We start from the raw sequence: 72,089 nt of genomic DNA, 5'->3' as shown, positions 1-72,089 counted from the left end.
CCACAGTAGGATTCAATACTTCCTCATAAAATTCTTTAAATTCCTGATCAGAAGGACGACCATCTTCCTTACAATCACCCTGATATTTACCCTTCCAATCTATCGCTCTCCATACTCGAGAATCATCACGGTCCTGTAGGAGTCTGTCCCAGCGGTCAGTGTATGTCCTGTCATGTACATCATTACCTTCACCTGCCGCCGTCTCGCCACGGCTCCTACTGTAACATTCGTACAACACTTCAGACACCTTTTCTGCAAACTCATCTACAGTGACATCATTACCATCCACATGCACATTAGAAATTAAATTAGAGAACATATCATGATTAATCTGATTGAATTTTATAGGTTTACTCGTCATCTTAGCACGCTCCGCAGTCCCCAGTAGTGATGCATGACCGCCTAAATGGTAGGCACGCCGTAACACATGGTCAAGATTAACTTTATTCAAGCATAATTGGACCGCTATCGGAGCGTGATCTGATGGCAAGTGTTCTGTCTGGTGAACCTGAAACAAATCAATATTCCTGACTAACTTCTCTGACGCTATACAAACATCCAACTCGGAAATCCATGTGCTATCTTTCTTAAATGTCAGATTGCTTACAAAGTGCTTCTCACGAGTTTTCAGATTGTTGATCACAATGAAGTTATTGTCTTTACAAACTGATGCAAAGGCATAAGCGTTATCATTGGGAGTATTTACATCATCTGGTATGAGTGGATATGCATATTCAGTATTATTGGCAATATCTCTTACAGCTTTGCCCAACCTCGCATTTACATCACCTAATATTAAACACTTATCACAGTTGTTTTCCATGAGCTTCTCGTGTATAGCTGCAAATGACTCGTGAGAGAAGTACAGTGAGTCACTTGGGGGTATGTAGCAGGCACCAAACATTACTCCAGGTACACAGTGACACGAGAATGTCGCAGTGTAAGTCATTTTGGCTGACTCCAAAACTAAACGTCAGTTACGTTGTGTGAATCCTTAACTGTGGCGAGGTTTTCCAAGGCTCTAAATGGCTGTCAGACCGTGGTGGCGTGAAAATGTTAGTGGGATATCAGTGCACAGGTGCTCGTGTATCGATAGAGACTGAGATATCAGAGATAACTGACTGAGGGAAATTAATATTTAGACAATTAAATATACTGAATCATATAAATGTATTATATCTATTGTTTTGAAGTAAGTGTTCATGATTGCAGTGTTGGTTTGGCAAAAATTCAGTATCATTAATGGAAAGGGTGCATCTCTGTTGCCGATGAAAAATAATCTTAATTTTTTACCTTCTTTCATTCTTGTCTCTGATTGGCTAAACTCCTTATCACATTCTAGAACCAAGGTCTTTCATTGGCCCATCTGGTGGATGCCAAAGTGCTTTAGCTCCAAGCTGCTGAGTGGCTCCAGAAGCGACCGCTGAGGTATACTAACAGTCAGATCAGGTTTTCAGTAAGACTGGCCAATGCCTGGATTTTCTACAGAAGATTTTGGCGCATTGCTGAATAATACAAGATTCAACAAGAAGAACAAGAAACAACAGTCAATGGACGCTCACGAGACCCTCGGTGAGAAGAACACGGAGAAAATTAAACAGACCAAGCACCACAGCAAGAGGAGGAGCTTGGAAAACCTCCAAGACTGCACCGGTCATAAGAAAACAAACACTGAAGGGGTTATGGAACCCAAAAAGCAGAGGAATAACTTAAAAACCAAGACGCGGATGAGGATGGAATATTTGTATCCGATTATAGACCCCAACAAGAAGAGGAAGAAGCAGGACATGGAGGGCGATGAAAACCAGGACAAGAAGACCAAGAAAGACACGGAGGACCACGAGAAGCAGTACAAGAACACGAAGAAGGACACAGACGACCACGAGAAGCAGGACAGGAAGACGAAGAAGGGCACGGAGGACCACAAGAACCAAGACAAGAAGAGGAAGAAGGACACGAAGGATCACGAGAAGCAGGAAGAGAAAAGCAAGGACAAGGAACATCACGAGAACCAACACAAAAACACCAAGGGAGAAGGCAGGAAAAACCGAAGGAAAGGGTGGAATATGGAGTGCTGTAAACGGATTAAGGACTGCATCAAGAAATGGAACAAGAAGGATAATGAAGACTACGAGGAACAGGCCAAAAAGAGCAGCACGGAGAAACATGAGAGCCAGGCCAAGAAGAGGAAAGGTAAGAGTATTGAAGACCATGATAGCCAGGCCAAGAAGAGAAAGGGGCAGGGCAAAGAGGACCATGACACCCGGGTCACGAAGAAGTTGCACGACAAGGAGGAACATGACAGTCAGGCCAAGAAAAGAAAGAGGCAGGACAAGGAGGAAGATGACACCCAGGCCAAGAAAGTGAAGAGGCAGGACAAGGAGAAACATGACACACAGGCCAAGAAAAGGAAGAGGCAGGACAAGGAGGAACATGAAACCCAGGCGAAAAAGGGGAAGAGAGAAGAGAAAGAGCCAAAGAAGAGGAGGCCGCTGGAGAATTATAAGCGTATCCTTGATCACCTCAGGAAGAGGGGAGGGCGGGACAGCAGCAACGTGCTGAAGCTGAAGGTGGAGGCCGAAAGAGTCAAAAAGAAGAGGAGTGTGAGCGAGTACTGCCGTGTTCATCTTGAGGAAGGACACATGACGGATGCGACCGTGCGCGGCCATCCATGTCTTGTCTTTTTTGACACCGGCGCCTCAGCCAGCATCATGTTCCTGTCACTGGCTAAGAGAGCGGGCCTCCTCACGGGCCGCGAGAAGACAGAAAAAATACTCTTCTCTACCTGGAATGGCATCCTGTTGCTGGACGTGATCATGCTCGACGAGGTACTGTTGGTGCTGAAGGACGGCCTTGCGGTCAATACGCCCATGTTGGTGTTTCCAAAGGAGGCGGAGATCACCTCTCGCAACGACGTGATAGTGCTATCCATGAGCCGCCTGCAGGAGGCTGAGATGCGGCAGGACTTCCATCACGACGGTAGCAGCACCCTGTTCCTGCGTCACCCGGAACGTCTGCGGCGGAGACCTCAGCCAGGGCGCGAAGGGAAAGTGTTCGCGTTTGCCGCACAAGCACAAGGCGTCGAGGAGCCGCTGATGGTGCTGCTGGACACATGCTCTACTATACCATTCTCTATCACCAAGATCGGCCGGTACAACGTGCGGTGCAGGACAGGAAGCGAGACTGCGCTGCCGACACGAGTCATTCTGCAGTTTGGCAGCGGCACACTCACAGTGCAGATGAACACCAACCAGGGGGTTAGCGACTTCGACTTTGTGTTTGGACGACCGCTGCTCTGTAAATTACGAGCAGTAATAGATTATGTTGATTCGACCATGACGTTGAAGCTCAACAGAAAACAATTCTGCCTCGACATCTTCCCTCACTGAGCGAGCCGCCCTCCCGCGTCCCCTCTCCTCTCTTTTTTTTTTTTTTTTTACTTATTTTATTTTATTTTTTTTTATATATCATGGAAATCAGCAGAAGGAAAAAAAAAAATTTTTTTAAAGCCTGCAATGTAGCTCACAAAAAGAAAATAGGAGTAGTGACCTGGGTACAGAAATAATGTGGATTAAGGACATTAGACAAAGTGTTCCGGATTAAGGATGTTAAATGAAGAAAATAGTCTGGATTAAGGATAGTGTATTAAGAAAATATTATTATTATTATTATTATTGTGAAGAAATTCACAATAATAATAGTACATTAACGGAAAAGTCTGGATTAAGTTTAATGGATTAGGAAAATAGTTAAAATTAAGGATATTGGATTAGAACAAAACTCTGAATTAAAGATACTGGATTAGAAAAATAGTCGGAAGAAAGGCTAGTGGACTAAGAAAATAGTATTGATTAAGGATACTGAATTAAGAAAATAGCCGAAATTAAAGATAGTACATTAAGAAAATACTCTGGATTAAGAGTAGAGGATTAAAAATACTCGAGATTAACGAAAGAGGATTAAAAACAGTCTGGATTAACGATAATGGATTAAGAAAGTAGTCTCCATTAACACTTAAACTGCGGACAAAAAATAAACATCATGCACGGCGAAAATCTAAATGCAGAAGTAAATAATGAATGAGGAGATTGTGATGTGAAATACTACAGCACATGGAAGTGGTACAGAAAATATTAGGGCAACACAAGGAACTCAAAAAGCGCGCCAAAATTTCACTTGTCAGGTAGAATGATGACGACAGGAGAAAGCTCTCGCTCACTCTCGCTCTGGCTCCGGCTGTCGCTCTCTCTTCTCCTCTCTCCTTTCCGTTCCTTTCTCTTCTCTCATCTCTCCTCTCCTCTCCTCTCTTCTCTCCTCTCCTGTCCTCTCCTCTCTCCTCTCCTCTCCTCTCCTCCCTCCTCTCCTCTCCTCTCCCTTCTCCTCTCCTCTCCTCTCCTCTCCTTTACTCTCTCCTCTTCTCTCCTCTCCACTTTTCTCTCCTCTCCTCTCCTCTCTTCTCTCCTCTCCTCTCTCCTCTTCTCTCCTTTCTCCTCTCTTCTCCTCTCCTCTCCCTTCTTTTCTCCTCTCCTCTTCTCTCCTCTCCTCTCTCCTCTCCTTTCTCCTCTCCTCTTTCCTCTTTTCTCCTCTCCTCTCTCTTTTTTTCTCTTTTCTTCTGCTCTCTTCTTTTCTTTCCTCTCCTCTTTTCTCTCCTCTTCTTTTTTCTCTCATTTCTTCTCTTATCTTTTCTCCTCTCTTTTTCTCTCTCCTTTCCTCTTCTCTCTCTTCTCCTGTCTCCTCTCCTCTTTTCTCCCTTTTCTTTTCTCTTATCTCCTCTCCTCTCCTCTCCTCTCCTCTCATATCCTTTTTCCTCTCCTGTTTTCTCTCTCTTCTCTTCTCTTCTCTTCTCTTTTCTTCTCTCCTCTCCTCTCCTCTCCTCTTCTCTTTTCTTCTTTTCTCTTCTCTTCTCTTCTCTCCTCATAACCTCTCTTAACTTTTCTCCTCTTCACTCCTCTTATCTTCTCTTCCCCTTCCTTGCCTTCATATTAAATGACATTTTCTCTCTCTTCTCTTCTCTTCTCTCCCCTTCTCTCATCTCCTCTCTTCCCCTGTCCTCTCCTCCCCTCTCCTCTCCTTTCTCCTCTGTTCTCCTCTCCTCTCCTCTCCTCTCCTCTCCTCTCCTCTCTCCTCTCCTTTTCTCTTCCTCTCTCCTTTCCTCTCCCCTCTCCTCTTTTCGACTCTCCATTTTCCTCTACCCTCTCCTCTCCTTTCCTCTCCTCTCCTCTCCTCTCTCCTCTTTCCTCTCCTCTCTCCACTTTTTTCTACTGTTTTCTCTCCTCTCCTCTCCTCTCTTCTCCTCTCTTCTCTCCTCTCCTCTCCTTTAATCGAATCTCTCATCTCCTCTCTTCTTTTCTCTCCTTTTCTCTCCTCTCCTCTCCTCTTCTCCTTTTCTCTTCTCTTCTCTTCTCTCCTCTCCTCTCCTCTTCTCTTCTCTTCTCTTCTTCTTCTCTTCTCTTCTCTTCTCTCCTCTCCTCTCCTTTACTCTCATCTTCTCTCCTCTTTTTTGTCCTCTTCTCTATCTTCTCTAGAATCCTCTCCTCTCCTCTCCTCTCCTCTCCTCTCCTCTCCTCTCCTTTCTTCTCCCATTCTCTTCTCTTCTCTCCTCTCATCTACTCTCTTCTACTATAGTTAGTGCTTTCTCTTTTTCTTGTCTTCTTTTCTGTTTGATTCCGAGAGAGAGAGAGAGAGAGAGAGAGAGAGAGAGAGAGAGAGAGAGAGAGAGAGAGAGAGAGAGAGAGAGAGAGAGAGAGAGAGAGAGAGAGAGAGAGAGAGAGAGAGAGAGAGAGAGAGAGAGAGAGAGAGAGAGAGAGAGAGAGAGAGAGAGAGAGAGAGAGAGAGAGAGAGAGAGAGAGAGAGAGAGAGAGAGAGAGAGAGAGAGAGAGAGAGAGAGAGAGAGAGAGAGAGAGAGAGAGAGAGAGAGAGAGAGAGAGAGAGAGAGAGAGAGAGAGAGAGAGAGAGAGAGAGAGAGAGAGAGAGAGAGAGAGAGAGAGAGAGAGAGAGAGAGAGAGAGAGAGAGAGAGAGAGAGAGAGAGAGAGAGAGAGAGAGAGAGAGATGGATGCTGTGCAACGCCGTGCCCTGCGCTTGGTGGGGATGGACGGACAGCAGCAGCAGCAGCAGCAGGAGGAGCAGACCGGAGTCACGTCGCTAGAGCATCGGCGGGACGTGTCGGCGCTGGTGGTCCAGCACAAGGCCCGGGTTCTGGAGGTCCCTCATCTCAGCTCGATAAGGCTCCCACCACGAGCTGTCCAGAGGGAGTCCAGGACCACCACCTCCAATGACATGCTGGTGCAAGTGCCTCGATCTTACTCGAGGCAGCACCAGCGCTCTTACACAGCTAGAACCTCCAGACTGTGGAATGTGTTTACGGCAGCCACGAGTGATACACAAACAATGACACTCCAGCAGGTGAAAGTGGCTGCACACAGGTGGCGTAAAACACAACCCCCCACACTAGTGCTGTGTTAATCATGTCTATATATATATATATAGTAGGATGAGTTTACTTTTTGTATATATTTTCTTCCTTACATTTAAGTATAGGCTTTTCAAATAACAGCATAAAAAACGTGTTGTTTTAAGCCTGATGTAAATTTTTGTTTAAATAAAAAAAAAAAAAAAAAAAAAAAAAAAAGAGAGAGAGAGAGAGAGAGAGAGAGAGAGAGAGAGAGAGAGAGAGAGAGAGAGAGAGAGAGAGAGAGAGAGAGAGAGAGAGAGAGAGAGAGAGAGAGAGAGAGAGAGAGAGAGAGAGAGAGAGAGAGAGAGAGAGAGAGAGAGAGAGAGAGAGAGAGAGAGAGAGAGAGAGAGAGAGAGAGAGAGAGAGAGAGAGAGAGAGAGAGAGAGAGAGAGAGAGAGAGAGAGAGAGAGAGAGAGAGAGAGAGAGAGAGAGAGAGAGAGAGAGAGAGAGAGAGAGAGAGAGAGAGAGAGAGAGAGAGAGAGAGAGAGAGAGAGAGAGAGAGAGAGAGAGAGAGAGAGAGAGAGAGAGAGAGAGAGAGAGAGAGAGAGAGAGAGAGAGAGAGAGAGAGAGAGAGAGAGAGTTCTCCTGCCTGGTGCCATCATTCTCCGGCAAGTCAAATCTTGGCGTGCTTTTTGGAGTTTGTTAAGTTTGCTGTAATACATAATGTACCACTTTCATGTGCTGTAACATTTCACATCACCGTCTTGTCATTCATTACACTGTATAACTTTGTATTTAGATTTTCGCCTTGTATTATGATGTCTCTTTCTGTGCGCAATTTAAGGATTAAAGATAGTGGATTAATAAAGTAGTCTGGATTAAGGATAAAGGATAGATAAGAAAAATAGTCTCTATTAAGGATGTTAAATTACGGAAATAGTATTGATTAAGGATAGCAGATTATGAAAGGCTACATTTACGGATAGTGGATTAAATAAATTGTCTTGATTAAGGATGATTTATGAAATATTCTGGATCAAGGACACTGGACTAAATAAATAATCTGGATTAAAGATACTGGATGAAATAATTGTCTGGATTAAGGACTGCAGATTAAGAAAATAGCCTGAATTAAGGACAGTAGATTGAGAAGGCATTCTTGATTAAGGACAGTGAATTAAGGACATTCCTTGGATGAAGGTCATTACGTTAAGAAAAGAGCTTAGACTAAAAATTATATACAAAACAGTATTCAGGGACGAGGGACCTGAAATGTTCCTTAAAGGAGCAAAGGCTGTGATTATATATAGATATATAATTATTATATTATTATTTCTTATGAGAGTCTGAAACTAGGGTCCACATTCTTGTTTGCTGTGTGCTGGTGACCTGTTGATTAAATATTAACCTTGATATAAAATAACATATAAGGAGCAAGCTTTTAATACTGCCACATAACTTGCCTACAAATATTCTCCGTTGATCATTTATTTCAATTCAGCAATAACTATGATATACTTTTTTTTTCAAAACTTCTCTGGTCACTGACACAAATTTTGCAGATAAACCAACAGACCTAAAAACATTTTTAATTAATTTTGAACACATCAACAAGGCATTGTGCACTGCATACGACTGAATGAATCACTGTTCAAGTAACAACATATTGTGTTTGTCATTCCTATAAGTTGTTGGAAATGCTGCACCGGCTGTCAGTGACAAGAACGAGAACGGTAGCGTAAACATCGACTGCAAAGGAAGCAACAGCAAAAAACGAGTGCAATAAAACCAGCAACAACAACAACAACAACAACAAAACACAACCCTTACAATCACATTAGCAGGTAATATAAAGAGTACAAACATGCAATAACACCAAACAACAACAACGATAACAACAACAACAACAACAACAACAACAACAACAACAACAACAACAACAACAACAACAACAAAAACAACAACAACAACAACAACAACAACAACAACAAAACACAACCCTTACAATCACATTAACAGGAATAATAAAGAGTACAAACATGTAATAACACCAAACAAGAACAACAACAACAACAACAACAACAACAACAACAACAACAACAACAACAACAACAACAACAGCAACAAGCAAAAACAATCATAAAAGAGTAACATCCACACCGCAGCATTTCAACACCAGGAAAAGACAAAAAAAAAGAAAAAAGAAAAAAAGAAAAAGAGAATAAGAATGAAAAAAAATATATAATGACAGGCAGATGCGGGTGAGTACGAGGTCTGGGATATACTCTGTCATGTTAACGCCAGTAAAAAAAAGATGGCTGCGACAGCTAAATCTTCCTTTCTACCCCGCATATACGCACCACAAACACCACTACCACCACCAGTACCACCACCACCACCATCACCACGACCACCAACACAAGAACGACCACAGCTATAACACGAGACTGATATAGGTTGGCGGCATATGGGGTTGCAAAAAAAAAGAAAGAAAGAAACAATATATATATATATATATATATATATATATATATATATATATATATATATATATATATATATATATATATATATATATATATATATATATATATATATATATATATATATATATATATATATATATATATATATATATATTACATGTTTGTACTCTTTATTATTCCTGTTAATGTGATTGTAAGGGTTGTGTTTTGTTGTTGTTGTTGTTGTTGTTGTTGTTGTTGTTTTTGTTGTTGTTGTTGTTGTTGTTGTTGTTGTTGTTGTTGTTGTTGTTGTTGTTGTTATATATATATATATATATATATATATATATATATATATATATATATATATATATATATATATATATATATATATATATATATATATATATATATATATATATATATATATATATATATATATATATATATTAGCAATGTTGTTCTGCTTCAGCAACATATTTTGGTACCTCAGAAACTCAAAATCACTCATAATACACGTTTCTCGAATTCTCTTTTCGTCTCTTCCATATAGGGAACTCTGCATGCTTTTTATGGCGTTTTTCTACATCGAAAGCTAAAAAAAAAAAATGCTTTTTTTTTTGTAATGTCATTATGTTTCTCAAAAAAACAAGTGTGTTTTGCATGCGTTTTAGCGTTTCGGTACGTAAGAAGTTCAGAAGCACTCAAAAGACACCTCTTTCGTAATGTTCTTTTGTGTTCCCATAACAGGTGATTTCCAAGCTATTTAGCGTATTGATACCTATCACGCTCAAAAATATTCAAAAGACTCATTTCTGATAATGTCGTTTCGTATCCTCTTATAGATGAATTTGGATGCATCTTATCCTTTTTGCACCTAATAATGTGAAAAAAAAACTCAAAATACTCTTTTTTGGTAATTAAGTTGTGTTTCTCGATATAGATTGCTGTTCATGCGTTTCAGAATCTGGTGCCTAAAAAAATAAAAAAAAAACTGTCATAACACATTTCTTGTAATATCTTTTTGTTTCCTCGTATTGAGAACTTTGCATGAATTTTGGCATTTTTTTACTTAAAAAGCTCAAAAATACTGAAATAAAATATTTTTGATAGAGTTATACTGTTTATCCATAAAGTTTTTTTTTTTTGTGTGTGTGTGTGTTTTTTAGTGTTTTGGTACTTACGTAGCTCAAAAAAAAAAAAAGGAAAAGAGACGTTTTTAATAATGTTGTTTTATTTTCCTATATAGTGTGCTTTCGATGATTTTTATCGTTTTGGTGGCTAGCACGCTCATAAACACTCAAAAGACGCGTTTCTGTAAATTTCTTTTCCTTTCCTCATATTGGGTGCTTTGCTTGTATTTTGGCGTTTTGGTACCTATCAATGTGACACTCAAAATTCACGTTTTTGGTAATGTTGTTTTGTTTCGCTTAATAGAGTGTGATTTGTACGTTTTCACGTTTTCGCACCTAAAAAGATCAAAACACACAAAATACACGTTTCTCGTAATGTCTTTTCCTTTTTCTTTTTTTTTTCATATATGATACTTTACATTCATTTTTGCGTTTTTGTACGTAACAATTTCAAAAGCACTCAAAATATTTGTTCTTGGTATTATTATTGTTATTATTATTATTATATTATTCTTTTTCTCCATAAAAGGTATTTTGCATGCGTTTTAGCGTTTTGGTACGTAAATAGTTCAAAACACTGAGAAGTAACTTTTTTTGCTTTTCTGTTCTTGTTGTTGTTTTTCTATATAGGGTGCTTCTATGCTTTTTTTTCCGTTTTGGTGCCTAGCAGGCTCATAAACACCGAAAAGATACGTTTATGGAAATATCGTTTCCTTTCCCCATTTTGGGTGCTTTGCATGCATTTGGGCGTTTTGGTACCTAACAATGTGAAATACACTCACAATACTATATTTTTTTTTAACGTTGCTTTTGTATTTCCATACAGAGGGCTACCCATGCCTTTTAGCGTTTTAATATGTAAGAAGCTCAAAAACGCTCTTAATACATGTTTCTCTTAACGTCTTTTTCTTTTCCCATATAGAGTACTTAAGATGCATCTTGACGTTATTTTTTTTTTTTCTGAATAGCAAGCTCAAAAACACTAAATATTTATTTTATTTTATTTTTTTATTATTTTGGCATCTATTTTTTTTTTATCATTTAGGTAAGTAAAGAGCTCATTAACATTAAAAAGGACGTTTTTTTGGTAATGTTATTTTGTTTTCCCATATATAGTAATATCTATTTTTTTTTTTTTCATGGTTTTGTTGCCTAACACGCTCATAAACACTCAAAATACACCTTTCTGAAAATCTCTCTTCCTTTCCCCATATAGGGTGCTTTGAATGCATTTTGGCGTGTTTCTTATTATCAATGTGAAACATAGTAAAACAATAATGTGAAACACACTTAAAATACACGTTTTTTGTTCATTTTTATTCGGTTTCTTCATATACAGTGGTATTATGCGTTTTTGCATAATCAAAAATACTCATAATACACGTTCCTCTTAATGTCCTTTTCGATTCTCCATATAGTGTACTTTCCATGCATTTTGGCGTTTTTGTACGAAGAACTTGATCAAGACCACTGAATATACAGGTAAAGCTTTTACTTTCCTCAATAAAGAAATTTTTGCCCTCGGTTTAGGTTTTTTTGGCACGTAACTAACTAAGAAAAAACACTAAAAAAATAGTTTTTCTTTCGTATTTTTCCTATATTGGGAGATTTCCAAGCTTTGTAGCGATTTGGTGCCTAACACGCTCATAAACACTGAGAAGCCACGTTTCTTAAAAAAAAAAAATTTCTTTTCCCAATATAGGATGTTTTGCATGGATTTTGGCGCTTTAGTTTTTGACAATTCACATTTTTGGTAATGCCGTTCTCTTTCTCAATACTAACTGCGATTCGTGCGTTTTAGAGTTCTGGTATATAAAAATCTCATAAACACTCCTAATACCCATATCTCCTAATGTTCTTTCACTTCCCTATATAGGGTACTTTCCATGCATTTTCGCGTTTTTGTATGTAACAAGTTAAAAACACTGAAAATACTTGTTTTTTTTTGGTCTTTCTCAATACAGGGTGTTTTGTATGCGTTTTAGCGTTTTGGTACGTAAGTAGTTAAAAAAATACTCAAAAGACATGTATTTGTTAATATTGTTTTCTTTCCCCATATAGGAAGCTTTCAGTTTTTTTTTTTCTTTTTGTGTGTGTTTTGGTACCTTATACGCAGATAAACACTGAAAAGTCACGTTTCTGGAAATCTCGTTTCCTTTTCTCCATATAGGGTGTTCTTACCTAATAACGTAAAATACATACATTCTCGTAATGAGTTTTCGTCTCCTCTTACTGGTTACTTTGCATGTATTTTTCCGGGGTTTTTACGTAAGGTCAAAAATTCTCAAAATACTTGTTTTTTTGGTAATGTTTTTTTTTTTTTCTTTTTCTTCATAAAGGGTGTTTTTCATGCGTTATAGCGTTTCGGTCCGTAAAAAGCTGAAAAACTCAAAATACACTTTCTTTCGGTAAAATTGTTTTCTACTCTCATATCAGGTGCTTTTCATGTATTTTTTTTTTTTAGTGTTTTGATGCCTCATAAACACTCAAAAACCAGGTTTCTGGTATTCTCGTTTTCTTTTCCCATATATTATGCAAAAATGCATTGCATACATTTTTGCGTCGTAGTACTTAAAATGTGAAATATACTGTCTTGTTTCTCCATATATAGTAATATTCATGCATTTTAGCGTTTCAGTACCTAAGAAGCTCAATCACACTCATAATAAACTTTTCTCGTAATAATTTTTCGTTTGCCCCTATGCTGTTGTTTCCATGCAGTATGGCTTTTTTTTATTTTTTTATTGTTCGCAACAATCTCAAAACACTCAAAATAGTTGTTTTTGTTAATGTTATACTTTATCTCTATACAGGATGTTTTGTATGCCTTTTTATCAATTTGATACGTAAATATCACAAAACACTCATAAGACACGATTTTGGTTATCTTGCGTTGTTTCCCCATATATGGTGCTTTCTTTCCATGGTTTTTATCGTTTTAATGTCTAACATGCTCATAAACACTCAAAAGACAAGTTTCTGGATTTATCGTTTATTTTCTCCATATAGTGTGCTTTGCATGCATTTTGGCGTTAAGATTCTTAACAAAGGTGAAATACACTAAAAATACGCCTTTATGTTAAAGATTTTTTTTTTCTCCATTTTGATTGCTATTCATGCGTTTTAGCATGTTGGTACCAAAGAAGCTCAAAAACTCTCTTAATACACGTTTCTTGTAATGTCTTTCCTATCCCCGTATTGGGTACTTTGCATGCATTTGTGTGTTTTTCTACGTAACAAGCTGAAGAATTCTCAAAATCCTTGTTTTTTTTTTTTTTTTTTTGGTAATGTTATTCTGTTTCTCCATAAAGAGAGTTTTGCATGCGTTTGAATTTTTTTGATATGTAAAACACTCAAAACACGTTTTTGGTAATGTTTTCTATTCCTTATATTGGGTTTTCCATGCTTGTTAAGGTTTTGTTCCTAGCACACACAAAAAACAGTCAAAAGACACGTTTCTGGATATCTCGTTTCCTTTCCCCATATACGGTGCTTCGCATGCATTTTGGTATTTTGGTAGCTAACAATGGGAAATAGAATAAAATACAAATTTTTGCTCATACTGTTTTGTTTCTCCATATAGAATGCTATTCACTTTCCATGCATGTTAGCCTTTTTGTTTATAATAAGCTCAAATCTCTCAAAATAGTTATTTTTTTTGTAATGTTCTTCTCTTTCTCTAAAAAGTGTGTCTTGCATGCTTTTTAGTGTTTTGGTACATAGTAAGCTCAAAAACACTCAATAGATCCGTTTTTCTTAATGTTGTTTTGTATTCCCATATTACGTGATACCCATATTTTTTTAGCGTCTTGGTGCCTAACACGATCATAAACATTCAAAAGACACGTTTCAGGAATTTTTTTTTTCTTTTTTTCTTCATTTAAGGTGCTTTGTATGTATGCATTTTGGCGTTTTGGTACCTATAATGTGAAAAACACTCAAAATATACATTTTTTCTTTTTTTTTTGTAATATTATTCAGTTTCTCCATATAGAGAGTTTTCTTTTCTCTTTTTTTTGCGTTTTTGTACCTAAGAAATAAAAAAAAATCCTAATACACGTTTCTTGTAAAGTCTTTTCGTTTCCCCATGAAGGGTACTTTTCATACATTTTGACGTTTTTCTACGTAACTAGCTCAAAGATACTTAAAATATATATTTTTAGTAACGTTATTCTTTTCTCCATAAAGGGTGTTCTGTGTACGTTTTAGTGTTTTGCTGCGTAAGTAGCTCGAAAACACTAAAAAGAGACGTTATTGGTAATATTGTTTTGTATTCCTATTTTGGGTGATTTCTATGCTTTGTAGCGTTAAAACACTCAAAACAAACGTTTCTAGAAACCTCGTTCCCTTTCCCTGTTTAGGGTGCTTTGCATGCATTTTGTCGTTTTGGTACCTAACAATGTGAAATACACTCAAAATACACGTTATTGGTGATGTTGTTGTGTTTGTTGATATAAAGTGTTATTCATGCGTTTTCGCGTTTTGGTACCTAAGAAGATCAAAAACACTTATAATACACGTTAATCGTAATATCTTTTCGGTTCCTCATATAGGATACTTTGCATGCATTTTGGTGTTTTTCTATATAACAATCTCAAAAAACATTCAGAATAATTGTTTTTTTTTTTTTTTGTTTGTTTCAACGTCAAGGGTGTTTTGCATGCGTTTTGAGCGTTTTTGATACGTTTTTCGTAGTGTTGTTTTGTATTGCCATATAATGTGATTTCCATGTTATTAAGAGTTTTGATGACTAACACGCTAAAAAAAATAAATAAATAAAATAAAAAAAACACTTTTCCAGTAATATAGTTTTGTTTCCGCGTATATGGGGCTTTCCTTGTATATTAGCGTTTGTGTATCTTTTTATGGTATTTTTTTTTCTGTTTCTCGACATAAAGTACTCATGCTTTTAAGCATGAATAGTACTTTATGGCGGTAGTAACTATGACTCCTGGAGGGCCCGGGATGGTGTCATGCCGTGACTCCCCGAGTGACGTGAAAACCCTCCTTGAGACTTAGTTATGGGGAAAGTGTGCCTCCTAGTGGCACCCGTTGGTAACGTAGGAACAAGCCTAACCGTAAAGGCAGGATTGGGCCTACAGCTAAAGTACTTCCCCACGAGATGAATGTGAGGCGGGGAGTTGGGCATTATTCCATCCTCCCTTATCAAACGTTCATAGAGCTATGGGGTTCCGCCAGGCTTCGGAGCCCTTAACAGCTTCACTGATCCGGAGTCTTCCTGCTCTTTCGGGTTCTCTATCCCGTTGGAGTGGGGGCCGTCGGGGTGATTTGCCGCGTCGTGGGCCAAACCCACTTACCCTCGGCATCGGTAGTCACTCTGGCGTTTCCGGTGTCATATTGGATAAGCACTCCCCCAAAATAAGTACTCCCCAGTACAAATTCATTATGGTAAAGGTAATCCCCCAGTCATTATTCCATATGGCAAATGTACTCTCTCCTGTGAAATAAGTACTCCCACACTTAGGAAGGAGGAGGAGGTAATGAGACATAGAAACGAATTTCGTGAATTCAATTACAATTCAACTATCCTTTGTGGACTCGAACGTTCTCGTCTACGCATTTGAAACTGAGATTACGGAACGAAACAAACCGAACCAAAGAGGTAACTGAACTTTACAGTTTGCTGCCAGTGTCCTGAGTGTTGTTGACAGTGCCGCACGTGCCATTTGACTTCATATATCAGTATCTTCTGAAGGGTGTGTGGCCCCCTACTGTATGTACCAAAGGGGAAAAAGCCATCTTCCGCAAGGCATGTAGACCCTTTGCTGTTAAGGGTGAAGAACTATTCTACAAGAAGGTGAAAAATGACGAGACTAGAGAGAAAGTGGAGGTAAGATAAGCAGACATGTTTCATCATTAAAGCATTCTCTCTCTCTCTCTCTCTCTCTCTCTCTCTCTCTCTCTCTCTCTCTCTCTCTCTCTCTCTCTCTCTCTCTCTCTCTCTCTCTCTCTCTCTCTCTCTCTCTCTCTCTCTCTCTCTTTTTCTGTTTCATCATTAAAGTTCATATAAGAGCTTCGGGTTCGTTAAAGTAAAATCTCATACCTATTTATGAAATTAAATGTATTCTTGGTATTGTACCAAGGCCTCACTGGAATCCATCAACGATTGACAAGTGCTTATCATCCACAAGCAAACGTCCTTGTCGAAAAACAGAATGGAACCATCAAGAATAAGCTTCTCAGTGTTTTACAAGGAAAAACCTGATGGATGGTCAAGATTTCTTGAGCCACTGCTATTTGCTCATCGTACAACTGTACATCGATCAACAAAGATGGCACCATTTTTCCTAATGTATGGAAGACAGCCAACATTGCCTGTAGATATTGCCAACCTTTTAGATAGTGATGATACTACTGATGACAACTCCAATTCTATTCATGAAGATGATAGCAACTTTGATGAAGAAATCTGGGAGTTTGATGAAGATGAAGTTATGAAAGTGATGGAAGGAATGATGAAGATTAAGGAAAAGGCACATGATGCAGCTCATAACAATATCAAACTTGCGCAGGCAACGCAAAACCAGCAATATGATAAAAGGCAAGGACTGACTCGTTCTTCCCTTACAGAAGGGCAGCAAGTTTTACTGAAGGATATGTACAGAAAGGACAGGAAAGGTGGTAAGACAGCTTTGCCTTTCAAGGGGCCTCACGTTATCGTAAAGATTTACGACAATCAAGTATGTACACTGAAGAATGAAAAAGGTGAAGTTCTGAAGATGAAGCAAAATATTGCTAACTTGAAGCCATTCTTTGCTCCTTCCAAAGAAGATGAAAGTTTAGAGGAAGAAAAGGAAAAGGAAAAAAGAAACACCTGGAGATGATGTTAAAGTCAACAAGATCGAACGAAATGCTCCCTGCACTTACAACCCTGTCACTGGTCATTGGCAAAATCAAAAGGCTGCTCAACTACAACTGACTGTTCAGAGCATTCATCGCCCACGAAAAAGAGGATGTTTACTCACCAAGCCAGCAACACTTGAGAGGATGAATGGTGATAGCAATTGTTTCTTTCGGTACGTATACTACACAATCTCATTTAAAGTACAATTTGTGTCAATGAGAGAATGAATAGTCTTAACCAGTCTTAATGAAACTTTAAAACCAATCTCATTCATGTTTTTTTTTTTATAGGGCCATCTTGTTTGGTATTACTGGGGCGCAGTCATTGCACATCACAATTAGGAAGGCTCTTGTTAACCATATGACGACAAAAACTGAAGAGTTAAAAAGCCATGTGCAACACCTTGAAGAACATCTGGGCAAGTTGACAACGACCAGTGAATGGGCAACAGATGCTGAGCTATTTGCAGCGACTTCACTATTTCAAACAGACATAATGCTGTGGCTGCAGAGAGGAGATTGGGCCCTGTTTGGAGGAAATGTCTTGGAAAAGTCATGTAGTCTCAGCGATTCGGACCTTTGTGATAAACGTGTTATTTACCTGCAACATACCAACAGTAACCATTTTGATTATGTCAAAGGAATTATGTAGATTTAGATCGTAGATATAATTGGATGTTAATGATCATCTGCAGAGGGACAAATATACAATTTAAGGTAATTTTGTTTTAATGACTTTAAATTGTGTGGGAGTATTTATTCCACGGGGACCAGTCAATATTCCATATGATATATGTACTGGGATGTCCATATATTATATAGAATAATGACTGCGGGAGTACTTTTATCATATGGAATTTCTACTGGGGAGTATTTTCTTATGTGAGTCCATATTTCATAGCGCACTGGGATGACGGCCCGCTGAATGGAAGGCAGTGCTTTTTTCCTGCCTGAAGCCCAGCGTGTTCTTGGCTTTGATAAAGGGGTACACGGTGCGGATGCGGTACCATTCCCCAACTGGTCCGAGGGGCGGGCATAGAGCCTCTGTGTCCGTCTCTTGGGCCAGAGGCGCTCTAGCAGAAGGCGTACGTCTGGGAACGATGTGTCGTACTGCGGCGGGCCTATTAAAGCAGGTAGCCAACCGCTTGGTCTGAGGGTGACGTCCTCGGCTGGAGTCCTGTCGGGCGCGAGTCCGGCAGGTAGGTTTCGCATCACCTGTGCCGTCCGTAGAACGGTAGGTGTGAGTACTGCTGGCTGAGCCAACTACCCTGTCGTCCCCGTAAAGGTGTTTTTCGACCGCTTAGTTCCTGTTGCTTGTTTGACAAGCGCGGGAACGGCGGTCGGACAAAAGGTAGCGTTTTTTTTATTTTTTTTTATGCGTTTCAGCGTTTTGGTACGTAAATAAAAAAAACATAAAAGAGATGTTTTTGGTAATGTTATTTTATTTTGCCGTATAGGATGCTTTCTATACTTTTTAGCATTTTGATGCATACTACCCTCATAAACACTCAAAAGACACGTCTCAAGAAATTTCGCATTTCATGCACTATGGGTTTTTCGTACCTAACAATGTAAAATACACTGAAAATACACGTTTTTGGTAATGTTTATCTGTTTCTTCATATAGAATGCTACTCATGCGTTTTCGCGTTTTTGTACCAAAAAAGCTGAAAAACATATATAATGCACGTTTCTTGTTTTATATTTTCGCTTCCATATATAGGGTTTTCTGCATTTTCTTTTCATATCCTCATATAAGGTATTTTGCATGTATTATCGTGCTTTTCTACTAAAACACGTTTCTCGTGATGTTTTTTTTTTTTCTCGTTTTACCATATAGGTTTTTCTTCGTAACAATCTCAAAAACACTCAAAATATTATTATTATTATTATTATTATTTTATTTTTTTTTTTTGGTGAGACTATTGTTTGTCCATAATGGGTGTTTTGCATGCGTTTTAGTGTTTTATATGTATGTAGCTAAAAAAGAAGAAAAAGACATAAGACACGTCTTTTTTTTTCTATAGGGTGTTTTCTATGCTTTTTAGCGTTATGGTGCCTAACACGCTCATAAATTCTCAAAAGACATGTTACTGGAAATATCGTTTCCTTTCCCCATAAAGGGTGTTTTTTGTGCATTTTTGCCTCATGGTTCTTAATGTGAAATACATTGAAAATACACGTTTTTGGTAATGTTATTCTGTTTCTTCATAAATGCTATTCATGCGTTTTAGAGTTTTAGTACCTAAAATGCTCAAACACACTAATAATATACGTTTCTCGTAATGCCTTTTCGTTTCCCCATACATGCATTTTGCCATTTTGCTACTTAATAAGCTGAAAAAACTCAAAATATTTGTTTTTAATAATCTTATTCTGGTTCTCCATAAAGGGTGTTTTGCATGCGTTTTAGGGTCTTCCTACGAAAGTAGTTTAAAACACTGAAAAGAGACGTTTTTAGTAATGTTTTGTTTTCTATATATTTTTTTTTCATATTTTTCAGCGTTTTGTTGCCTAGCACGCATATAAACACTAAAAAAACACGTTTTTGGAAATTTCACTTATTTTCCCCACATAGCGTGTTTTGAGTGCTAACATACCAAAACATACCAAACTAACATACCAAAACGCTAAAAAGCCTGCAAAATACTCTTTATGGGGAAACAAAATAACTTTGAAAAAATAGGATTTTTTACAGCTTTTGAGCTTGATAAGTAGAAAACGAAAAAAAAAAGCATGCAAAGTATCCATAATAAGGAAACGAAAATAAATTACGAGAGACATGTATTAACTCGAAAGACATGTATTAGACATATTTTTAATGTTTTTAGGTAAGAAAACAATAAAATACATGAATAGCACTCTACATAGAGAAACTTAATGACATTACCATAAACCTGTATTTTCAGTGAGTTTCATATTCTTCCGTAGAAAACGCCAAAATGCATACAAACACCATCCTATATGGAAATAAATAAATAAATAAATAAAACATTTCCAGAAACGTCTTCCGAGTGTTTATGAGCATGTTAGGGATCAAAATGCTAAATAGCATGCAATGCACACTATTTGAGGAAACAATACAACGTTACCAAAAACGATCCTTTTATTTATTTATTTATTTATTTTTTGTTACTTCTATACCAAAACATTTAAAACGCATGGAAAACAACATTTATGGGAAAAAAATAAATAAATAAAAAGAAATAAATATATATATATATATATATATATATATATATATATATATATATATATTATCAAAAAACAAGTATTTTGAGTGTTTTTGAGCTTCTTACATTCAAAAACACAAAAATGATACAAAGTACCCTATAAAGCGAAAAGAAACAAGATAACGAGAGACGTGGATAATGAGTGTTTTTGAGCTTCTTAGGTACCAAACAGGTAAAAACGAATAAACAGTACTCTATATGGCGAAAAAGAAAAAAAAAACGTGAATTTTGAGTGTTTCACACTGATAGGTACCAAAAAGCAAAAATGCATGTAATATATCCTATATGGGGAAAAGAAATGACATTTCCAGAATAGGGTCTTTTCAGAGTTTACGAACGTGTTAGGTACCAAAAAGCTAAGAAGCATGGAAATCAGCCGATACGAAAATAGATGAAAAGAAAAAAAAAAAAAGCATTACGAGAAATATATATTTTGTGTTTTTTTTTTTTTTTAGGTTTTTAAGTACGAATAAGCTGAACAGCAATTGAAAATCCCTTGATGGAGAAACAAAATAGCATAAGCAAAAACAAGTGTTTTGTTTTTTTCAGCTTCTTACCTACAAAGACACCAAAATGCATGGATAGTACATTGTATGGGGGAACGAAAGGATACTGGGAGAAACGTGCATTATGAGTTTTTTGAGCTTCTTAGGTACCAAGACGTAAAAACGCATGAATAGCACTATGTATGACAAAAAAAAAAAACATAATATTACCAAAAACGTGTATTTTAAGTTTATTTCACATTGTTATATAGAAAAACAACAAAATGCTTTTAAAACACCTTACATTTGGAAAGGAAACGTGATTTCCAGAAACGTGTTATGACCTTGATATACACGAAAAAAAAAAAGAATAGAATTACTCCTATATGAGAAAACAAAACAATTTGACCAAAAACGTATATTTTCAGTGTTTTTGAGCTCCTTACCTACCAAAATGCTGAAACCCATGGAAAAAAAAAAAGGAGAAATATTATAACTTTACCAAAAAAAACGTGTATTTTGATTGTTTGAGTGTGTGAGTGTGAGTGAGTATTTTGAGGAATAGAAAACAACATTAAAAAAAAAAAATGTCTATTGAGTGTTTTTGAACTTTTATCGTACCAAACGCTAAAACTGGTGCAAAACACCCTCTATAAAGAAACAAAATAATATTAAAAAAAAAAAACAAGAATTGTGAGTGTTTTGAGCTTGTTACATACGAAAATCAGAAAAAAAGCATGCAGAATACTCTACGTGGAGAAACGAAAGGACATTACAAGAGACGTGTATTATGAGTTTTTTTTTTTTTTTCTTTTCAGCTTATGTAACAGATCGCTAAAACACATGAATAGCAGTCTATATGGAGAAACAGAACAACATTAGCAAAATCGTGTATTTTCTTTTTTTTTCTTTTTTTTGTATTTCACATTGCTAGTTACCTAAACGCCAAAATGCATGCAAAACACCCCAGAAACATGTATTTTGAGTGTTTTTTCAACGTGTTCTGCACTAAAACGCAAAAAAAAAATGCATGGAAAGCACCCTGTATGAGAAGAAAAAAAAAAAACATTAGCAAAAAAAGTTTTCTTTTCAATACTTTTGAGTTAGTTACGTACCAAAACACAAAACCGCATGCGAAACACATTTCATGGAGATACAATAACAATACTAAAAATAAGTATTTTGAGTATTTTTCTGCTTGTTACGTAAAAAAACGACAAAATGCTTGGAAAGTGCCCTATATGGGGAAACATAGACACTAAAGTTTTTAAGCTTCTTACGTACCAAAACGCTAAAACGCATGAGTACCACTCTATATAAAGAACAGAACAACATTACCAAATACTTGTATTAAGAATGTTTTGACATTGTTAAGTACCAAAACGCCAAAATACATGCAAAGCATACTGTATGGGGAAACGAAACGGCGTTACCAGAAACGTTTCTTTTCATTTTGATACTGACGTATCATAAATGATAAATGATAAAATGAATGCAAAATACCCCCTTATAGAGAAACAGAATAATAATAACAAAAATAATACATATGCATACAAAGTACCTTATATGGTGAAACGATAAGACATTACAAGAAACGAGTATTATGAATAATTCTAAGATTCTTAGGTACCAAAACAAGAAAATGCGTCAATACCATTCTATATAGAGGAACGAGAAAAAAAATTACAGAAATTGTGTATTTTGAGTCTTTTTTACATCATTAGGTACGAAAACCCTAAAACACATGCAAAGATGCAAAGCTCCTTATATGGAGAAACGAAACGATATTACAAGAAACGTATCTTTTGGGTGTTTTTATGCATTTTAGGTACAAAAAAGCTAAAAAGAATGGAAAGCACTCTATATGGGAATAGAAAACAACATTACCAAAAAAAATGTTTTAAGTGTTTTTGAGTTACTTACGTACCACAAAACTAAAACGAATGCAAAACACCTTTTTTGGGAAGCAAAAAACAATAATATTACCAAAACACAAGTATTTTAAGTGTTTTTAAACTTCTTACGTACAAAAAAGCGCCTAAATACATGCAAAGTACACTATTCATGCAAATGAAAGGAAATTACGTGTATTATGAGTGCTTTTGATTTTCTTAGGTACCAAAACGATAAAACGCATGAAAAGCATTCTACATGGTGAAAGAGAACAACATTAACAAAACTGTGTATTTTAACTGTATTTTAGATTATTACGTACCATATCGCCAAAAAGGATGGAACGTATCCTATATGGGGAAAAGAAACTACATTTCCAAAAACGTGTCTTTTGAGAGATTATGAGCGTGTTAGGCAACAAAACGCCTAAAAGCATGAACACAAAACTTTACCAAAGCCGTTTTTTTTTCTTTATTTATTTATTTATTTTTTTTTTTTGAGGTACGTACCAAAACGCTAAACAAAAAACATTCATATCACTTCTTACGGGAATAGGAAAAAAAAAAAAAAAACATTAAGAAAAAATGTCTTTTAGTGTTTTGAGCTTCTTACATACCAAAAAGATAAAGCGCATATAAACACCGTGTACGGAGAAAATTAGTATTTTTAGTGTGATTGAGCTTATTACGTACAAAAACGCTAAAATGCCTACAAATTACCCTATATGAGGAAACGTTGGCACATATTTTTACGTATATTATGGGTGTTTTTTTCTTCTTTTTTTTTACTTCTTAGGTACAAAAAAAAGAAAAAAAAAGCGCCTGTAACGCACATATATATTGAGAAGGTGTACATCATCACCAAAAACGTGTATTTTGCGTGTATTTCACATAGTTAGGTACCAAAACGTCATAATGCCTGCAAAGCAACCTTTATGGGGAAAGTAAACGAGATTGACAGAAACGTGTTATTTGAGTGTTTGAGAGTGTGCTACTCAATAAAACGCTAAAAAGTATGTAAATCACTCTATATGGTAAAACAAAACAACATTACCAAAAAGTCATATTTCAGTGTTTTGAGCTACTTGCGAACCAAAATAACAAAACGCATGCAAAACACCCTTTATGGAAAAAAAAAAAAAAGTGGCGTTCTTTAGCTTGTTACATAGAAAAACGCTAAAATGCATGAAATGTACACTATATGTGGAAACGAAAAAACATTAAGAGAAACATTTATCATAGGTATTTTTGAGCTTCATAGGTACGAAAATACTAAAACGCATGAATAGCACTCTGTATGGAGGAGAGGAACATTACCAAAAACATGTATTTTGATTTTTTTTTATTAGATAGCAAAACACGAAAATACACGCAAAACACCCTATATGGGGAAAGAAAAAACAGGGAAACAAAAAGACTTTACAAGAAAGGTGTATTATGAGTGATTTTAGGTTTGTTAGGAACCAAACACCAAAACGCATGAATAGCTCACTATATCGAGAAACAACAACATTAATAAAAACGTGTATTTTGAGTATTTTTCACAATGTTAGGTACCAAAACGCAAGAATGAATGTAAAGCCCTTACATAAGAAAACAAAACATTACCAGAAACGTGTCCTTTCGTGTTTTTTCACCGTGTTAGGCACCAAAATGCTAAAAAGCATTGAATTCACCTTATAGGATAATACACATCTTTAACAAAAACGTCTGTTTTCTGAGTTTTTAACTGCATATCAACCAGAACATTAAAACGCATGCAAATCACCATTAATGTAATAAGAGAATAACATCACCAAAAAATAAGCATTTTGAGTGTTTTTGAGCTTCTTACGTAGGAAAACGGCAAAATGAATGGCTAGCACCCTATATGGAGACACGAGAAGACATTAGGAGAAACGTTTATCATAAGTGTTTTTAATCTTTTTAGATACCAAAACGCGAAAATGCGTTAATACCACTCTATATGGAAAAACATGATATTTTTCATATATTTTACATTGTTAGGTACCAAAACCCCAAGATCAATGCAAAGCCCCCTGGGAAACGAAACGACATTACATTATGCCTATCTTATGAGTGTTTTTGTACATGTTAGGCAGAAAAACGGTAAAAAAAAGAATGGAAAGCACTCTATATGGGAATAAAAAACATTACCAATAACTTGTTTTTAAGTCTTTATCAGCTTCTTACGTACTGATACGCTTAAAACATGTAAAACACCCAGACAGAAAAAAATAAAACACTACCAAAAACAAGTATTTTAATAGTTTTTGAGCTTAATACACAGAAAAACGCAAAAATCCATACAAAGCATCTGATATGGGAAAACGAAAAAAAAAGTAATAAAACAAGAAATGCGTATTACGACTTTTTTTTTATATATAATCTACGGTACCAAAACGCTAAATCGCTTAAATAGAAATCTACATGGAAAAACAGAATAACATTAACAAATAGAAGTATTTTCAGTGTACTTCAGATTGTTAGGTACGAAAACGCCAAAATCCATGAGAAGCACTATAGATGTGGAAAGGAAACTAAATGTCCAGAAACATGTCTTTTGAGTGCTTTCCAAATTCTTACGTACCAAAAAGCTAAAATACCTTTTATTGAGAAACAGAATAATATTACAAAAACATTTATTTTAAGTGTTTTTGAGCTTGTTACGTAATAAAACTCCAAACTGCATGAAAATGCAAAGTATATGGGGAAACGAAACGACATTACGAGAGACGTGTATAATGGGTGTTTTTGACCTTCTTAGGTACCAAACCGATAAAACGCATTAAGAAAAAGAATAACATTACCAACAACGAATATTTTTTTGTGTATTTCACATTATTAGGCTCAAAAAATGTTTATAATCATATTAAGCAACAAAATGCTGAAAAAGCATGGAAACACCATATATGGGAAAACAAAACAACATTACCAAAAACGTCTTTTTTACAGTTTTGAGGTATTTACTTGATATAGAGACACAGAACATTACGAAAAACGAGTATTTTGAGTGTTTTTCACATTGTCAGGTAACAAAACGGCAAAATGCATGCAAAATCTTTTACATAGGGAAAACGAAGCGACATTACCAGAAACATGTCCTTTGGGTGTTTTTTAGCGTGCTAAACATCAAAACGCTAAAAAGCATGGAAATCAACCTATGTTGGAATACAAAACATTACAAAAAACGTGTCTTTTGAGAGTTTTCGTCTTACTTACCAGAACGCTAAAAGGCATGCAAAACACCTTTGATAGTGAAACATTACCAAAAAAAGGAAAGTATTTTTCAGTTTTTTTTTACCTGTTACGTAGAAAAAGGAAAAATGCAGGCAAAGTACACTAAAAGAAACAAAAAAAAAAAAACATTACGAGAAACGTGTTTTATAAGTGTTTTGAGCTTAGTAGGTACCAAAACGCTAAAAAAACGCATGAACAGCACTCTATATGGAGAAAATAACATTACCATGAACGTGTATTTTGAATGTATTTAACATTAAGTACTAAAACGCCAAAATGCATGAAAGAAAAAAAAACATATATGGGTAAAATAAACGACATTTCCACAAACGTGTTTTCAGTATGAGCGTGTTTGGCACCAAGACGCAAAATAAATAAATAAATGAATAAATAAATAAATAAATAAATAAGTAAATAAATAAATAAAAATACATAAAAATATGGAAATCACCATATAGAGGAATAGAAAACAACATAACAAAGTGATTTTCTTTTGCGTACCAAAAACGAGAAAAAGCACACAAAGTACTCTTTGTGGTGGAAAAAAGTAATATTACCAAAAAACAAGTGTTTTGTGTGTTTTTTAACTTGTCACATAGAAAAACGGCAAAATGCAGGCAAAGTACACTATATGGGGAAACGAAAAGTCATTATGAGAAACCAGTATCATGAGTGTTTTTGAGCTTCTTAGGTTCGGAAACGCTAAACGGCATTAATAGCACTCTATATTGAGAAACAATACAACGTTGAGAAAAAAAAAAAAAAACATGTATTTTTAGTGTATTTCACATTGTTAGGTACCAAAATGATAAAATAATTACAAAGCATCTTAAATATGGAAAGGAAACAATATCCCCGGCAAAGTTTTTTACCAGTGTTTTTTTTTTTTTTTAGCGTCTTAGCCAATAAAACGTTAAAAAGCATGGAAATTACTTTATAAGGGAATGCAAAACAACTTTACGAAAAACGTGTCTTTTGAATATTTTTGAACGTCTTACGTACCAAAACACTAAAACGCATGAAAACACCCTTTATGGCTAAACAGAATAACAGTAAACAGAAAAAAAAACAGTATTTTGAGTTGAGTTTATTACGTAGAACACGGCAAAATGTATGGGAAGTACCCTATATAGGGAAACGGAAGGATATTACGAGCAACGTCTATTATAATTGTTTTTTTGAGAATCTTAGTTACTAAAACGCTAAAACGCATGCAAAACAAAATAAATTATATGAGGAAACAAAAGGACATTTCCAGTGAAGTGTTTATGAGTGTTTTTGAACTTTTTAGATACTATAACGTTAAAGCGCATGAAGAGCACTTTATATGGAGAAAAAAAAGTATCAACATGAACGTGTATTTTGAGTGTATTTCACATTATTAGCTACCAAAACACCAAAATGCATGGAAAGCAACCTATATGCGGAAAAGAAATGACATTTCCAGAAACGTGTCTTTTGGGTGTTTATGGCCGTTTTAGACTTTTTATGTGCCAAAAAAACAGATAGAAAAACGCCAAAATGCATGGAGAGCAACCTATATGGGGAAACGAAAATATATTACTAGAAACGTGTATTATGAGCGTTTTCGAGCTTCTTAGGTACGCTTCTATCGCTGTTTTTGTGTTAACTGCTCTTATTAATTGTATGTCTCCCCTCCTGTGGGCTCACTGCACAAGACTTTCTTCTTTCTCTCGCCCCTATTCTCACCTGAACGAAAAAGGTATCTTTTATATGTTTTTGAACCTCTTACGTACAAAAACGGTAAAATGCATGCAAAACACACTTTATTGAGGAAAAGAATAACTTTAGCAAAAATCATTTTGAGTGTTTTTGATATTGTTACGTAGAAAAACGAAAAAAAAAAATGCATGTAAAGTACTGTATATAAGGAAACGAAAGAAATTGTGAGAAACGTGCATTATGAGAGATTTTTGAGCTTCTTAGGTTACAAAATGCCAAAACCCCATGAATAGCAATCTATAAAAAGGATCAGAGCAACATTACCAAAACCGTTCATTAAGAGTGCGTTTCAGATATGTACCAAAATGCCATAATGCATGCAAATTACCCTATACGGGAAAAGGAAAAGAGCTTTACAGAAACGTGTCTTTTGAAATTTTATGAGCGTAATATTCACCAAACAACTAAAAATCATGGAAAACACACTATATTGGAAAATATAACATTACCAAAAAAGCCTGATTTCAGTGTTTTTAAGCTAATTACGTACCAAAACGTTAAAACTCATGCAAAACACCGTTCATGGACAAACATAATACCATTACCAAAAAACAAGTATTCTGAGTGCTTTTGAACTTGTAACATAGAAACACGCCAAAATGGAAAGTACTTTATATAGGGAAACGAAAAGACATTACGAGAATCGTTTTTTATGGTTGTTTATATATTTCTTTAGGTAAGAAAACGCAAAAACACATGAATAGCACTCTGTATGAAGAGACGAAGCATTACTAAAAACGTATATTTTGAGTGTATTTCACATACATTTTTCAGCATACAATAAAATGTTTGCTAAGGACCATATATGGGAAAAGGAAACGAGATTTCCAGAGAGTTATATTTTTCAGCGTGTTTTTGCACTAAAACGGAAAAAAAAAACACGGAAATCACCATATATGGAAATACAAAACTTTACCAAAAATTTTTCTTCAGTATATATATATATATATATATATATATATATATATATATATATATATATATATATATATATATATATATATATATATATATATATATATATATATATATATATATATATATATATATATATATATATATATATATATATATATATATATATATATATATATATATATATATATATATATATATATATATATATATATAAGCCCAGAGTCATCCAAGGTAGAGTTTTTAGCAAAAGTTTGAGCAAAACCTTTATATATATATATATATATATATATATATATATATATATATATATATATATATATATATATATATATATATATATATATATATATATATATATATATATATATATATATATATATATATATATATATATATATATATATATATATATATATATATATATATATATATATAAAGGTTTTGCTCAAACTTTTGCTAAAAACTCTACCTTGGATGACTCTGGGCTTGTTCCTCCCTCTCCTCCACCCTCTGACTACTTCATGCCACCTATTAAAATTCTTCGCAATGATGTTTTCCGTGCCCTCGCTGGCCTAAACCCTCGGAAGGCTTATGGACCTGATGAGGTCCCTCCTATTGTTCTCCGAAACTGTGCCTCCGTGCTTGCACCTTGCCTAGTCAAACTCTTTCAGCTCTGTCTGTCAACATCTACCTTTCCTTCTTGCTGGAAGTTTGCCTACATTCAACCTGTTCCTAAAGAGGGTGACCGTTCTAATCCCTCAAACTATCGTCCTATTGCTTTAATTTCCTGCCTATCTAAAGTTTTTGAATCTACCCTGAACAGGAAGATTCTTAAACATCTATCACTTCACAACCTTTTATCTGATCGCCAGTATGGATTCCGTCAAGACCGCTCTACTGGTAATCTTCTGGCTTTCCTTACTGAGTCTTGGTCATCCTCTTTTAGAGATTTTGGTGAAACTATTGCTGTTGCCTTGGACATATCAAAAGCTTTTGATAGAGTCTGGCACAAAGTTTTGATTTCCAAACTACTCTCCTACGGTTTCTATCCTTCTCTCTGTAACTTCATCTCAAGTTTCCTTTCTGACCGTTCTATTGCTGCTGTGGTAGACGGTCACTGTTCTTCTCCTAAATCTATTAACAGTGGTGTTCCTCAGGGTTTTGTCCTGTCACCCACTCTCTTATTATTATTCATTAATGATCTTCTAAACCAAACTTCTTGTCCTATCCACTCCTACGCTGATGATACCACCCTGCACTTTTCCATGTCTTTTCATAGACGTCCAACCCTTCAGGAGGTAAACATATCACGCAGGTAAGCCACAGAACGCCTGACTTCTGATCTTTCTAAAATTTATGATTGGGGCAGAGCAAACTTGGTATTGTTCAATGCCTCAAAAACTCAATTCCTCCATCTATCAACTCGACACAACCTTCCAGACAACTATCCCCTCTTCTTCAATGACACTAAACTGTCTCCCTCTTCTACACTGAACATCCTCGGTCTGTCCTTTACTTGTAATCTGAACTGGAAACTTCACATCTCATCTCTAGCTAAAACAGCTTCTATGAAGTTAGGTGTTCTGAGACGTCTCCGCCAGTTTTTCTCAACCCCCCAGCTACTAACTCTGTACAAGGGCCTTATCCGTCCATGTATGGAGTATGCTTCACATGTCTGGGGGGGTTCCACTCATACTGCTCTTCTAGACAGGGTGGAATCAAAAGCTTTTCGTCTCATCAACTCCTCTCCTCTAACTGACTGTCTTCAGCCTCTCTCTCACCCTCGCAATGTTGCATATCTAGCTGTCTTCTACCGCTATTTTCATGCTAACTGCTCTTCTGATCTTGCTAACTGCATGCCTCCCCTCCTTCCGCGGCCTCGCTGCACGATACTATCTTCTTTCTCTCACCCCTATTCTGTCCACCTCTCTAACGCAAGAGTTAACCAGTATTCTCAATCATTCTTCCCTTTCTCTGGTAAACTCTGGAACTACCTGCCTGCTTCTGTATTTCCACCTTCCTATGACTTGAATTCCTTGAAGAGGGAGGTTTCAAGACACTTATCCACCAATTTTTGACCACTGCATTGACCCTTTTATGGGACTGGCGTTTCAGTGGGCATTTTTTTTTTATTAGTTTTTTGTTGCCCTTGGCCATTGTCGTTCCTACATAAAAAAAAAATAAATTATATATATATATATATATATATATATATATATATATATATATATATATATATATATATATATATATATATATATATATATATATATATATATATATATATATATATATATATATATATATATAATAACAATAACATTACCAAAAACAAGTATTTTGAGTGTTTTTGGGGTTGTTACGTATGAAAACGCCAAAATGCATGGAAAGTACCCTATATGGGGAATCGAAAGGAAATTACGAAAAACGTCTATTATGATTGTTTTTGAGCTTCTTTGGCTAAAAAAAAGATGCGAAAACGCATGTATAGCAGTCTATATGGACAAACAGAACAACATTACAAAAAAAATGTTCCTTTTGAGTTATTTCACAATGTTCGGTACCAAAATACCAAAATGCATGCAAAGCTCCCTATATGGAGAAAGGAACGAGATTTCCAGTAACATATCTTTTGATTGTTTTGAGCGTGCTAGGCACCAAAACGCTAAAATCCATAGAAAGCACCCTATATGGGAAAACAAAACATTACCAAAAATGTCTCCATTTATTTATTTTTTTTTTAGCTCCTTACATACCAATACGGTAAAATGCATGGTAAATACCCTTTATGGAGAAACATAATATTTCCAGAAACTAGTATTATGAGTGTTTGTTAAGTTGTTACGTAGAAAAGCGCCAAAATCAATACAAAGTACCACATATAGGGAAACGAAAAGGCATTGCAAGAAACGTGTATTATGTGTGTTTATGAGCTTCTCAGGTACCAAAATGCTAAAATGCATGAATATAACTCTATTTGGAGAAACAGAAAAAAAAAAAAGAGCATTACCAAAAAATGTGAATTTTGAATGTTTTCACTTTGTTAGGTACAAAACTTCAAAATGCCTGCAAACCTGTTATATGGAGAAACAAAACGACATTACTAGAAACGTGTCTTTTTAGTGTTTTTTAGCGTTTTAGGACCCAAAACAGTAAAAAGCTTTGAAATCAATCTAACATAAGAATCAATTCTTATGTAAGAATATAACACAAAATTACAAAATCGTGTCTTTTTCTTTACATGCTAAAACGCACGCAAAACATCATCTATGGAAAAATATGATAACATTACCAAAACCAAATATTTTGAATGTTTATGAGATTGTTACGTAGAAAAACGCCAAAAAGCATCCAAACTATTCTACATGGGAAAACGAAAAGATATTACGAGAATACTGTTTTATGAGTGTTTATGAACTTCTTAAGTACCAAAACGGAAAAACTCCTGAATAGCACTTGATATGGCGAATGAGAACCTCATTACCAAAAATGAGTATTTTGAGCGTATTTCTCTCTGCTAGGTACAAAAACACTAAAATACATGCAAGACATCTTTTATGGGGAAAGGAAACGAAATTTCCAGAAATGTGTCTTGTAAGTGTTTATAAGGCTAATAGGCACCAAAATGATAAAACAAAAACAAAAAAAAAATGGAAGCCATCCTATACGGGATAACAAAATAATATTAACAAGAGCGTCTCCTTTCAATGTTATTGAGCTACTTACGTGCGAAAACGCTGAAATACCTGTAAGAAAAAAAAAAACTTCAAGGAAAAAGAATATATCTTCACCAAAACATGTACTTTGAGTTTTTCCCCTTTGTTAGGTACCAACAACGCTAAAATGAATGCAAAAAACTCCTATATGGGGGAATGAAACATGCCTTTTTTAGTGTTTTTGAGGTTGTTAGACACCAAAACGCTGAGGAGCATGGAAATCACACTATATTGAATATAAAACAACTTTACAAAAACCGTGTTTTTTTTTTTTTAGCTTCTTACGTACAAAACGCTAAAACGCATGAAAAACACTCTTTATGGAGAAATTGAACAACATTAGCAAAAACAAGTATTTTGGTATTTAAAACAAATGTTTTCAGCTTGCTACGATAAAATGTAGCAACATGCTTGTAATGTACCTTATAGAAGGAAAAAATAACATTACGAAAATTGTGTATTATGAGCTTCTTAGGTATCAAAACACGAAAACGCATGAATAGACCACTATATGGAGAAACATAAAATCATTACCAAAAACGTGCATTTTTAGTGTATTCCACATCGTAAAAAGTATTTTAAGTGTTTTCAGCTTGTTACGCAGATAAATAGCAACATGCATGCAAAGTATCCTATATAAGGAAAAAAAAGATTCTTAGAAAATAATGTATTATGAGCTTATTACTAAAATGGTGTATCATGGGCTTCTCAGGTACCAAAATTCGAAAACGCATGAATAGCCCCGGCATATGGAGAAACGGAACATCATTACCAAAATCGTGCATTTTTAGTGTATTTCAGATTGTTAGATGCCAAAACGTACCCTATATGAGGAAAGGGAAACGAGATTTCCAGAAACGTGTCTTTTTAATGTTTATATGAAAACGGTAAAATGCAGGGAAAGGAACTTATATGGAAAAAAATAAATAAATAAAAATGTATTACCAAAAAAAGTCTCTTCAGCGTTTCTGAGCTGCTTACGAAACGAATGCAAAACACCTTCTATGGAGAACCAGAAAACATTATAAAAAAGAGTGTTTTTTTGCTTTTTACGTAACTATACGTTTTTATACGTAACAAGCAAAAAACATTTTTTATAATGTTTCCTGGTTCTCCATAAAATGTGTTTTGCATTCATTTTAGCGTTTTTGCTTATTACGTATAAAAACGTATAGTTACATAAAAAACAAAAATACTCTTTTTTATAATGTTTTCTTGGTACTTTCCAAGCATTTTGTCGTTTTCTACATAACAAGCAGAAAATACTGAAAATACTTATTTTTAGTAATGTTAGTCTTTCTCCATCAAGTGTTTCGCATGCGGTTTTGTGTTTTGGTTCGTAACAAAACACTGAAAAATAAAACTTTTTTGCTAATGTTTCTTTTTTTCCAATATAGGGTGCTTTCCATGCATTTTTTTTTTTTTTTTTTTTTGCGTTTTAGTGGTGAACACTCAGAAGACATGTTTCTGGAGTGTTCTGCATGCATTTTGGCGTTTAGGTACCTAACAATGTGAAATACAAAAAAATACACGTTTTTGCTAATGTTGTTCTGTTTCTCCATATAGACTGCTATTCATGTGTATTAGCGATTTGGTATATAAGCTAAAAAGAAAAAAAAACTCATAATACACGTCTCTGGTAATGTCCTTTCGTTTCTCCGCATAGATTATTCTGCATGCATTTTCTCATTTTTGTATGTAACAAGCTCAAAACACCACAATTCTTGTTTTTTCATAATATTATTATTTCTGTATAAAGGGTGTTTTGCACTAGTTTTAGTGTTTTGGTACGATAAAAGTTCAAAACACTCAATAGATAAGATTTTTTTAATGTTGTTTTCTATTCCTATGTAGGGTGATTTCCATGGTTTTTAGCGTTTGGGTCCTAACACGCTCAAATGCTCCTAAAACACACGTTTCTGGAAGTCTCGTTTCTTTTCTCGTTGCTTTTTCTTTTTTTTTCTCGTTTCTTTTCTCTTTTTCGGCAAAATGCACGTTTTGCGTATATTTTGGCGTTTTTGAAATACATGTTTTTGACAATATTGTTTCCTTTCTCGATATGGATTAATGTTAACCCATTCTAACATTTCGGTACCTAGAAGATCAGAAACCCTTATAATGCACGTTGCTTCGTAATGTCTTCTCATTTTCTCATATAAAGTACTTCGCATGAATTTTGGAGTTTTCTGCAAGGCTAAAAAACACTCAAAGTACACGTTCCTTTTGGTAAAGTTATACTATTTCTCTATAAAGTTATTTTTTTCCATGTGTTTCAGTAAGATGGTAGGTAAAGAGCTCAAAAAACACTGAAAATAGACGTTTTTGGTAATTTTTTTTTCTCATTCTAATTCTATTCTATTAATTATAATAATTATATTCTTTTTATAGTTTTTTTGTTTTTTTTATCGTGTATATCACGCTCATAATACGTTTCTGGAAATCACGTTTCCTTTCAAAATATAAGGTGTTTAAAAAAAATTGTTGTTTTGCTATATAACAATGTGAAATACACTCAAAATACACGTTTTTTTCTTTTTCTTTTTTGTAATATCTTTTTTTTCATATAAAGTGCAATTCATGCGTCTTTACGTTTTGGTACCTAAGAAGCTCAAAAAACTCATAATGCACGTTCCTCGTAGTATCCTTTCGTTCCCCCATACAATGTACTATCCATGCATTTTGGCGTCTTTGTAAGAAGCTCAAAACACAAAATGTTTGTTTTTCGTTATGCTATTTTGTTTCTCCATCAAGTGATTTTTGATTGCTGTTTAGCTTATTTGTACTTAAGAAGCTAAAAAAAACACTCAAGATATATGTTTTTCGTAATGTGTGCATATATATATATATATATATATATATATATATATATATATATATATATATATATATATATATATATATATATATATATATATATATATATATATATATATATATATATATATATATATATATATATATATATATATATATATATATATATTTTTTTTTCATATATTTTCGCATCGGTTAATTTCCATATTTCTTAGCTTTTTGGTACCTAATACGCTCGTAAAGTCTCAAAAGACCCTATTCTGGAAATGTCTTTTTTTTTTTACCCATATAGGATACCTTACATGCATTTTTGCTTTTTTGGTACCTATCAGTGTGAAACACTCAAAATGCACTTTTTTTTCTGTTTCACCATATAAAGTACTGTTCATTCGTTTTTTTTTTTTTTTACCGTTTTGGTACCTAAGAAGCTGAAAAATACTCATTATACGCGTCTCTCGTTATCTCGTTTTTTTCTTATAGGCTACTTTGTATCCATTTTGGTGTTTTTGAATGTAAGAAGCTAAAAAACACTCAAAATACTTGTTTTTTTGTTAATATATATATATATATATATATATATATATATATATATATATATATATATATATATATATATATATATATATATATACTTTTTTTTTTTTTTTCTTTCTTCCATAAAGATTGTTTTCCATGAGTTTTAAATGTTTTTGTATAGAAGTAACAAAAAATAAATAAAAAGGATCGTTTATGGTAACGTTGTTTTGTTTCCTCAAATAGTGTGCATTCCATGCTATTTAGCATTTTGATCCCTAACATGAATGCTTTGCATGCATTTTGGCGTTTTTCTACGGAAGAATATGATTTTTCCCCATATAGTTTGCTTTGCATGGATTTTTCCGTTATATCACTTAAAAATATGAAACAATCTCAAAACATACGTTCTTGGTAATTTTTTTTCTCCATATAGAGTGCTAATCACACGTTTTAGCGTTTCGGTTCCTAAGAAGCTCAGAAACACTCATAATACGTGTTTCTTGTAATGTTTTCTCCTTTCCCCATTCAAGGTACTTAGTATGTATTTTGGCGTTTTTGCACGTACAAAGCTCAAAAACACTAAATATACTTTTTGGTAATGTAATTTTTTGTCCATAAAGTGTGTTTTGCATCAGTTTTATCGTTTTGGTAAGTGTACTGGGGGATCAAGGATGGACCCCAAGCTGGAACAGTTGTTTACTGTAGAAAAAGTTTCAACCTGCAACACAGTGATCTTGATCATATAAAAGTAATAAACATAACGATGCTACAAAAATCCTGTGACAAAGACCATAATATTAACACACTGTGCAACACAACCATACCATCACACTATTCAACACAACCTCCCACAAAAAAATAGCAGACTGCTGTTATATAACTCAAACACAAGTGCATGATAATTCCATGTGAGATCATATAGATATATTACATAAATACAACGTCACATAGGGAACAAATTTATAATTTTCACCTGGACATCAAGCTAGAGCTAAACAATTTTTTAACCCACACATCCCCCACTATTGCACCTCGTGACACACATACAACAAATTTATATCAACTCACTTCAATCGCCTCACCATCACGAGCCTTGAAACCCCTGTAGCAGAGCACCCTCTCGTTACCATATGTGCTACTGTAACTGCACGCTGCGCCTGCAGTTGTCCGTATATTCAATAAATAATCTGCTTCAAAACCAAAGCAAACCCGAAAGGGGCAGAGACAACAATCACTATGTTCACGTATAATATCACCATTATTTCCATGAGTTAAACACTAATAGTTTTTCAATCCTTATCACTATACATACCTTCGTACCACGGCTCCATCACCAGGTAACACCCAACCACTCCCGACAACTAGTCACCTCTGAGCGGCATACAGTAATATCCTCCTGTCCTGTCAGCCAGCTGACTGGGCAGGATGGGAAACAAAATGACGCTCCAAATGCGCAACGCAAGAAAAACACAATGAAATGATTCACTTCTTCAAACAAATAATCACATTCTCCAATACAATAATTATCATGCTAATGATACAGCTTCCAAGATATCGTGTCAGTAGTATTATTCATTGAAGGATTAATTTAAACCTTTTTTCTAAAGCGTTGTTTTGTCTCCCATTTTTTTGCCTTCCTAGGGTAAATATATATATATATATATATATATATATATATATATATATATATATATATATATATATATATATATATATATATATATATATATATATATATATATATATATATATATGAAAGAAGAAAGAATATAGATTTTGTATATATTTGTTCATTACAACATCTTACAGGGAAAAAAGTCCTTTGAGGATTAACCGAGAATCTTTTCAAAACTATTTTTTTTTCTGTATTCCAGTCTTCGTGAGCTTATTTTAGTGTATGCATAGAAAAAAAAAAAGAAGGACAGGAAACCATATACTTTCTATAACAGTGTCATCTTGTTGGTATAAATATTTACTTAGAGATTCAGTTGAAACCTAACAATTGGCTATCATTTTTGCGTTCGTTTATTTTTTCGTATATATCTTTTGTATGTACGAGTATATGAGTGAAGAAAGGAAAGATATACAATTACAAAATACTTTCTATAATAACAGGAATATTCAATTGAGGAATTTTTTAGGCAAAAATATCAGAACTTTAGGGTTTAACACAGTCCTCTGATTTTGTGTTTGTGTTGTCGGATGCAGCAGCAGCGGGATCTTTTTCCTTCCTCGCGGCCAGACGACGAGGACTGGCTTTTTGCAGCTCCTCCTGACACACTCACAATTTACCGGTGAGTGACGGGGACGGAGCTGTTTTTGTAGCGCAGTGTACGTCCTTCTATTTGTAGATTTACATTTAAGTGAAGCATGTCATGCTTGCCTATGTTATTCCATGTGCATGTAAGGTAAGGCTGCTTGACAAAGTGTCTGACTCACTGCAGACACTTGCTTTATGCTGTATTGTAATAAACAAGTCATTTCTCAATGTAAAGGAAACAGTGAGTCACAAAGGTACCTCTCAATACGATGTGGTAATGGAAAGTAGAATGTAAAATAAATAGATAGTAAATAAGTGAATAAATAAATAAATAAATAAATAAATGGACGAATTAATGCATACCCTAGAGAACATTTCATACCTACTGAGCTTACCAGAGCAAATACACTGATATGCTACAAAAAATGCACACAAGTACGAGTATATGAAGATGGAAAAAAATGGGGGAAGTCTGTCTTGTGATGTTATTTCTATGGTTACTGCTCTTCTGAATTTGCCATCAGCATGCGTCTCTCCTTCCCCACGCTGGTGCTACACAAGACTTTCACATTTATTCCGTTCGCTTTCAGTAGTCCAGGAGTTAAACAATATCTTCAATCTTTCATCACCATCGTTGGTAAACTCTGGAATTCTTTGCTGTTTCTGTTTTTCCTCTTCCTGTGACTCGTTGTTTTAAAAGTATTGATGCACTTCCAGAAACATATTTAGTTTTATTATTATTGCCTTTTTTCTCTCTTTTTTTTTTGTCTGTGTATGTAAGGAAGCGGCAACTGTAAAGATATTTTTCTGTTCCTCTGTTTGTCATTCGCCAAGAAGATATGAGAGTGTGAGTAAAAATAGTGGCTATATGCAAATGTAAGAATACCATTTTACACAGACTCTAAATTAAACATGTATTGCATTGTTTACTCCAGTGTTTCAAGTTGAGCGGTCCAATATCTTTTTGCATCTAATTGATTTTTGTGTTCGGCTATTTGAATTTTCATTTCCAAACGCAACTCCTTGTATAAAGGATTGGAGAAAAATAAAGCTTCCCTGAGTCGTAACAGGTGAATGTTAGTAGTAGTAGTAGTAGTAGTAGTAGTAGTAGTAGTAGTAGTACTAGTAGTAGTAGTAGTAGTAGTAGTAATAGTAGTAGTAGTAGTAGTAGTAGTAGTAGTTAGAGCAGCATTATTACCTGGAGTAACACCAATTCAGTTTTTTTTTATCATTTATATTTTCTTACTATTATTCCACACCTTGTCAATCCATGCAAGAAAGAAAAGAAAAGAAAAAAGCAAACATAAAAAAAAAAAAGTGAGAGGCAAGACCAGCAAGTGAAACACGCCCTGCCTTCTCCATAGACTTGACGTGTTTACTGTCGCGCTTCCTGCCTGATAATTATACAGTCTTACTCTGGAGGTGCTTAATGTGGCGCATTTGTATGAAAGAATTTACTTCTTGCCATGAATCTTTCTCACGAATATACGAATATACGAATATCTCTCTCTCTCTCTCTCTCCTCTCTCTCTCTCTCTCTCTCTCTCTCTCTCTCTCTCTCTCTCTCTCTCTCTCTCTCTCTCTCTCTCTCTCTCTCTCTCTCTCTCTCTCTCTCTCTCTCTCTCTCTCTCTCTCTCTCTCTCTCTCTCTCTCTCTCTCTCTCTCTCTCTCTCTCTCTCCACCCTTTCCCTAGCTTCCTTTTTATTTTCTATTATTATATACTCGTATACGTCCAGGGACAAAATATAGAGGAAATGGTTAATACTTTAAAATCATGAATTAATTAACTAGCAACACACTTACACTAAACGTGTCTAAAACTTTATAGATGGTGTCTTGTCTGACAAACGTAAATGAAGTTGATATTAATATAAAGAAAAAAAAAATTTATTGAGTTAAAGTTAACTGCATAACATTTCTAGGCTTAATAATAGATGATAGATTAACATGAAAACAGCACCTACATCAACTCTGTAGTAAATTGTCACAAATAACTGATGTCTTGTACACAATTACAAACAATATAACTGTCCAATATCTGAAATTAATATATATGTCTACTGTTTATCCACATGTAATATACTGTTCGGCAATTTCAGGGGGAGCTTTTAAAACACTCTTAGATAGGTTATTTGTTGCGCAGAAAGAAAATAATGAGAGTAATATTTCATAAAAAACGGTACGATCATACTAATCCTCTATTTTGTGAACACAACCTTTTGAAAGTCCCCGATATAATATTCTTGCAAACTTGTATATTTCTTTTCAAATCAATTTACATATATCCCAATAATACATCTTATGAATTACTATCCAATAATGTTAATAACAGTAGAAGGCCAGATGACCTCAAACTTCCTCTCTGTAGGACTGTCCACGCACAGAAAAGTGTGAGTGTGCGCGGCGTCAGGGAGTGGAACAGCCTCCCGCACGAAATTAAATCACTAACTTCTATCAATTTGTTTAAAAGCAAAGTGAAATGTTTCTTACTTCTAAACTATGAATGCTAACCATAGCAATGTCTGTGAATCATGTGCTGTTATGTGTTGATACACAGACACACATGTCAGGTGTGCACATCTTGTGGACGTGTGTATGTACATCACCAACAATGATATCATTAATAGAAAACCTTGGCTAATATAACATATGTTACGGCAAAGTATGTATGTAACCATGCATACATTTGTTATGTATGTATGTGAGTATGTGTATGTATGTGCACAGGTTTGTATGTGGCCATGTGTGTGTGTGTGTGTGTGTGTGTGTGTGTGTGTGTGTGTGTGTGTGTGTGTGTGTGTGTGTGCGTGTATTGTGTGCCCGCATGTATGCATCATGCTGTACGTATGTATGTTCGCATACAGGTTGCATATGTGTGAGTGTGTGTGTCTGTGCATGTACATATGAATGTGTGTATGTATGCAGTTATATGTTGTGGTATGTATGTTTGTGGGTATCTATGTAAGTGTGTCTACCTGTGTTTGTGTTCGCGAAGTTCACGTATGTGAACATATATGTGGCACAGTATAGCATACTATACACTCCATCACTCATTATTGTGTCATGTGCTGCAAACAACAAAACAAGTAGTCTATTATTACCTCTATCATGTGCAAAATGGCGGCTCAAATAGGAACAAGTCAGGGTGTAAACATTTGCGCTACTTGTGTAATTCTTTATTCAGGTCTGTATAAAAGCTTCGGCTTGATGGACCTGGCCTTACGTATTGAACTGTGTATGAAATGCAGAAATGCATTAATGTTACAAAAGGCAAACAAAATACGAGTATATCAATCAATCAACCTCTCTCTCTCTCTCTCTCTCTCTCTCTCTCTCTCTCTCTCTCTCTCTCTCTCTCTCTCTCTCTCTCTCTCTCTCTCTCTCTCTCTCTCTCTCTCTCTCTCTCTCTCTCTCTCTCTCTCTCTCTCTCTCTCTCTCTCTCTCTCTCTCTCTCTCTCTCTCTCTCTCTCTCTCTCTCTCTCTCTCTCTCTCTCTCTCTCTCTCTCTCTCTCTCTCTCTCTCTCTCTCTCTCTCTCTCTCTCTCTCTCTCTCTCTCTCTCTCTCTCTCTCTCTCTCTCTCAAGCGGTCTGTTCACCACCATCCTACTTTTCGCCACTCAGCCAAAACTGAACCAAGGTACATTTTTAATTTCATGAGAACTAGAATGGGGATTAGAAGCAGTCGATTGTCTGTGGAGGCAAGGCTGAGCCTCCTGGGCGAGTGTGGCGTGGACGCCGTGAGGCTGTCCCGCCCCCGCTCAGGGGGCTGCTGTGGGAGGGGGAGGCGCTCTCTGGCCTCCTTTACCTTCCGGCAAGGGGCCGAGGGGGGCGAAGCCCCTCGTGTCGGATCAGGCGGCCAGCCTGAACATGGACAAGCTGGCCGCCTTGGACCAGGAGACACCCATCAGGGTGCAGTGCCTGGCAGGAGGCGAAACAGTCTTCTGCCAGGACTTGCCCCTGAGGGACCTCCTGGCCGGACTGAGGTACACTACGGCGGGGCGTCACGCCGTTTTGTACTTCAGCCTGGCCGGAGGTCTGGGTGTCCACGGGGGCAGGGGCAGGGCCGCCCCGTGCTCTTTTGCAACAGCAAGAGAGTGGGCAGCCGCCCCAAGCCCCCCAGGAGGACCAGGCTGTCCGCGTCCCCGAGGCGGGGCAGGAGGCCGGTCCCGCCCCAGAGGCTGGCCAGGTGGTGGCGGCCAGCCCTGGGGACGAGGCCGGCCACGCCCCTGAGGCTGGCCAGGTGGTGGCGGCCAGCCCAGGGCACGAGACCTGCCCCGCCCCAGAGGCTGGCCAGGTGGTGGCGGCCAGCCCGGGGAAGGATGGCCTGGGCCTATGGGTCTCGGCCCCCAGCCCGGAGGAGGGGCAAAAGGAGGCCAGGGGCGCCACGACCCCCGCGGAGGACGAGGGAGCGGGGCTCGTCCTCCGAGGAGTGGGGAAGGGAGTGGTGACCCCTTCCCCACCACCACAGCGCCAACTCCCCCAGCCAGGGAAGGCTCGCCAGGGGAGGGGCAGGGCTGGAAGCAGGTTGTCCCACGGCCTGTGGGACTACCTGCTCGCCATTGCACAGACCCTGTCCCTCACCCTGGTGGTGTACTCCGCCCTGCTGGAGTACTTCCCTGACTGAGGGGGGCAGCCGGCCCCACAGGGCAGTCGGCTGCCCGGGGAGGGGGGAGGGGGGAGGGGGGGAGGGGGGAGGGGATAGGTTAGGTGGGAGGGGGGAGGGGGGAGGGGGGAGGGGATAGGTAAGGTGGGAGGGGGGAGGGGGGAGGGAAGACAGCCGGGAGGGGGGAGGGAGTGCTGTCTTGGGAGGGGGGAGGGGGAAAAGGGGTAGGTAAGGATAGGTTAAGTTAGGTTAGCTTAGGTTAGGGTAGGTTAGGTTAGGTTAGGTTAGGTTAGGTTAGGTTAGGTTAGGTTAGGTTAGGTTAGGTTAGGTTAGATTAGGTTAGGTTAGGTTAGATTAAGCTATCAGGACAAGTAAATAACAACACTAAATTCTCCGGCAATGGGGAGAGAGAGGCCTGTGTTCTGAAACTCTACGCTCTCTCACCACGACTATTTTCAAAGGCCACAGAGATTATTAGCCGTGCTCACAACACTGCTTCTCCTGGTAATAATGCACAAATCAGGCGTGTGCGGCGGCCATCATGTGAGCAATGCACGTATTTTCGTGTCCACCTGCTGCCTTGGCAAAGACAGAGCGAGAGAGAGAGAATCACGTTTTTTGCATGGCCAGTTTTCCTTTGTTTCTTCTTCGCATATTTTATTATTCGCATATTTATTACCAAATTACTCGAGAATGAGCCTTATTGGAAGCCAAGGGAAAATAAACTGTATGTTCGAAGTATGGGAAGATTAATATACGTACTTGAAAATGTACCTTATGGAAAGTATAGGAAAATTAACCGTATGATCCAAGTAGGGGAAAATAAATATAGCTACCCGAAAAACAACCTTATTGAAAGTTATAGGAAAATAAACCGTATGATCGAAGTATTGCAAAATAAACCTTATAGCAAAGGAAGTGGGAGGGAAACGTCTCTCTCTCTCCCGAGAGAGAGAGAGAGAGAGAGAGAGAGAGAGAGAGAGAGAGAGAGAGAGAGAGAGAGAGAGAGAGAGAGAGAGAGAGAGAGAGAGAGAGAGAGAGAGAGAGAGAGAGAGAGAGAGAGAGAGAGATGAGAGAGAGAGAGAGAGAGCAGATACCTTGATTTATGCCTCGTTAGTCAGGTGATTTGATGCATCTCTATTCTGTCCACCTCCCTAATGCAGGAGTTAACCGGCATTCTCAATCATTCGTCACTTTCTCTGCTAAACACTGGAACTCCCTGCCTATTTCTGTATTTCCTCCTTCCCATGACTTGAATTCTTTCATGAGGGAGGGCTCAAAAACATTTCTGTAATCTGGCTTACCTTTTCGGCTCTCCTTTAGATACTGACAAATCAGTGTAGCCATTTTATACGTAATTTGGTGCCCTTTGCCCGCGCCCTTCTTACACAAACAAAGATAAACAAAAAATGCAGCACACAAGAATCTGGCAGACTAAAAATACTCCCTCCTGACCGCCCACCTCCCCGGATCCTCCCTGAGCACCAGTCAATTATTCCTCGGCTCAACACTCGCCCTTCATCACAGCCTCGTTAAAACACCCTGCTAACTCTTTGGGGATACCAGGCACACAGACGCAAGACAGGTGCACAAATACACAAACACACAGACAGACAGACAGACAATCATAACACATCATCAGGCAGGAGAGCAAAAATCGTACATAATGACTGTTCTCTCTCTCTCTCTCTCTCTCTCTCTCTCTCTCTCTCTCTCTCTCTCTCTCTCTCTCTCTCTCTATCTATCTATCTATCTATCTATCTATCTATCTATCTACTTATCTGTCTATCTATCTGTCTATCTGTCTACCTTTCTATCTGTACATCTGCCCATCTCTCTGTCCATCTATCCATCCACCTATCTATCTACCTATTCATCTACCTATCTTTCCCTCTATCCTTCCATCTACCCATCATTCACTCTATCTATCCACCTATCCATCCATCCATCTCTCTATCTGTCTCTCTCACGTCACCAAACACAGTGACCACCAATGCTTCCCCAGCTGCAGTCGTTCACGCCACAGCTGCACCAAGCCTCGCTCATGAAAGTGTCACCACCAGATACCTCTCCTCCAAACACTCCCTGATACCTGCCATTACCTGCGTGACACTTGTGGCTTATCGCAGAGGTAATCATGCGCCGTTCAAGGTAACCAGGTGAGTGAGTGGGTATAAATAAAAGAACAATAATGGGAGGAGGATATAGAAAGGAAAAAAAAAAAAAAGCAGTGAAAATAATATATTGTGAATTGCAGCAGAGTGGCGCGTGTCGGGGCTGCCTCGCCCTACACTCCATTACGGTGAGCAGAGGTGTGCTGGTGTGGCTGTGGGAACACACTGTGACGGAGTTCTCGCGGCCCTCTTCATTATGTGCTGTACACCACGCACGATAAAAACTTAATTACATTTCTCCTTACAGTAGAAAAACCAAGCACAGGATAATCGCCGACTCCGATGCACGCCGAACAAAGGTGAATAAAGATGGCAGGCAGCATTCGCGCGTGTCGTGCGGCGTCGAGCAAGTCGGTAAGCGGGTCAAACCAGAGCATGGAAAATAAATACATAGTACAAAATAAAGGCATTTCCATAAGTCGAAGGGAGCCGTGCGGAGGTGAAACACAGTGACCACACTCGTCAAGGTGCTGCGGGGAGGTGGTGGTGCCTCCACCGGGCTCCTCAGAATGCTCATTTCGCCATTTTTCAATCCCTGAATTCAGCATCTCAAAATTGTAGCGACTACAGCAAACTTCCCCCAAGTGTCAAAGTGGCATGCAGGCCAAGCAGGTAAGCAGTGATGAGGGCTGCCCACCTTGCCGCGTCACCTCGTGGCTGAAATACACAACACCAGACACTGAAAGTACTTAGTGCTACTTACATTGAACTTCACCTCTTGATGGTGGTGGTGGTGGTGGTGGTGGTGGAGGTGGTGGAGGTGGAGGCGATCGTTACCTGTGACGGTGAAAAAAAAAGAAAGTCAATTAGATGATAAAAAGGAAGTTAACAAAACAAAATTGCACACTTTGTATCATAGTCATATTTTCTCCTTCAAGACACAACAAGTCGAGGACATGCATCGTTTGTGTACGTCTGATTGTTCTTTCTTACTTTGACTTTCCTTTGTCTCACACTAACACTTTCCTAACAAACTTTTTTTTTTTCATTTACATCAACAAATAAACAATACGTACAGTAATATGAAGTGCAACAGACATTTCCCGAAGACTTACAAAAAATACACCCAACACTGTATGGTTTACGAAACACATACGAAACACTGTCCACATACTTACTGAAACACCGCAAACTTCCTTCGTAGGTTTGACAAATGCAGCAAACATTACACACAGGTAACTAACTGTGACAAACACTAAAAAACACTGTCCACATACTTACTGAAACACCGCAAACTTCCTTCGTAGGTTTGACAAATGCAGCAAACATTACACACAGGTAACTAACTGTGACAAACACTAAAAAACACTGTCCACATACTTACTGAAACACCGCAAACTTCCTTCGTAGGTTTGACAAATGCAGCAAACACTCTACACACAGGTAACTAACTGTGACAAACATTCTAGGTACACTTAATGGAATGTGGCAAACAATATCAAAATATCATAGATGGTTATACACTGTTCTATAAAGACAAGGAAAACAGGAGAGGAGGAGGCGTCGTGTTATACGTTAGGGACACATTACAGTGTTGTATTAACAGTAGAATTAAAACTGATAGCAAAACAGAGTCGATATGGGTAGATATTAAGGAAGGATCACAGTCAGTAGTACTGGGAGTAGTGTACAGGCCACCGAACAGTACAAAGGAAATTAACACCTCACTGTGGCAGGAAATAAATAGAACAGGCAGGTACAGTCAGGTATGTGTGCTAGGAGATTTTAATTTTGGGAATATCGACTGAAGCCTGATGGTGGGTAACAAGGAAGCAGAGGAATTTCTTAAGGTATTTCAGGATAATTTTTTAAAAAAGGTAGTCGTAGAACACACAAGGGGGAACAGTATTCCAGATTTAATTCTTACTAACAGGGAGGAAGCAGTCACGCAGGTAGAGGTTGGAGGACAGCTAGGTAACAGTGACCATTAAGAAATTAGGAATAATTTAAAATGGGAGGAAACTTTTAGAAGCAAAAACACTAGTAAAATACCTGACTTTAGGAGAGCAGATTTTGAGGAATCAAAAAGGTACCTCCAAGGAATTGACTGGCAACGGATGCAGGGTGAGGTCAGGTCCGGGACGGAGTTGAGAGAGATAAGGCAAGATAAGAGAGGTGAGGTGAGGCGTGAGGGTGTAGGACAAGAGGAGGGAAGATGTGTCCGGAAGGGGCGGAGGAGAGAGAGAGAGAGAGAGGGGGATAGGTGTGAGTATGTTGGAGGGTCAGGTCATGCTGAAATGGGAGAGGTGAGGTCGAGGTGAGTAGATGAGGGAGTGGAGAGGATGGAAGTGGCCGAGATGAGGGAATTAGGTGCAGAAAATGTAGATGAGTTGCATAAATATTTCGTAGATAAACTGCATACAGGTCAGTTAGCAAACATCCCGAATACAGCAAAAAGATCACAGAAAATGACCCTAAATGGATGACTGCTAGGTTAAAACATTATATAGGGCGGAAGAGAAGTATATATATATAAGAGATTAAGGGCAGGTGAAGAAGTTTTAAAGCCACAATATAATGAATTAGTTAGAACAGTCAGGAGGTTAACGAGGAAAGCTAAGGGCAATTATGAATTAAAGGTAGCCAGCCAGGCGAAGACGGACCCCAAGGAATTTTATCAGGTATACAGGACGAAGAATAAGGATACTGTAGGTCCATTAAAGGCACCAGATGGGGAGCTGGTTAGTTTTGGGGAGGAGGTTAGCAAAATTGTGAATAAGTATTTTCTAACTGTCTTCACCCAGGAAAACATGCAGGATATGCCAGATAGTGAACAGGTGTTTAGAGCAGATGAGAATGAGAAGCTGACAGATATTTCCATAACTAGGGATATAGTGGAACAGGAGCTAGATAAGCTAAAAAGTTCAAGACACCAGGACCACATGAAATATATCCCAGAGTACTTAAGGAATGGAAAGAGGTTATTAGTGAGCCGTTAGTTTCTGTCTTTAGGAAATCACCTGAGTCAGATGAGGTACCAGTAATGTGGAGGCAGGCTAATGTAGTACCCATCTTTAAGAAAGGAGATAAAACTTTAGCGTCTAATTATAGACCTGTCAGCTTAACTTCAGTTGTGGGTAAATTATTGGAGTCAATAATAGCGAGGAACATCAGGGAACATTTAGACAATTAGAATCAGTGCATAACTTGATAAATCAGTCACAGCATGGCTTCACAAAGGGAAAGTCTTGCCTGACAAACTTGTTAAGTTTTTACAGTAGAGTGTACGAGGCAGTAGATAATGGTGATAGTAGATTAGATAATGGTGACAGGTAGATTAATTAGGTCAGAATCGGATGCCATCGCCTTGCAGGCAGATTTCGATAGGATGAAAGAATGGACGGACAGATGGCAAATGCAGTTTAATATCAAGAAATGCAAAGTGCTTAGCGTAGGTAGAGGAAACCCACACAATAGGTACACTTTAAACAACCAAACTCTGGTAGGTACAGGGTACGAGAAAGATTTTGGAGTTATAGTTAGCTCTGAACTCCGTCTAGGAAAACAATGCATAGAGGCCAGAAACAGGGCAAATAGGGTACTAGGATTCATTTTTAGGAGTGTTAAAAGTAGAAGGCCGGGAGTAATATTAAAGTTATACTTGGCGCTGGTCAGACCTCATCTAGACAACGCTGTGCAGTTTTGGTCCCCACATTACAGGAAAGATATAGGTCTATTAGAATCAGTACAGAGGAGAATGACTAAAAGGATACAAGGGATGAGGAGTATTCCTTACGAGGCGAGATTGAAGTTGTTAAATTTACATTCTTCAGAGAGACGTAGGTTAAGAGGGGACCTGATAGAGGTCTTTAAGTGGTATAATTGTTATAACAAGGGGGATGTAAGTATAATTCTTAGAATCAGCAACCAGGATAGAACAAGAAATAGCGGGTTCAAGCTTGAAAGATTTAGGTTTAGGAAAGAGATAGCAAGAAATTGGTTCTCAAATAGAACCTCGCAATAAAACCTCGCATTAATTCAATTTTGGCCAGCTACTCCAAGCAAAAGGAAAAAATGACTTCTCATATACAGTGAAACTTTATATATATATATATATATATATATATATATATATATATATATATATATATATATATATATATATATATATATATATATATATATATATATATATATATATATATATATATATATATATATATATATATATATATATATATATATATATATATATATATATATATATATATATATATATATATATATATATATATATATATATATATATATATATATATATATATATATATATATATATATATATATATATATATATATATATATATATATATATATATATATATATATATATATATATATATATATATATATATATATATATATATATATATATATATTCAGACGTGGGCATGATCATGATCACTAATCAAAAAATCATAATCGTTGGCTGTGATTACGTAATCATAATCAAATCATAATCATATTTTTCTTGATAATAATCATTGATTAAAATTTGATTATTTTGATTACTTTTTTTTTATTTCCATGAAGCACTTCGCTTTCAAATCCAAGTATGTTAGGAAAGCTTAGCACCATCTCATGTTTTACTTGCTTGTCTCTCATGATGTACGAGTATCAGCCAAATGCACACAAAGCCTATACGTGTTTCAGCAGACTTCAAATGCACTACTGGTAAAAATGATTCCCGCCAGGCTGGTGTGGGAGTGCACAGCCACACGGTTACTTATGAAACATGTTGTCTGTTGTCTGTCAGTGTGTGTGTGTGTGTGTGTGTGTGTGTGTGTGTGTGTGTGTGTGTGTGTGTGTGTGTGTGTGTGTGTGTGTGTGTGTGTTGTTGTTGTTGTTGTTGTACTGTATCACCCAACACATTTGTACATGCATATGCTGCTGGCTATGTACTGTAAGGCAAACAACACGTTTGTACATGCACACGCTGCTGGCTTATTTAAGGCAGACAGCTGGTAGACTCATCACTCCACTCCACTCCTCAACAAGTACATCTCTAGATCATCATGGGGAAACCAATACTGGATCAGTATTAAGAGAGTCTTAACGAGGCAGAAATCAAAGTTTGTGCTCTCTAGAAAGACTGTGAGACAGACAGAGATGTTTCGCTCGTAACATTGCATATATAACAGCTAACTGGCAGCTCAAGACGCACGGGACGTAAACCACCGAAGATAGTCGGAATGCTTAATGAAATTATATAATTAAGAATATTTACAAATAAAGCATTTCAATATGTAACAGGAACAAAATTACAAATAAATCTTGCTGCATCTTAATTTATCTGTACAGTAAGACATACAAATAAAAGATATATTTGAATCCTGACGTGAGCAGCAACATGCTAGACCAAACTGTTATCTGTACTCCTCAACAACCAAACTCCCCCACCGTGCCACTCATTTTGAATAGTGAAACAGAAAAGCAGTAGCAAAAACAACCAAAAGTCATTGACATTGTCCTAGTGTGCCGCCGCCATTATCTGTTAACCAGACCGTTGCTTCATAATGAAAAGTGTTTTTCTTTCTTAATGCAATGCCATATATATGTGTGTGTATATTACACCAAAAATTTAAAATACAAATAGCAAGAAAACTCACTCCCACTCTCCCTTCAGGCTTCACGATAAATTTTCATATATATATATATATATATATATATATATATATATATATATATATATATATATATATATATATATATATATATATATATATATATATATATATATATATATATAATTACCGCAATGTATTGAGTTGTTTCTACTCTGAGAAAGCTCATCCAGATGTCAAGGTGGATAGCAACGTGGAGGCAGTAACAACAGCAGCTGGTGGAGCCCTTGTTCCAATAACTGACTTTGGGATATCTATTACAAGGAAAAAATGGTGATCGCCGCCAAAAGGAAATGGACAAGTTACTCCTTCGCTTCATTGCCGGCTCTCTCCAACCTCTTTCAAGGGTTGAGGATGCTAACTTTCAAGCTCTTCTTAACAAGGCTTAGCCCAGCTACAGCAGCCCAAGCCGCAAGGAGCTCAGCAGCAAGCTTCTTCCTTCGCAAACTCAACAACTACAGAAACATCTCAATAAGAAGTCTTGTTCTGTTGGTTACGTCTGTGTTACACTTGACCTTTGCACAAACAGACAGATGCGGTCGTGCACTGGGATCACGTGTCACTTCAATGATAACTTCCAGCTCCAATCAACACTGTTGGCATGCACAAGATTCAAAGGGTCCCACACTGCACAAAAGATCCATGCCACATTCACAGAAATCATCACTAGCTTTAACCTACAAACAAAGATTTTGACAATTGTAACCGACAGTGGCACCACTGTCCTTAAAGCACTCGTGACACTTCCCAGTGTGGACGATGCGGACACTAATCAAGACAGTGAAGGCGAAGAGGAGGATGACACCTTTCACATTCCTGATAACAATGACAACTTGCTGCAGCTATTGCCTGGCCATGTCAGATGTTTTGTTCACACTTTACAAACTACTGTGAAAGATGGGCTTCAAGAAGCAGGTCCTGTCTCAGGAGTCACTGGAAAAGCCTCACGTCTAGCGTCACACGTTCGTCACTCTGCACTGCCATCTGACATTGTCCAAGTCAGTGCAGACCTCGGGACAAAAATGCAACGCGATGGAACACCAGTAACAAGATGCTTCGCTCCCTTCTCAATATTGATCCACCCAAGCTTCATCAGCTAAACTGTCCAGTAAAGATAACCAAATATGAACTTAATCTCATCAAGCAAGTAACACACATCTTGACAGCATCTGAAGTAGCAACTCTAGAGTGTCAGGGAGAGAATGTTGTAACGTCAAGCAAAGCAATTCCATGCATTCGTGGACTGAAAGCTGAGCTTCAACAACCGTCACAGACACACAAGTCAAAGGTGATTACTACTCTCAAAAGCTCCATCAAGAAAACAGTGAAGATCTATGAAGACAAGGCGATGTTTCAGCTGGCTTCACTCCTAGACCCACGCTTCAACATGGACTGGTGCCCACCACAACAAGTCATGTTCATCACATCCCTACTGAAGTCTAAAGTACATGAAATTATGTCCACTGCTACTGAAGAAAAGGGTTCCCTTCAGGAAAATAAGGAGGCCCCTACAAAGAAGTGCAGGCTGTTCAGATTCATGACACCATCAGCATCAACGAGCTCTTCCCTCTGTACATTAACATCAACTTTATCACAAGTACAATCCTACCTGAGTCAGCCAACAACAGAGGATGACAGTGACCCCCTTCTCTTCTGGGAACAGAATCAGTCACCATTACCTCAACTAGCTATACTGGCTCTCCGATATCTGTGTATCCCACCATCATCAGCTCCAGTTGAGACACTTTTCTCTCTTGCTGGGAAAGTCTTTCGTCCTGAACGATGCACAATGACCGATGTTCGCTTTGAGGAGTTGATGTTTATCAAGTGTAACCAACACTTACTAAATTACACATTACATGACAAATAATTTAGCCTATAACAAATCATGTGTATAACAAGTTCTATATTTTTCAAAGAGAAATACTTTGTTTTCATTATTGCTGTGAAAGCCTGTGATCATGATTTGAAATAATTTCATAGAAGTAATGTATTATGTACTGTAAAGCAAAGACAAATAAAGCCTCTTGCACACTATGTATGTTTTTAATACCATTAGTTAGTAAGTGATTCAAACGGTTATGTTACTGTGCTCAAATATGGAACAGTGCACCTAATACATGTAGTTTGCTACCTGTTTAGGCATTGTACTTAATCATTGCTAATCATTATCTTTTTATAAATAATCACAGCGAGATGTGATTGCAATCATAATCTAATACAAATCATGCACAAAAAGACAAAAAAAAATAATCGTAATCAAAAATTACAAAAGTAAACTAATCATCATTTCATCACAATCAAAAAAGTATTCCACACCATAATCAAAATCAAATCATAATAATTTTTTTAAATCATGCCCATGTCTGGCAGGTGTGGGATGAGCTTCCTCACTGAATATTAGTAGTGAGGTTTGTGTAGGATGTGATTTATCACTGAGTATTAAATATGTGAAGTGATTTGAATCGAAGTGTAATGTGAAGTGTTCCAGATATTGAATGGAATCAATTTGAGGGGAGATGAAACAATTCTCGTAGTTTTTCGTTGTTGTTGGAAGTCGTCTATGGTCGTCTGAGTGTAAATATATGTCAAAAATACAAATTAAGTAAAAATTATGAAAACTTAAACGCGTTCCCTTGAACCCACAAAAGCCAGTCTTAGAACGCCAGCAAGATCGTGCAGCATAGCAACGTGGCACTGGTGGCATTGGTGAGATTTATATTGTAAAGAATAATGTTGCAAAGATGATAGTGCATAGATTGACATTGCAAAGACAGATATTATCAGACTGATATTGCAGAATTTAGGATATTGCAAGAATAGGATGTGACAAATGTGACATGTGAGTTGTAATGATTTGTTGCAATTGATGTTGTAATTACTTGTTGTTGAGTTGCCTGCGAAATTTGGTGTTATACTGAAACAATTTGTGAAAATTTTGAGTACTAAAGAAAATTTATGATAAAATCAGTAAAGTTATTCATTCTGCGTCTGTGTTGCTGGCAAGTTGTCATCATACAAGCTCTCACCCCCATACTTTTTGTGGCTACCTTACTTGCCCAGATTAATAACCATCTTGAAATATGTTCGGTGAGTTATATTGCTTGTGTGAGAAGGGAATTATGACCTCTTGTAATGGTCATCAGTTACTTGTTTCACCAGCGGCACACAAACAAATAGAGGGAGAAACACACTGGGAAACACACATATCAAGACAATAAAAATGTGCAGCATCTCATGGGTGTTGTCATCATAATCGGTATAAGAATGGCAATATTGTTGACTTCTAGACGGTAGTGATATATTAGTAGCTACTCGTAGATTGACCCACGGCAGGGAACACAGGTGCTACAGAGTTGTATAGGAGAAGATGGTAAGGATAAGATTTCATTATAAAACACCTAATCCTACAAATGGCAGATTCTGTTTGATGCCGAAAAATTAGTTGTTGAGAAACGTAAAGGAGAGGACTTACTAAGCAGAAATTTACAGAGAGAAGCAAGTGCGAGAAGACGATAAAATTAATGAAGGAAACATACGAGCCGAAAAATTAATATATAAGTAGTAGCTTTGATACAGAAGCGAGTGACTGAAATAAGGTTGAAAATTTCTGAAGGGTGGTACAAACTTGTATCATCATGAATAAAAAACTATAAAAAAATAAATAAATAAAAAAAAAAAAACAAGAAACGAGTTGTCCTCACAGCTGATGTGAGTACTTGATTTATAGAAAATGATGATCTATGAAAATTGACATTGCTTGATATTTAGAAAATTGATAGTGGCAATGGTTAGTGATAAATGTAATGCAAGAAATATGTGAATTATATTGTTTAATAAGAGTCATGTTGAAACCCGAGATAAACGCGGAAGCGTATGTGTGATGTCCAAGCCTAAATAAGCCATAAATAGACTGGGTTGATAAGGCAACTGGAAATAAAAGCAAATGCTTGGAGTGAAGGCAAAAGAAATTTTTCAGTCTAGCATTAAGAAAACGCTCAGCCACGTAGTAAGACAGATAAAGGGGAGAATTAGGAAAGTATAGGAAAATGAAACATATGATCAAAGTATGAAAAAATAAATATAGTCACTCGAAAATTAACCTTATTCAAAGTTACAGGAAAATTAACTGTGTATGCACGTGTATGAGATGTAGGAGACGGGAATAGACAGAAGAAACAAGAGACAGAGAAACAAGGTAGACAGAGCTGTCAAGCCAGAGAGGGTCAAGATGGGCTAGCCGCCTGTCACAGTACCAGTAAGTAGCGCCAGACAGTTGTAATGCAGTCAGAGTAAAATGTTGGTGTTATTCATTGACAGAGAGGGATTGGGTACGTGTAGGATGTGTTCGTCATTGAATATTAGTTGCAATGTTTGTGTAGGATGTGATTTATCATTGAGTATTGAATATGTGAAGTGATTTGAATCAGTGAAGTGTTCCAGATATTTGATGGAATTTATTTGAAGAGATATGAAACAATTTTCGTTGTTTTTCGTTGTTGTCGGAAGTCGTTGTTGTCGGAAATTAAGTAAAAATTACAAAAAATTCAAAGCGTTCCTTTGAACCCACAAAAGTCATTCTTATAGATTAAGGACGCAACAAGATCGTGCAAAGTAGAAGCACGACAATGAAGACAAGAGCAAAAAAGTTCTCTGTGTCAGTATCAGGAAAAAATGGTAAAATTTTGCTATTTTGGGGCAAAAAATTATTCTAAAAGCCACGAAAAAAAAAAAATTGACATGAATAATGGACATTTTCTGTTGTTTTCCAATGAAAAGAGTTGGAAAATAAAACTTGCTTGTCAAAGACGAAAATCGTGTTACATAGTGAATCAGTATCGTCTACATCGTGTTACCTAACAGTTTTTCTTACTTGTTTGTTTTATTTATGTTTCTCTCTCTCATATATATATATATATATATATATATATATATATATATATATATATATATATATATATATATATATATATATATATATATATATATATATATATATATTTTGGCATGCATAATTCTTAGCTACTGATGGGTTTCCCTTCACTTATTTATTTCATCAGTGAGCTCTGTGTGTGTGTGTGTGTGTGTGTGTGTGTGTGTGTTGTCATACACGTGACTACTCTACCACGGAACCAGGTGCCTGCCTCTCAACCCGTGGCGCTGCCACGTGTATAGCTTGAGGCATACTGGATACGTGACCTCTAGCAGGCTACCAAGCCGATAACGAGGGGTGGAGTTCCATCGAGCTTCAGTCTCCTCCAAGTGTCGCTACAGCTCTGAGGTCGCCTCGGCATACGCTGGGAGCCTCATATACACTCGAGAGTGGTGGTAAGAGTTACACCAGTGTTACACACCCACACACACACACACACATAAACACACACACACACACACAAACACATTTATATTTTTTTTCTATTATGTATATGTAAAGGTGTTTATTTTTGTAATTTGTATATATATGCATTTACTAACTTGGCTTAAGTTATTAACTGAACCAGTCTTTTAAGTTATTCAGTCCAGTTCAGATTGCCACTCCTTGTTGCTTACTTTTACTTACTTAAATAATCTTCAATTTTGTATTGTTACTTAATTTAAGGGTTAACTTTAAGATATTAAATAGCAGTTAAAATGTCTCCTTTTCTCTTTTCTTTTAACCCTTCCATTGTTAGTGTGAGCAACACCCCTTCATGGTCCATCCCCTAGAGTTCAGTGTATGCTCACACGTAACAATTGGGGGCCTGTCCGGGATCTTACACATGTTTACACATACATATAACTACACTAGTTCCTTTCCTGCTCTCGAGTGTATATGAAGTTGTGCTTATTTCTTTGTTGGTGAATTTTTGCGTTTTTCCGCTTTAAAAGTACGCGAGGTACCGGCGTCTAGTCATAAAAGCGTTAAAAACCTAACAATTGATTTCCTCAGTGTTGCTTTAGTGTCGGTTCGATTCCCCTAGTAGTGACCTTCACCCCGAACTCCGAGACTCCTTAAAACTTGGGAACTTGCGTTCCACTCTTTGCTTGAAAGCAGCGAATACGGCAAGCCAATACAAGTGCTTAAGTGTTAGTTCTATGGTAGTCATTTTGGGGCAGTGATTATCGCTACACTTCTTCGATTCGTTGCCTCTTCAGAAGCACAGTTAAGGCGTTGCTAACCTTGACTCAACTAGACTCAAAAACGAGTCTCTGTCGATGCACGCGGGTCAACTCATTTCCCTCCGACTCGTGGTTTCGAACCTGTCGTTCACGCGGGTCCTTCCGACTCGTGGTGGCGAACCTAGGTCTTGGATCAGGTTTCAGTGTAGGGCTCAGACACACTTGATTTGGTTCAATTGACCTCACGCTCATTAATCATGTCGCATGAGTTAAACTTGGACGCATTTTGCAGTAATCCTTCTGTGGCGGAGCTACAAACTGCCAAAGTGACAAAGAATGATTTAAAGTACATAGCCCGACAGTTTGATCTCTCATATCCGTCTGACATTCGGAAGGAAGAACTCCGAACTCAAATCCTAGTTCACCTTGGAGGTGAAGCCACTAGTGCTGCTTCACAGCACGACGCCAGTTTAATGCTCGAACTCGAAAAGCTGAAACTAGAGGTAGCAAGAGAAAGAGAGAGGGAAGAGAGAGAACTAAGGCGAGAAGAACTAGCTTTTCAAAAAGAAAAAGCGGAAAGAGATCTGGCATATGTAAAAGAAAAGGAGGAAAAAGAAAGAGAGGAGAGAGAAAAAGAAAGAATCCACGAGACCCAACTCGCACAATTAAAATCTCGATCAACCACCACAGTTGACCTCAAACAAAAGTTAACTAAATATCTCTCACTACTCCCTCAGTTCTCTGACAAAGACCCCGAAACTTTCTTTGGACAGTTCGAGGACACAGCAGTACATTTTGAACTGCCCCGAGAAGACTGGCCTTGGCTTCTTAAACCCAAACTCAGCCAAAAGGCTTTAACTATTTTGAACGGCCTCGAAAACAACACGGATTAGGACTGTATCAAACAGGGCATCCTAGCGGCGTACTCCATTACCACAGAAGGATACCGTCAGTCTTTTCGAAAAATGTTCAAAACTCCGCAACAAACCTATCTAGAGTTTGCCTCAGAGAAACTGAGGGCTCTCAAGCGTTGGCTTAAGTCAGCCGCGATAACCACGTACGACGAATTAGTAAATCTCTTAGCCTTAGAAGAGTTCATGCGTAAGCTCCCTTACTCAGTAATGTTACACATCACCAACAAAGAAGAAACAGATCTTCTCAAAGCCGCTCAGTTAGCGGACCTTTTCTCCCTGGTGAATCGCAAGGCAACCTCAGACAAGCTGACCGAGACTCCTAGTGGTAAGATAAACTCAGGTAACTCAGGGGTTGGTAAAATGACCGGCAGTAGTACTCGACCACCTCTATTTTGTGCTTTTTGTAAACAGCCGGGGCACCTCATAAAGAACTGTCCTAATCCCAAGTGCAAGGTAGCTCAAACATATCCTGCCAAGCCAGTTGCTTCCATACAAGCTCTTCCCTCCTTCCCTGTACCTAAAGACTTATTTGAGCCTTTCAGGTCTGTAGGCACCATCAGCATTGATAACAAGGATCACCCAGTTAAGATTGTCAGAGACACCTGTTCAGCTCAGTCCCTAGTGCTGAAGTCAGCAGTCCCTGGTATTGAACAGTGTTACACAGGTGAAAAGGTATATTTAAAAGACTTCCATGACCCCTTCCCCATTGCATTAGCTAAAGTACATCTTGATAGCCCACTAGTAAGAGGTGAAGTGATAATAGGAGTTAGTGAAGAACCAGCCTTACCCATCCCTAATGCTCAACTACTCCTCGCTAATGACCTAGCTGGCAGTAAGGTGACTCCCCCTTTGGTAATTAGTGACACAATGCTGATGGATAACCCCACTGTACAGTTAGAAGAGCAACAACCAGGCTTATTCCCTGTTTGTGCCACTACTCGTGCACAAGCAAGGAAATCTGATCAGTCTTTCTCACTTCCAAAGAAGAGCCCATCCCCACTTGAACTCAATCAAATATTTTCTGAAAAACTTCTCACTGAGGCTCAACAGGAAGACACTACTTTGACTCAATTTCATGACAAGGTTATCCCTCCAGATCAAATTACTAATTACCCTGCCTTTTACAAACAGGATGGAGTTCTCATGAGAGTGTTCCGGCCCTCTAAGGTCCCAGATGCTGCTGCTTGGGCAGAAGCCCACCAGGTGGTTGTGCCTACCATACTCAGACATTCCATACTAGAGATCGCTCATGAAAGTTTTGCTGGTCACTTGGGCATCAAGAAGACATGTGAGAAGATCCTCGCTGACTTTTACTGGCCAGGATTAAGGGAGGATGTGAAGAATTACGTCAGTACTTGTCATCTCTGCCAGATAGCGGGTAAACCTAACGTAACTATCCCTCCAACCTATTGCTGTTCCCTCGGAACCATTTCATAAAATAATAATTGACATTGTGGGGCCTCTTCCAAAAACCAAGAAAGGTAATGAATATATCCTAACAATTCTTGACCCAACAACTAGGTATCCCGAAGCCTTTCCGATACGTAAAATCAACACCAACACTATTGTGTCCAAGCTAAACCACTTCTTTACTACCTTCGGGATTCCTCAAACCATTCAGAGTGACCGAGGAACTAATTTCACTAGCGTTCTCTTCACAGAGGTGTTAAAAGAGCTTGGTATCGCACAAACCTTATCTTCTGCCTATCACCCGCAGTCACAGGGCGCTCTAGAAAGATTTCATCAGACACTGAAAGGACTTCTACGCAAATTCTGTCACGAGCAGGAGAGCGAATGGGATGACACACTCCCCTACATGCTTTTTGCCATCAGGGAAGCCCCTAACGAGAGTACAGGAGTTTCCCCATTCGAGCTCCTGTTCGGTAGGAAAGTGCGGGGACCATTAAGGATTATTAAAGACAAATTGTTAGATTCCACTACCCACAAACTTGTCTCTGTAACTAAATACTTGAACAACCTTAAAGCCACACTCACTAAAGTTCGCACCTTTGCTGATAACAACTTACACAAATCTCAAAACACCATGAAGAAACACTTTGATCAGAAGGCCAGAGTTAGAGTATTTGATAGAGGTGATCAAGTCCTTGCATTCATACCCACACCTAAACACCCATTACAAGTAAAGTATCATGGTCCCTATGAGGTAGTGGAAAAGGTAGGAGATAACAACTACATCATAAACACTCCAGACCGCCGAAAGGCAACACAGTTAATACACGTTAATCTCCTAAAAATGTATAAATGTAGAACCCCTGTGACTGGCGCCCAACCAACCCCTAGAGTAGCTTCCTGTGGTATCATTGAACCCCAGGAGGCTGACTCAGAGTTAAAACCTGCCTCTGTGTGTTCATTGATGTATGATAAATGTATTACCACTGAGATTGACACAAACACCATACATCCCAAGGACACGCAAAACAACACCTACATTATCCAACACTTAGATGATCAGCTCCGTCATCTTTCATCCTCTCGAGCACTGGATATCTCAAGATTGATCTCTCAGTATGACGTGTTCGGTGACCATCCTAAAATCTGTTAATGTCCTCCGCCATGATGTGAAGGTGCTTCCAGGGACCTTCCCTATCAAGCAGTCTCCCTACAGAGTCAACCCCCGGAAACGAGAACAGATGCAGAAGGAGGTCCAGTACTTATTAGAGCAGGGCTTGGCTATACCCAGCAGCTCCCCATGGGCATCACCCTGCCTCCTAGTACCCAAGGAGGACGGACAACTGCGATTCTGCGCGGATTACCGACGGGTCAACGCCGTCACCATTCCTGACGCCTATCCTCTGCCTCGGGTAGACGACCTGATAGATGAAGTAGGTCAAGCCAAATTTGTTACTAAGCTGGACCTATTAAAAGGGTATTATCAAATAGCCCTTACTGAAAGATCTCAGATAGTCTCTGCCTTCATCACCCCTTTTGGACTTTTCCAGTATGTAGTAGCCCCATTTGGCATGAGGAATTGCCCCGCTACTTTCCAGAGGGCAATGAACAAGGTAATGCAGGGATTAAAAGGAGTGCTGGTTTACTTAGATGATATTCTTATTTTTTCACATGACTGGGATGACCACCTGTACCAGATCCAGAATGTGCTCAGCCGTCTGCAGGAAGCGAACCTCACCGTGAAGCTGGCGAAGTCTACGTTCGGAGCTGCCACCGTCTCCTACCTAGGACATCAGACTGGACAAGGCTCCGTCCGGCCCAAGACCGCTAACGTCGACGCAGTACTGAAGTACCCAACTCCCACTACTCGACGCGAGCTCCGCCGCTTCCTGGGCATGGCGGGGTTCTACCGGCGTTTCTGTCCAAACTTCGCAGACGCAGCTGGGCCACTTACTAGACTAACTAGTGGGAATGTGGCGTACGAATGGACCCCTGCCTGCCAACATGCCTTCAATCAACTTAAGAACTTGCTTGCTCGGGAACCGGTTTTGCGTGCGGCCGACTTCAGTAAACCCTTCATCATACATACTGACGCCAGTGATCACGCTTCGGGTGCCGCCCTCCTGCAAGAATCTGACGGAATCTTTCACCCAGTCGCCTACCACTCCGAGAAGTTCAACATCCATCAGAAGAATTACAGCACTATCGAGAAAGAACTTTTAGCCATTATCTCTGCCATCAAGAAGTTTGAGTACTATCTTCAGTCCAACACCCAGCCACTCCAAATCTACACTGACCACAACCCTTTGACTTTTCTCAACAGGAACCGCTTCACTAACCAACGTCTGCTACGGTGGTCTCTACAGCTCCAGCCTTACCACATTGAAATGCACCATATTAAGGGACTGGACAACTGCCTTGCTGACACTTTGTCTCGCCTTCCCACTACGCCTCGCATCACTACCCGTCGCGACCCTGAGGACCCTAGGATCCTGTTGCCGGGGATGCAGTCGTGCCTTGTGAACCGGTCGATGGAGGCAGCCGAGGGCCGAGCACTGCCAGAAGAACCATCTACCGGGCCCCAGACTACACACGTTCTGGTGGAATCCACCTTCACGGGACAGGAACCACCTCACTTCTCTAATGACGCAGAGTCATTCCTTCTGCGTCATCCTAAGAAGGGGGGAATGTCACACACGTGACTACTCTACCACGGAACCAGGTGCCTGCCTCTCAACCCGTGGCGCTGCCACGTGTATAGCTTGAGGCATACTGGATACGTGACCTCTAGCAGGCTACCAAGCCGAAAACGAGGGGTGGAGTTCCATCGAGCTTCAGTCTCCTCCAAGTGTCGCTACAGCTCTGAGGTCGCCTTGGCATACGCTGGGAGCCTCATATACACTCGAGAGTGGTGGTAAGAGTTACACCAGTGTTACACACCCACACACACACACACGTAAACACACACACACACACACAAACACATTTATATTTATTTTCTATTATGTATATGTAAAGGTGTTTATTTTTGTAATTTGTATATATATGCAGTAGACACCTGCCGAAACGATAATTACTCCCAGTGAGGTCTAAAGCACTGTTCAGGGGGTGCTGTGAACTTATCATTAAACCCAGCTGTGACCTCACTGAACGTTTCCCTTTGTGTCTCACAACACAAGGGGGTAGTCACAGCCTGCCCTCTAAAGACAACTCTCTTCCTCCACACAAAACTACAAGCACCTAATAACACACACACCCTTCACTCAAAAAATTTTAAAATCATGGCGACTCCTACACTAGCCTCGGAGTCCCCATCTGGGGAGGGGACCATAAATGTCCCCAGGTCGGACTGCCTTTCCGTCGACGACCCTAAGTGTCTTGACACCCCCCTCAACTTTTTCTTCATTAACTTCTGCAACATTCGCGGTCTAAGATCTAATTTTCAATCTGTAGAACACCACCTCTCCTCTTCTAAACCTCATCTTCTTTTCCTCACTGAAACTCAGGTGTCTGAGGCAACTGACAGTAGCCCCTTTTCTGTTCCCTCCTACTTTCTCTATCCTCATTTTCGATCCAAAGCTGGATGCTGCGTTTATGTGCGCAATGACTTAACCTGCTCTCGTGCCCACGCTCTTGAATCTTCCGAGTTTTCCACCATCTGGCTACGACTACAGAGTCATTCTCATACTAAATTTATCTGTGCTGTATACCTCTCTCCTAACTCCTCTGACTATAAGAAATTCTTTGACTACTTAACTTCCAAAGTGGAGCACATTCTGACCCTCTTCCCTTTTGCAGAGATCTCCATTCTTGGAGACTTCAATGTTCACCACCAGCTTTGGCTTTCCTCTCCCTTCACTGACCATCCTGGTGAACTAGCCTACAACTTTGCTATCCTCCATGACCTAGAGCAATTGGTGCAACACCCTACTCGTATTCCTGACCGTCTTGGAGATACGCCCAACATTCTTGACCTTTTCCTGACCTCTAATCCTTCTGCTTATGCTGTCACCCTTTCCTCTCCGTTGGGCTCCTCCGATCACAATCTCATATCTTTATCTTGTCCTATCACTCCAATCCCTCCTCAGGATCCCCCTAAGCGAAGGTGCCTCTGGCGTTTTGCCTCTGCTAGTTGGGGGGACCTGAGGCGGTATTTTGCTGATTTTCCTTGGAATGACTACTGCTTCCGTGTCAGAGACCCGTCTTTGTGTGCTGAGCGCATAACAGAGGTGATAGTGTCTGGCATGGAGGCGTACATTCCTCACTCTTTTTCTCGTCCTAAACCTTCTAAACCTTGGTTTAACACAGCTTGTTCTCGTGCTATACATGATAGAGAGGTGGCCCACAAAAGGTACTTAAGCCTTCCTTCACCAGAATCTCATGCACTTTATATTTCTGCCCGGAACCATGCCAAGTCTGTTCTCCAACTAGCCAAAAACTCCTTCATTAACAGAAAATGTCAAAACCTTTCAAGATCTAACTCCCCTCGTGATTTCTGGCATCTAGCCAAAAATATCTCCAATAACTTTGCTTCTTCTTCTTTCCCTCCTCTACTTCAACCAGATGGCACCACTGCTATCACATCTATTTCTAAAGCTGAACTCTTTGCTCAAACCTTTGCTAAAAACTCTACCTTGGACGATTCTGGGCTTGTTCCTCCCTCTCCTCCACCCTCTGACTACTTCATGCCTCGTATTAAAATTCTTCGTAATGATGTTTTCCATGCCCTCGCTGGCCTAAACCCTCAGAAGGCTTATGGACCTGATGGGGTCCCTCCTATTGTTCTCCGAAACTGTGCCTCCGTGCTTGCACCTTGCCTAGTCAAACTCTTTCAGCTCTGTCTGTCAACATCTACCTTTCCTTCTTGCTGGAAGTTTGCCTACATTCAACCTGTTCCTAAAAAGGGTGACCGCTCTAATCCCTCAAACTACCGTCCTATTGCTTTAATTTCCTGCTTATCTAAAGTTTTTGAATCTATCCTCAACAGGAAGATTCTTAAACATCTATCACTTCACAACCTTCTATCTGATCGCCAGTATGGGTTCCGTCAAGGCCGCTCGACTGGTGATCTTCTGGCTTTCCTTACTGAGTCTTGGTCATCCTCTTTTAGAGACTTTGGTGAAACTTTTGCTGTTGCCTTGGACATATCAAAAGCCTTTGATAGAGTCTGGCACAAAGCTTTGATTTCCAAACTACCCTCCTACGGTTTCTATCCTTCTCTCTGTAACTTCATCTCAAGTTTCCTTTCTGACCGTTCTATTGCTGCTGTGGTAGACGGTCACTGTTCTTCTCCTAAATCTATTAACAGTGGTGTTCCTCAGGGTTCTGTCCTGTCACCCACTCTCTTCTTATTATTCATTAATGATCTTCTAAAACAAACTTCTTGTCCTATCCACTCCTATGCTGATGATACCACCCTGCACTTTTCCACGTCTTTTCATAGACGTCCAACCCTTCAGGAGGTAAACATATCACGCAGGGAAGCCACAGAACGCCTGACTTCTGATCTTTCTAAAATTTCTGATTGGGGCAGAGCAAACTTGGTATTGTTCAATGCCTCAAAAACTCAATTCCTCCATCTATCAACTCGACACAATCTTCCAGACAACTATCCCCTCTTCTTCAATGACACTCAACTATCCCCCTCTTCTACACTGAACATCCTCGGTCTGTCCTTTACTTATAATCTGAACTGGAAACTTCACATCTCATCTCTAGCTAAAACAGCTTCCATGAAGTTAGGTGTTCTGAGACGTCTCCGCCAGTTTTTCTCACCCCCGCAGCTGCTAACTCTGTACAAGGGCCTTATCCGTCCATGTATGGAGTATGCTTCACATGTCTGGGGGGGTTCCACTCATATTGCTGTTCTAGACAGGGTGGAATCAAAAGCTTTTCGTCTCATCAACTCCTCTCCTCTAACTGACTGTCTTCAGCCTCTCTCTCACCGCCGCAATGTTGCATCTCTAGCTGTCTTCTACCGCTATTTTCATGCTAACTGCTCTTCTGATCTTGCTAACTGCATGCCTCCCCTCCTTCCGCGGCCTCGCTGCACAAGACTTTCTTCTTTCTCTCACTCCTATTCTGTCCACCTCTCTAACGCAAGAGTTAACCAGTATTCTCAATCATTCATCCCTTTCTCTGGTAAACTCTGGAACTCCTTGCCTGCTTCTGTATTTCCACCTTCCTATGACTTGAATTCCTTCAAGAGGGAGGTTTCAAGACACTTATCCACCAATTTTTGACCACTGCTTTGACCCTTTTAGGGACTGGCATTTCAGTGGGCATTTTTTTTATTAGATTTTTGTTGCCCTTGGCCAGTATCCTTCCTACATAAAAAAAAAAAAAAAAAAAAAAAAAACTTGGCTTAAGTTATTAACTGAACCAGTCATTTAAGTTATTCAGTCCAGTTCAGATTGCCACTCCTTGTTACTTACTTTTACTTACTTAAATAATCTTCAATTTTGTATTGTTACTTAATTTAAGGGTTAACTTTAAGATATTAAATAGCAGTTAAAATGTCTCCTTTTCTCTTTTCTTTTAACCCTTCCATTGTTAGTGTGAGCAACACCCCTTCATGGTCCATCCCCTAGAGTTCAGTGTATGCTCACACATAACAGTGTGTGTGTGTGTGTGTGTGTGTGTTCTGGGTCAAGCGTTTGTAGAGTGTATGGAGGAGGAGGAGGAGGAATACAAAGGAAAAGCCAAACAGCAACAGACCTTTTAGTCCTTGCAAGGCTGTTTGGTAACTACTTCTAACTAGCTACAGGGAAGAGAGACAGGACAACATAGCAGAAGGTTCCTCCCCACCCACCACTCCCTCCAGCTTGTGCTGGCATGGAAATAGTTGGGAAAAAGTACCATGCAGGATGGAAAAACTGACATGGAATTTTCATAGGAAAGAATGAAAGGAAGTTTTACTATTTACCCTACGGTGAACTCTATACGCCTATCTGAAAGTAAATACAATTTATTATAAAATTTGTCTGTAAAATAAGAGTTTATTAGTTAATTTAGTTCAATAGAACTGCTGTTTACAATTTCTGCAGAAAATTTATTCCATATACTTACTATACAATTAAAGAAAAAATGTTTGGCCTTGTGGAATTTAAAACGTTTTGGTATAATCTTGAATCCATTATTTTTTGTTAGGTTAGAATGATCAATAGTAAAATATTTATTTGCATCAATGTTACTATATCCTTTAAGGATTCTGAACATTTCAATTAGGTCTCCTCTTATCCTGCGCTTTGTTAAACTAAATAGTTTTAGTTCTTCCAGTCGTTCCTCATACGCCTTATTACGCAACCTTGGAATCATCTTTTTGACTCTGCGCTGTATCTTCTCTAGTTTTTGAATGTCATTTTTTGTAATATGGTGACCAAAACTGTACACAGTATTCTATATGAGGACGCACCAGTGAGTTATATAAGGCAAGTATAAACTTTTCTGATTTAAATTCAAAGGTTCTTCCAATGAATCCTACTAATTTATTAGCCGTCTTTACTGTTTTTATGCAGTATTGACTCGGCTTTAGGTCGTTTGACACAACGACACCAAGATCTTTTTCTTTATCAGGGCTTGACAGTTGCATGTTATTCATTACATGAATAGGAAGAGAGGGAGAAGAGGAGGAGAAGGATGAGTAGGAGGAGAAGGAGGAGGAGAAAGAGGAGGAGGAAGAGGAGGAGGAGGAGGAGGAAGAGGAGGAGGAGGAGGAGGAGGAGGAGGAGGAGTAAGAACTAGGAGTGAGGACGAGGAGTGAAGAAAATGAAGAAAAGAGGGAGCAGAAGGACAACAAGAACAAAGCAAAAACAAGAGGCGACACACACACACACACACACACACACACACACACACACACACACACGCAAAACAAAAAAAAAAAAAAAATTAATTAATTATTTAATGAAAAAATAAAAATTTTGTGGATATCTATCAACGAGAGAGAGAGAGAGAGAGAGAGAGAGAGAGAGAGAGAGAGAGAGAGAGAGAGAGAGAGAGAGAGAGAGAGAGAGAGAGAGAGAGAGCAGTGGGGGTAAGTGATGGTGGTGGTGAGTGGGATGAAGGGTTGATGCTGTGTTTCTCTATATACTTTTTCTTTTCTTTTCCTTCTTCGTCTTTTTCTTATTCCTGTAATTTTGTAGTGAGCAACAGATGGTGCTGCGACACATCTCATGAAATGATTCTTCCACTCAGAATATTTAACCAAAGCATGTTACACTAAACGAAGAAAACACTACATGCATATATACAAAATAAAACATTGAGGTTAATCAGTGTTGTTCAAAATAATGACCATCCTGTGTCCTCAGGTCACAATGATCCAGCTCCTGCTCTTCTTGCTTCCTCACTGATGCACGTAAGGGTCACGGCTCGTTTTCTTCCCTTGGATGTGTAAACGCGGAACTGAACTTACACAGTGACACGAGAATGTCGCAGTGTAAGTCATTTTAGCTGCCCCCAAAACTAAACGTCATTTACGTTGTGTGAATTGTTAACTGTGGCGAGGTTTTACAAGGCTCTAAATGGCTGTCAGACCGTGGTGGCGTGAAAATGTTAGTGGGATATTAGTGCACAGGTGCTCGTGTATCGATAGAGACTGAGATATCAGAGATAACTGACTGAGGGAAATTAATATTTAGACAATTAAATATACTGAATCATATAAATGTATTATATCTATTGTTTTGAAGTGAGTGTTCATGATTGCAGTGTTGGTTTGGCAAAAATTCAGTATCATTAATGGAAAGGGTGCATCTCTGTTGCCGATGAAAAATAATCTTAATTCTTTACCTTCTTTCATTCTTGTCTCTGATTGGCTAAAGTCCTTATCACATTCTAGAACCAAGGTTTTTCATTGGCCCATCTGGTGGGTGCCAAAGTGCTTTAGCTCCAAGCTGCTGAGTGGCTGCAGAAGCGACCGCTGAGGTATACTAACAGTCCCATCAGGTTTTCAGTAAGACTGGCCAATGCCTGGATTTTCTACAGAAGATTTTGGCGCATCGCTGAATAATACAAGATTCAACAAGAAGAACAAGAAACAACAGTCAATGGACGCTCACGAGACCCTCGGTGAGAAGAACACGGAGAAAATGAAACAGACCAAGCACCACAGCAAGAGGAGGAGCTTGGAAAACCTCCAAGACTGCACCGGTCATAAGAAAACAAACACTGAAGGGGTTATGGAACCCAAAAAGCAGAGGAATAACTTAAAAACCAAGACGCGGATGAGGATGGAATATTTGTATCCGATTATAGACCCCAACAAGAAGAGGAAGAAGCAGGACATGGAGGGCGATGAAAACCAGAACAAGAAGACCAAGAAAGACACGGAGGACCACGAGAAGCAGTACAAGAACACGAAGAAGGACACAGACGACCACGAGAAGCAGGACAGGAAGACGAAGAAGGGCACGGAGGACCACAAGAACCAAGACAAGAAGAGGAAGAAGGACACGAAGGATCACGAGAAGCAGGAAGAGAAAAGCAAGGACAAAGAAGATCACGAGAACCAACACAAAAACACCAAGGGAGAAGGCAGGAAAAACCGAAGGAAAGGGTGGAATATGGAGTGCTGTAAACGGATTAAGGACTGCATCAAGAAATGGAACAAGAAGGATAATGAAGACTACGAGGAACAGGCCAAAAAGAACAGCACGGAGAAACGTGAGAGCCAGGCCAAGAAGAAGAAAGGTAAGAGTATTGAAGACCATGATAGCCAGGCCAAGAAGAGAAAGGGGCAGGGCAAAGAGGACCATGACACCCAGGTCACGAAGAAGTTGCACGACAAGGAGGAACATGACAGTCAGGCCAAGAAAAGAAAGAGGCAGGACAAGGAGGAAGATGACACCCAGGCCAAGAAAGTGAAGAGGCAGGACAAGGAGAAACATGACACACAGGCCAAGAAAAGGAAGAGGCAGGACAAGGAGGAACATGAAACCCAAGCGAAAAAGGGGAAGGGGGAAGAGAAAGAGCCAAAGAAGAGGAGGCCGCTGGAGAATTATAAGCGTATCCTTGATCACCTCAGGAAGAGGGGAGGGCGGGACAGCAGCAACGTGCTGAAGCTGAAGGTGGAGGCCGAAAGAGTCAAAAAGAAGAGGAGTGTGAGCGAGTACTGCCGTGTTCATCTTGAGGAAGGACACATGACGGATGCGACCGTGCGCGGCCATCCATGTCTTGTCTTTTTTGACACCGGCGCCTCAGCCAGCATCATGTTCCTGTCACTGGCTAAGAGAGCGGGCCTCCTCACGGGCCGCGAGAAGACAGAAAAAATACTCTTCTCTACCTGGAATGGCATCCTGTTGCTGGACGTGATCATGCTCGACGAGGTACTGTTGGTGCTGAAGGACGGCCTTGCGGTCAATACGCCCATGTTGGTGTTTCCAAAGGAGGCGGAGATCACCTCTCACAACGACGTGATAGTGCTGTCCATGAGCCGCCTGCAGGAGGCTGAGATGCGGCAGGACTTCCATCACGACGGTAGCAGCACCCTGTTCCTGCGTCACCCGGAACGTCTGCGGCGGAGACCTCAGCCAGGGCGCGAAGGGAAAGTGTTCGCGTTTGCCGCACAAGCACAAGGCGTCGAGGAGCCGCTGATGGTGCTGCTGGACACATGCTCTACTATACCATTCTCTATCACCAAGATCGGCCGGTACAACGTGCGGTGCAGGACAGGAAGCGAGACTGCGCTGCCGACACGAGTCATTCTGCAGTTTGGCAGCGGCACACTCACAGTGCAGATGAACACCAACCAGGGGGTTAGCGACTTCGACTTTGTGTTTGGACGACCGCTGCTCTGTAAATTACGAGCAGTAATAGATTATGTTGATTCGACCATGACGTTGAAGCTCAACAGAAAACAATTCTGCCTCGACATCTTCCCTCACTGAGCGAGCCGCCCTCCCGCGTCCCCTCTCCTCTCTTTTTTTTTTTTTTAATTATTTTATTTTATTTTATTTTTTTTTATGTATCATGGAAATCAGCAGAAGGAAAAAAAATATCAAAAAGTCTGCACAAATGTAGCTCACAAAAAGAAAATAGGAGTAGTGACCTGGGTACAGAAATAATGTGGATTAAGGACATTAGACAAAGTGTTCCGGATTAAGGATGTTAAATGAAGAAAATAGTCTGGATTAAGGATAGTGGATTAAGAAAATATTATTATTATTATTATTGTGAAGAAATTCACAATAATAATAGTACATTAACGGAAAAGTCTAGATTAAGGATAATGGATTAGGAAAATAGTTAGAAGTAAGGATAGTGGATTAGAAAAAACTCTGAATTAAAAATACTGGATTAGAAAAATAGTCGGAATGAAGGCTAGTGGACTAAGAAAATAGTATCGATTAAGGATACTGAATTTAGAAAATAGCCGGAATTAAAGATAGTACATTAAGAAAATACTCTGGATTAAGAACAGAGGATTAAAAATACTCGAGATTAACGAAAGAGGATTAAAAACAGTCTGGATTAACGATAATGGATTAAGAAAGTAGTCTCCATTAACACTTAAACTGCGGACAAAAAATAAACATCATGCACGGCGAAAATCTAAATGCAGAAGTAAATAATGAATGAGGAGATTGTGATGTTTTTTTTTTTTTTTTTTTTTTTATGTAGGAAGGATACTGGCCAAGGGCAACAAAAATCTAATAAAAAAAAATGCCCACTGAAATGCCAGTCCCTAAAAGGGTCAAAGCAGTGGTCAAAAATTGGTGGATAAGTGTCTTGAAACCTCCCTCTTGAAGGAATTCAAGTCATAGGAAGGTGGAAATACAGAAGCAGGCAAGAAGTTCCAGAGTTTACCAGAGAAAGGGATGAATGATTGAGAATACTGGTTAACTCTTGCGTTAGAGAGGTGGACAGAATAGGGGTTAGAGAAAGAAGAAAGTCTTGTGCAGCGAGGCCGCGGAAGGAGGGGAGGCATGCAGTTAGCAAGATCAGAAGAGCAGTTAGCATGAAAATAGCGGTAGAAGACAGCTAGAGATGCAACATTGCGGCGGTGAGAGAGAGGCTGAAGACAGTCAGTTAGAGGAGAGGAGTTGATGAGACGAAAAGCTTTTGATTCCACCCTGTCTAGAACAGCAGTATGAGTGGAACCCCCCCAGACATGTGAAGCATACTCCATACATGGACGGATAAGGCCCTTGTACAGAGTTAGCAGCTGGGGGGGTGAGAAAAACTGGCGGAGACGTCTCAGAACACCTAACTTCATAGAAGCTGTTTTAGCTAGAGATGAGATGTGAAGTTTCCAGTTCAGATTATAGGTAAAGGACAGACCGAGGATGTTCAGTGTAGAAGAGGGGGACAGTTGAGTGTCATTGAAGAAGAGGGGATAGTTGTCTGGAAGATTGTGTCGAGTTGATAGATGGAGGAATTGAGTTTTTGAGGCATTGAACAATACCAAGTTTGCTCTGCCCCAATCAGAAATTTTAGAAAGATCAGAAGTCAGGCGTTCTGTGGCTTCCCTGCGTGATATGTTTACCTCCTGAAGGGTTGGACGTCTATGAAAAGACGTGGAAAAGTGCAGGGTGGTATCATCAGCATAGGAGTGGATAGGACAAGAAGTTTGGTTTAGAAGATCATTAATGAATAATAAGAAGAGAGTGGGTGACAGGACAGAACCCTGAGGAACACCACTGTTAATAGATTTAGGAGAAGAACAGTGACCGTCTACCACAGCAGCAATAGAACGGTCAGAAAGGAAACTTGAGATGAAGTTACAGAGAGAAGGATAGAAACCGTAGGAGGGTAGTTTGGAAATCAAAGCTTTGTGCCAGACTCTATCAAAGGCTTTTGATATGTCCAAGGCAACAGCAAAAGTTTCACCAAAGTCTCTAAAAGAGGATGACCAAGACTCAGTAAGGAAAGCCAGAAGATCACCAGTAGAGCGGCCTTGACGGAACCCATACTGGCGATCAGATAGAAGGTTGTGAAGTGATAGATGTTTAAGAATCTTCCTGTTGAGGATAGATTCAAAAACTTTAGATAAGCAGGAAATTAAAGCAATAGGACGGTAGTTTGAGGGATTAGAGCGGTCACCCTTTTTAGGAACAGGTTGAATGTAGGCAAATTTCCAGCAAGAAGGAAAGGTAGATGTTGACAGACAGAGCTGAAAGAGTTTGACTAGGCAAGGTGCAAGCACGGAGGCACAGTTTCGGAGAACAATAGGAGGGACCCCATCAGGTCCATAAGCCTTCTGAGGGTTTAGGCCAGCGAGGGCATGGAAAACATCATTACGAAGAATTTTAATACGAGGCATGAAGTAGTCAGAGGGTGGAGGAGAGGGAGGAACAAGCCCAGAATCGTCCAAGGTAGAGTTTTTAGCAAAGGTTTGAGCAAAGAGTTCAGCTTTAGAAATAGATGTGATAGCAGTGGTGCCATCTGGTTGAAGTAGAGGAGGGAAAGAAGAAGAAGCAAAGTTATTGGAGATATTTTTGGCTAGATGCCAGAAATCACGAGGGGAGTTAGATCTTGAAAGTTTTTGACATTTTCTGTTAATGAAGGAGTTTTTGGCTAGTTGGAGAACAGACTTGGCATGGTTCCGGGCAGAAATATAAAGTGCATGAGATTCTGGTGAAGGAAGGCTTAAG

General features: G+C 38.5%; 3 protein-coding genes across 3 annotated transcripts in view; 2 read left to right on the top strand and 1 right to left on the bottom strand.

Moving 5' to 3' along the window:
* The window catches only part of LOC135092284 (uncharacterized), a 7,644-nt gene extending 6,695 nt beyond the window's left edge, over positions 1-949 (bottom strand). Inside the window, exon 1 of the mRNA XM_063990738.1 lies at positions 1-949. This exon is cut by the window's left edge and continues 1,360 nt beyond it. Coding sequence (XP_063846808.1) covers positions 1-949 — 949 coding nt within the window.
* Positions 950-42,783: 41,834 nt separating this feature from the next.
* LOC135092013 (zinc finger BED domain-containing protein 4-like) lies at positions 42,784-51,941 on the top strand. The gene is made up of 6 exons (XM_063990124.1): positions 42,784-42,829; positions 44,258-44,432; positions 44,695-44,746; positions 45,009-45,059; positions 50,461-51,069; positions 51,159-51,941. The coding sequence occupies exons 1-6, from the start codon at positions 42,784-42,786 to the stop codon at positions 51,939-51,941; spliced, it is 1,716 nt and encodes a 571-aa protein (XP_063846194.1).
* A 5,194-nt stretch (positions 51,942-57,135) lies between these two features.
* On the top strand, positions 57,136-61,196 carry LOC135092012 (uncharacterized). The gene is made up of 3 exons (XM_063990123.1): positions 57,136-58,462; positions 58,617-59,460; positions 59,612-61,196. Exons 1-3 carry the CDS (start codon positions 57,136-57,138, stop codon positions 61,194-61,196), a joined length of 3,756 nt encoding a protein of 1,251 aa, XP_063846193.1.
* Positions 61,197-72,089: the final 10,893 nt, after the last annotated feature.

This window comes from Scylla paramamosain, chromosome 39 (genome assembly GCF_035594125.1).
Source record: "Scylla paramamosain isolate STU-SP2022 chromosome 39, ASM3559412v1, whole genome shotgun sequence".
In the NCBI taxonomy this organism is placed as follows: Eukaryota; Metazoa; Arthropoda; class Malacostraca; order Decapoda; family Portunidae; genus Scylla; species Scylla paramamosain.
The sequence above is the reverse complement of the archived record's forward strand: the minus strand, read 5'-3'. Positions and strand labels throughout refer to the sequence as shown.

Bases quoted from the DNA above. Each gene is read 5' to 3' on its own strand.
- LOC135092013 (XM_063990124.1), top strand. From the start codon at position 42,784: ATGCACAAATCAGGCGTGTGCGGCGGCCATCATGTGAGCAATGCAC. The intron at 44,747-45,008 runs GTGAATAAAGAT...TCAAAATTGTAG, and splicing joins CCGATGCACGCCGAACAAAG to CGACTACAGCAAACTTCCCC. The intron at 51,070-51,158 runs GTCAGTGCAGAC...GATCCACCCAAG, and splicing joins TGCCATCTGACATTGTCCAA to CTTCATCAGCTAAACTGTCC.
- LOC135092012 (XM_063990123.1), top strand. From the start codon at position 57,136: ATGTTCAAAACTCCGCAACAAACCTATCTAGAGTTTGCCTCAGAGAAA. The intron at 58,463-58,616 runs GTAAACCTAACG...GGTATCCCGAAG, and splicing joins TCATCTCTGCCAGATAGCGG to CCTTTCCGATACGTAAAATC. The intron at 59,461-59,611 runs GTATGATAAATG...TTGATCTCTCAG, and splicing joins GCCTCTGTGTGTTCATTGAT to TATGACGTGTTCGGTGACCA.